This window comes from Henckelia pumila, unplaced genomic scaffold (assembly GCF_033568475.1).
Source record: "Henckelia pumila isolate YLH828 unplaced genomic scaffold, ASM3356847v2 CTG_498, whole genome shotgun sequence".
In the NCBI taxonomy this organism is placed as follows: domain Eukaryota; kingdom Viridiplantae; phylum Streptophyta; class Magnoliopsida; order Lamiales; family Gesneriaceae; genus Henckelia; species Henckelia pumila.
The window spans coordinates 88,942-150,330 of record NW_027331848.1 but is presented as its reverse complement, the minus strand read 5'-3'; the positions used below and the strand labels follow the sequence as shown (position 1 = coordinate 150,330).

The 61,389-nt window shown below is 35.7% G+C and overlaps 1 protein-coding gene, 1 long non-coding RNA gene and 2 pseudogenes across 4 annotated transcripts; all 4 read right to left on the bottom strand.

Moving 5' to 3' along the window:
* Positions 1 to 916: 916 nt before the first annotated feature.
* LOC140872928 (ATP-dependent DNA helicase Q-like 3) lies at positions 917 to 8,670 on the bottom strand (the record flags this gene model as incomplete). The annotated part of the gene is given in 30 exon segments (XM_073275856.1): positions 917 to 984; positions 986 to 1,022; positions 1,172 to 1,197; positions 1,199 to 1,279; positions 1,411 to 1,443; positions 1,445 to 1,519; positions 1,522 to 1,547; positions 1,655 to 1,671; positions 1,673 to 1,727; positions 2,315 to 2,340; positions 2,489 to 2,598; positions 2,600 to 2,623; positions 2,722 to 2,787; positions 2,863 to 2,954; positions 3,041 to 3,064; positions 3,067 to 3,129; positions 3,132 to 3,192; positions 3,286 to 3,289; positions 4,037 to 4,133; positions 4,221 to 4,373; positions 4,689 to 4,746; positions 4,748 to 4,778; positions 5,158 to 5,186; positions 5,188 to 5,242; positions 6,086 to 6,119; positions 6,265 to 6,406; positions 7,121 to 7,204; positions 7,305 to 7,312; positions 7,436 to 7,543; positions 8,319 to 8,670. Coding segments are annotated over 30 exon segments (1,838 nt in total), but the record flags the coding sequence as incomplete, so codon positions are not given.
* A 1,673-nt stretch (positions 8,671 to 10,343) lies between these two features.
* On the bottom strand, positions 10,344 to 14,647 carry LOC140872927 (uncharacterized; annotated as a pseudogene).
* Positions 14,648 to 20,803: 6,156 nt separating this feature from the next.
* LOC140872926 (uncharacterized) lies at positions 20,804 to 34,728 on the bottom strand (annotated as a pseudogene).
* Positions 34,729 to 59,001: 24,273 nt separating this feature from the next.
* On the bottom strand, positions 59,002 to 60,497 carry LOC140872932 (uncharacterized). Of its 3 annotated transcripts, XR_012147937.1 has the most exons (5): positions 60,430 to 60,497; positions 60,250 to 60,310; positions 60,023 to 60,148; positions 59,865 to 59,914; positions 59,002 to 59,180 (listed from the first exon to the last, which is right to left on the bottom strand). It is a non-coding gene; the product is annotated as an uncharacterized lncRNA (long non-coding RNA). The 3 variants fall into 3 exon arrangements; XR_012147936.1 differs by having other exon boundaries at positions 60,250 to 60,477; XR_012147938.1 differs by having other exon boundaries at positions 59,002 to 59,148; positions 60,250 to 60,477.
* Positions 60,498 to 61,389: the final 892 nt, after the last annotated feature.

The following is a 61,389-nucleotide window of genomic DNA, read 5'->3' as shown; positions in this document are numbered from 1 at the left end:
AAATTGGCTGAGCATTTGTCCAAGGAGAAGCCATCTCACTTTACTATAGCCATATCTTTGAGAAGGAAATGATAAGAGATGCCTGTATAGCTCCTATGAAAGGAAATAGATCTCAAAAGCTACAAGTGTTTTTATGAGCATTTCTTGTTAAGATATCAAAAAATAAGATTCCTAAATGTATTAAACAAGTAAATTCAATTAAACACTGAGATATCATATTGTCTATACCCTGTTACGGAAATTAGATTCCTGACCTATTAACAGGTGTGTGACTATTAGAAACCAGTTAACACCCAAATGATTTTGTGTTTTATATGTGACTTTTGTTTTGAAATGTGAAAGGTGGGAAACTATTTTGGGGGAATGAAATGGAAACTAAAGCATAGTGTTCTTACAGCCGTGGATTGGCTTCAGAGTTTTGAGCTTAACCAAAGAGAACATAAGCAGCAACAGTTTGGTCGTTTATAAAGAAAACATGACAATCTGTAAAAACCTACTGAAACCTACTCTTACCCATAGCTCTGCCAACCCCATCATCACTTGAGTGCCTTTTTAAACATCGAAATTATGTTTTCTGTTTCTTTTATTGCTTATAATAAACTCTGCGAAAGACGGAACCTGTTGTTAGGACAGTCACCTGGGAAAACGGAGCATCTGTCATCACTCCCCCCCACCCCCCCCCCAGCACTCCACCACCCAACCCCCCACCCGGCCCCCCCCCCCCCCCCCCCCCATTTTCCACCCATCCCCCCATCCCCATCATGGACCGCCCTTCGCCCGTCTACCACTGGATTCACTGATGAGGATGATGGGGATAAGCCCATCTGGTTTGGGGTCCAACAAACTTCGATGCAGTACCATCTTCCGCACCCATTCTGCTTTTCAGCTCAATCAGGACTTGTGGTTGACAAACCACCTTGCAATACTTGCCATCTGTGACAAATAATTGATTTCCCACTCTTCCCATACTTTGAGATAGCATTCATATCTCAAGTGTCTCGACGGATGTCCAGAAGTCAATCCTGGACATTTTGTAGTTTAAGGAAAGGTAGATATATTCCGGTCCAAATCAAAGGCATGAATTATGTACAACAGTTTGGGGTCAATGAATCAAAGAATTTGATTAAAAAGAGGGTCAATGGATCGAGAAATATGGTTAAGGGAAGGATACCTTAACTCGTTGAAACGGTGTTGGTTTTTGCTTCATTGCGTCTAGTAACCTTTGTTTCCGGAGTTCCGTAATGTTCCAGATATGGCATTTTTTGACAACTTTATTGGCCTGCCAATAAACAGCAGATGCTTAGCAGCAGCCCAGAGAGGTAAAAGGACATAAGTGACTAAATGCCCAAAGATTGCAGTCTGCTCAAATACGTTGAGCCCTTATAGGGAAAAAACGAATACGATGTCAACCTGCTTTTCCGAGTCATTTTCATGCCGGTAATAAATTCTCTTCTGCCTGTTGCCAATGTTCTCCAATCCTGTCATTTAATCTTCTTTTCAATGATTTACTTGAATGTGCCCACAACTCTTTGCAATTTCAATAGCCTCTGGAGATAGCAAGTCAAAAGCATGTCATGCTGAGGAAGGACGATAAACTGGCTAAGCATTCTAACATTAAAACACTGGTTTATAATATTTTAGCGCATGTTTATACCCTCAGAATCTGCTATTATCTTCCTCAGATTGACTAGCGTCATCTTCCCGATTCCAGAATTCCGAAAATTGTTCTCTTTTGAAAGTGAAGCGCTGTAGCACAAAAACAAATGGAATCAATCAAGGACATCAAAAAGACTGAAGTTCATTTAATGAAAACAGAAACAAAGCACAATATTCTAAAACCATTTCATTCACTAAGGAAATCAAACGAATGAAGTAAAACAAATAAATTTTATATAATGAAACAAAGAAACGAAGATAGTATATTCCCACCCCCCCGAAAACAATGTCATTCACAGAAAAAAATAGATGGCTTGCGAACCTGTTGTACTGGAAACTAATCAATGGTACCATAAACAAGAGTGAGGAAAAATGGGACACTTTTTTTAGTGTGGTGGGGTGGGGGTTTGGGGAGGCCGATATTCTTTACTAAAACGAAAGATCTTTAGAAGAAGAAGTATATCAGTCAATAATGTCTCACACAAGATAAATAGCCACTACAAGCCCTTTCACTAAAAACATTTTTAACAACCATTTCGCCACATATCTATTAATCAACTCAGAGGCAGATCAGCCACATGGATAATCTTTCTCCATGTGGCTCTATAAAATGGCACATCACAATTCAAACAATGATGATTCAAGCCTCTTTAATTACCAATACCATATGTTTTTGTTCTAACACTTCCTTTGGGTGTGTTTGGAAGTAATATGTAGATAGACTCATTTCCACAACCAGAGTATCTATTATCCACATAGCAAACACCATCACGAACATGGAAAAAATATGTATACATCAACAAAATAGTAATGAGAAAAAAGAAATGGAAACCTGCTAACGAATACTTGAGAGGACTCATTTCGGTATTTAAAAGAAGTACTGGTTGTAAGCTCCTTCAGGTGTTTTGAAACTAAATTAGGATGTCTGCATCCATCACAAATATTTTGCACATAACGATGCAGATACCTACTTGCAGAGAGACAATTACATGACATTATTTTCCATCAGAATCAGATTCGCACAAGATGTCTAACCTACATGTGAATGGGTATTGATCAGCGCACCTGCTCCCCAAAACTCTCAAGTATCTTTCTTCTACGGCAGCCAACATCCTCACAGTAGTTAATCATCTGTAAGGAGACAGGGCCAAAGTAGAATTAATATAACAGGATGTAAATGTTATCTCAGGGACGATGTATTCTTACCAGACAGAAGTTCGCTAGGGACTTCTTAGAGGAATCCACTTCCGAGCTTGAAGAATGTAACTTTTTGCTCTTAGCATTACCCAGATGAATTCCTGCAATTATGTTTATTATGTTTTTAGAATGATACAGTGCAAACCTGAAAAATCAAACATAGTAGTTCCATTGGAAAGATGATAGCTAACCATCTTTCTACGGTCATCCACCCATAATATAATAGACTTTGGGAGGGCAACTGATCACGACCAGCTCGGCCGGACTCTTGATAAAGGCCTCCATGGACTTTGGATATTAAAGTGGCAAACAAACTCTGACATCTTTCCTATCAATGCCCTAGCATTAGAGTGAACAAACCTTTAAGGGGAAACTCTTCCCATTAACAAAGCTGAATAGGGAGCTTCACAATTTATCAAAAATAGTTCATACCATCCTGCAGTAAAACCAGCAGCGCAAAACATGAGTGATTTGTATGAAGATCACATATATATCTTCAAATTAAATTAACTAGAAATACTTTTAGATTCTAAAGGATACGGTCGTTATAAGTTCAACCTCTGCAATTCATATAGTAAAACCAGGTTTCCCAATTCCCACTATCAGACCGTACATCAGCCAGCCTAATTTACGTTTTGACATGAAGGAAATCAAAACAACTTTCATCAGCTTCTACTCTCCTCTCGCAATCACCACACACGTTGCCCCCACCCCAACAGTCTCAAACATTTATTCCAGACGATCTGCCACTGCCCCCAAAGAGTAAACATTTGGTTGGAGGGGAAGAAGAAAACAGAAATAGAATGCTTACTCTATTTATTATGCGATGAAAGTATTATTATGACTCCATTCCACGTGATTAATAGATTCAAAACTGCAAAATTGGACTTCAGTTTGTTTCATCCAACAATGGGAGAAATTCTGACCACACTGTCTAAAGCATTTACAACCGACCCAATACTTAGAAACATAATAGATTTGTGCTTGCTGCTTATTTCTTGCCCCTTTAAAATATGGCGACAAATTTCCTACTAGCCATAGCAGCAAAAAGAATTTTTTACGACATGAGCTGCCAAATTATATGATGCAAATTTGCTAAGAAAAATGGAATTCACAAGACAGATAAATGAAATACCAAATAACTTCACTAGTTGAAAGAATAACAAAGAAACAAAAAATATACCCAAAAGCCACTGTAGCAACAATTACTTGTGTTTTGAAGGAAATCCAATCATCCAATGTAGAACTCCGCAATTTACTGTTCAGTCCTGCATGATATGCTAAAGTGCCGGAAAAGACCCAATTTAGAAATCTAAATCTAAAAGAAGAATACTTATAAAAACTGCCACAAAGCATCGTTCCATTACCAGCACAAGAAATTCCTTTCTTTGATAGGTGGACAGCCAAGTCATCGCAAGTTGTCCGCTCAAGGCAGTAGACTATAGCACAAATATTCCCAAATGATTTAAGATACTCACAAAGATCAGAGTATGGATCATCCAACAGGTCTTTGAAGCGAACTGCAGGATGAAGTGGTTTGAGAAACGTATATGACGTTACTAAATCCTCTCTTTAACACTCATAACAGAGTGATCATTCATTCAGATTCCTCATTAGTGGAATCACATTTAAGATTAGTTTCCCTGTACTGGGTTTATGAGTTGGAGGAGTTTATGAATTTGAAAACTTTTGATTTTATGTTAAAATATTCATAAAAGATGAATCAATGAGCATCATTAGTGTCATGAAAGCTTTATCGTGATACAAATGAGCATGGATACAGAGACTGGGGCAGAAGAAATTAGGTGACATTGATCAAGCTATAGGAACTCCACCTTCATAATAAATATTTGGGCGGTTGAATGATGACTTCAGTACGAGAGGGTTTTGTAACACACAAGGACTCTATCACGTCCTCCTGAACTCTGCAGTAGTACCAAATCTAAGATTAATAACTCCTGCCACATATTACAGAGAGAATGATGTTACTTTGGACAGCAGTGTGGAAAAAAAGGAAGCCTCATATGAATTTAATCCAACCACAAATAAACCACAATTTCAAATTCCCAACCAAATTCAGAGACCAAAACAAAAACTGGTATAGAAGATGACAATTAACAAACCACTCTACTGTTACTTTGCAGATGATATCTTTGACGAAGCAGACATACCAAATGCTTTCAACATCTAACTGAATTGGGTTGCACAGTCGCAAAACATGAGAAGACATGATATTAATAACAAGAAGTATTTCAAAATTTGGTGCATGAAACCGCAATTGCTAGTTAACATGGACACACTCACTTGGGAGCAGCTGTAGCGGTCAAGGCCATAAACTGGTATGTTGGGCAGTCGTTTCCTTAGAGAGGAAAGTTTTCGGTAGCTTGGCCTAAATTAAATAGACAATCAACAAAAAATAACAATTAACAACAGTAGAGCAGAGAAAGAAAATAAGAGAAGTCAACACCATGCACACACACACACACACACACACACACACACACACACACACAAGGGCAGGTGCACACACAAAGACAAAGAAAGGGAGAACAATTATCTCGTCTTAGTCCAGCGAGTTTGAGCACATAACAACAAATGGGAAACCATACGAAAAGTAGTAGTAGTCATACAAAAAAAGGTAAGAAAAATAGCATGTTAAGGGAGTGGACAGACTCTCCCTCCCATTGTACGGAAGAAGCTGGAGACCACATTAAAAAATATATATATTAATGTTCACGAACATGATAAGAAACCCAGGATTAAGTCAAAAGAGGAAGTTGAAATGTTAAACCAATAACGAATATGGATTAAATAATTCTCATCCTAGGCGATGCTTAGCTTAGTGGGTGATAAATATCATAACTAGACTCAAAAGCAGCTCTAGTTTATAATTGAAAAGCTACATATACGGTTCCTTACACAGTCAAAGACCTTGAGCCCGGACATAGTTGACCCACAAGCAAGAAAAAAATATACTTGTCAAGATTTTGCAATATGAAATGAAACATAAAAATTTAGGAAATGTATACTTTCTTTAATGCACAAGTAACACTAAATATATAATTTATTTCCGATATTACAGTGAGCAGTAGCATGAACAAAACCAACGAAAACATTGAAAAGCATAAAGCTGATGATACTTATCTGTTGTTATGACATGCAAAATAAGGTAAACCAAGTCCAATGAAATAGGTTCAAACAAGGAAATATACATCAAAGTTCAAGAATCCACCTGAAATCATGACCCCATGTGGAAACGCATGATGAGCCTAAAAAGTTAAAAAATTGGAAGTAAATTAGTTTCCTGACAGGTTAAAAAAAACAGATAAATCATGAGGCAACTTCAAAAGCTTCTTGTGACAACTAACAACTATTTATACATTGCCATTAAAAAGCACAAGCAGTTAAAGACCTCATCTATTGCAATAAGATTTAGCAATCCTCTGGAATGAATTTTTGCCAGCCTTGCCATAAAACCAGTTGTTGCAATCAGTTCGGGTGTCACATACAGTAACCTCAAAGATGGCTTCCCTGATTCAAGGTCTTCATAAACCTACACGTGCATATGTGAATCGGATGAACACCAATGAATAATGATATATCCATACACACTGAGAGATAATATTTAGGTGCACAATTTTTACACAGTGAAATAGTAGGCTATGATAGTGGAACTTATTGTATGTATAAAGAAGCTTCTTACTCAACGTCTAACCACAATAAAAACTGAAATTTATATATCTATATACATAATGAAATAGAGAAGGAACAGAAAGATAGAAAAATCAAACTATTTGAGAACTAAAAACTGGAAAACCTCTATTGCAAAAACTTTTAGTCACATAAAGCATAAAAAAATCACGAAGTGGTGAAAGAAAATATTCAGGATTGTATTATTATAGATGCCGAAAGTCAAAGAAAGAGATCGGAGTTTGATTGTTTCAGGTTTTACATGGATTCTCAAAGAACATCAAATATGTTTGCAAGCAAATGGGATAAGTTTTACCCCCACCATCTGAATGTCTCCGCAAATATTGTAGAGGATGTATGCCAGGTGCTACAGAGCTATAAGTAGTTATTAATATTAGGGTTGCCTTAACAACACACTCAAAACAATATTAAATAGCTCTCGTTAACGCAACTGATTTGTGTGATAAACTACTCCATACTTCTGCTCTGCTCACTGGATCCACCAGAAGGTGATTTGCCAATCTGTCTAATCAGTAAGCACTACTCCTAGTTGAAGCAAAATCTATATAATCTCAACCTTATTCTTGGCACTCGCGGTCTGGGTAGAGGAAAGATATTCAGCAGCAATCCCTTTCTCTTTTAACGCCATTACTTGATTTTCCTGAATAAAAATTAAGATGAATTTATAAAGTAGAAATGACATTCACTCCCGTAAATAAATTACAGAAACAACAGGCGGACGAAATGTGCCATGTACTCACCATAAGGGCTGAAATTAAATGAAATGAAGCAGAAGAGATCAAATCTTATCCTGAAAGATGAAAGAGCAAAAGAATCTGTGCAGGTCTAAGCTTAAAAAAACATATATCAACAAAGACTTTCTCTAATTCACCTATCAAAGGACTGACAACAAGAACTATTCCTGGTTTTGCTAGTGCTGGAATCTGATAACAGATTGACTTTCCCCCACCAGTTGGCATCAAACAAAAACAATCTCTACCTGCATTAGAATCAACAAATTGCATCAATTACCTTAATACATTCACAGCACACCAAAAAACGAAATTATAAGCATTAGGATAAAAGGGCCACACAAAACACACGTAGAAGCATATGTGCATAGATGTGTACGCCTATATAATGTAAGCATGTGTGCAAGACAATAGTTATTAAAAGCCTTAAGGCATGCACCCATGATGAGGGCGCATCTGCACCTCAACACATGCTAAAGTGAAATACCTCTATGAAGAGCACCCATGATGAGGGCACAGCTATGATCAACCCTTGCACCTCAACACAAGCTAAAGTGCAATACTGCAATCCTTTTGTGAAGGGAACCTTGTTGATGAATCCCCAACGTTGGTGGATTTAAATGATTCAAAGTGCTTTTTTAAGCATACCTTACGTTTCAGATGCAGCAATTCCAACATGAAATGAAAGATACTACTTATCAATAGTTTTGCTAGTATAATTGATGAGTGATGGTTTCATTGGTATTTATTAATTCTTAAATCGCATGTACATCATATGGGATGAAATTTTCAACTATTTGACCCTTGCACATTATCCCTTATGGTGTTTCACTTGTGCAAGGAACACGATTTTAACTCATGACGATCAGAATCGTTCCATTAACAATGCCTATCTTCTAGAAAAGAAAAATGGTGCAATTCTGAATGAACAAAAACGAGATCGCGGTTAGTTCCAGCTGCCAATGCGATTGCAATTTAGTTCCATCCCTCCCCACACATTATGCCCACACAGGAAAATCAAACCTGACAAAACGGATTCAATGGCTTCCAGCTGCTTCCCCCGAAAATCAGAGTGGCCAAAATGCCATCTCAAAAGCTTCACCAATGCTTCCTTCTTGATCACCTGCTTCGGAGCCCCGCAAAGAGAGTGCAGTGGCAGCGGTGGTTTATTCATTTTTAAAGCCCCAAAGTAAAATGCTTTGGATTATGTATGCATATCAGCAAACGAAAGTTACAAGCCTCAAAAAACCAAGACACAAACTTTCCTCTCTTCCACAATCGTCCCCCCTATGCATTTTCAATTTGGAAATTAGGGTTCCTCAATTTCTCAAAACTAAAGGAAAACCTGTAGCTTATGCTGTTAGAAATGTTTTCTTTTTTTTTTTTTTCTTTTTTTTTCAATCAGAAAAAATTATATATTTTGAATTTTTGTGAAAGAAAAAAATTATAATGCATATATGTACGCAACATCAACATTGCGTGGAGTGGTGAACAAAGCATAGATTTAACCCAAAGAATCGAACCGAATTAAATCAGAAATTTGATTCGATTTATTTGGTTAATTGGTTTTTCAAAATATTGATAAATTCGATTTATTCAGTTCAATTTTGATTTTGGATTTTAAAAAATGGGTTAAACCAATTTAACCAATATAATATATATCTATCTAAAAAAATTATTAATGAGCCTGATTTTGACTTTGATTCAGATTATATTGGTGTTTCTCTTCCTCGTCTGTTTTCTGCGCATTTTCGAACCGCGTCTAGCCTTAAGTCATTCAACTTCCTCATCTTCGAACCAATGGACTAGAAAGGTTTGAGGTAAACCTTTTTTTTTTATGTTCGAAAAGAGTAAATCTTCATCGTCTTTGAACCAATGGTATCTCCTACTGGTGACATCACTGTCGAGTGTTCTCTTAATTGTGGAAAGTTATACGATAATCGAATTTGTCAAGAAGCCAATGGATCTGAGGACTACTTTGATAGTATAATTAATTTTTTTTAAAAAAAAACATCGATAACCGAAAAGATCGATGTTTTGGTTTGGTTTAATCGGTTTCTATTTTAAAAATTTGGCGGTTCAGTTATTCGAAAAAAAAATTTGGTTTGTTCGATTTTACTAATTTCAGTTCGGTTCTAACCGATTGCACACCCCCTAATTGTGATTTGTGTTTGTAACATTATACATAAACATTAAGTTTGTATTTATATAATATAATATTTCTTTTTAGAGTATTTGAATTTAATTTTTTTTTCTTTTGCAATTTAATAATTTTGTGAGTTTTTTTTTTAAAAATAAAATTAAAGAGCATACCAAGATATCACTAAATTGTAGTTTTTCCTCCTCCACAAAACTTAGAATAAAATAGTTAAAAAGAAAATACGATAGCCATTAATTTTGTAATAACATGTAACCGAAAATTATGAATTTATTTATATTATATATAAAAATTAAACTCCTATATTAATTATTTTGATGTGTTGATGAAACAATATATATCCTTAAAACATTCCAATTTATTTTTTCAAAAAAAAAAAAAAAAATTCCAATTTATCACCCGTTCTCCCCTAATTTAAGTATATCTTTAATCTCTTCTCATATAAAAATTTATTAATAGTTGATATATTTATAATTCTATAATTTTCATTTTATTTCAAATTAAATTAATCATATACCATTAAAAAATTATATTAACATAAGATTATTTTATAAATACAACTAGTATACTCACGCAATACGTGTGCATTGACGACTAATATTAATTATCTCACTATCTTATTTGAGAGTTGATATTTACACTCCATTTTGTGTTATCCACACTCCACTTCATGTGTAAAATATGTGTCCAATATACTTACAAGTGGAGTGCAAATAACAAAAAATGGAATATAAATATCAACTACCATCTTATTTATCAAAGAAGAACATCACTAGGTACAATTATAATATAAGTTATAATATATCTAATAAAAGTAAAAGATTATTTAACAAACACTGAATAATTTTAATTTTATACAATGTTGGTACTTGGTACAATTAATTCACCAGCTATTGTGGAAAACACTGAAGGAGCTTAGACATGATCTTCTTCAATTCTACAACAACAGATTTCATGTTGGTTACCCTTTCACGAGGATTCTCCACGGAACATTGTAGAGCTATCTCCATTATCGACACCAAGCATTCCATTTTTTCATTGAAATGCTTTTCTTCACCTCTCAACAATTCCAAATCTGTTACTTGTACAATTGCGTTAGGCACAGAATCATTCACCCACCTCCTTAGGCTTGAATCTCCGGTAAATTTTGTATCGTCTGGCTTCGTTCTTGTAAAAACTTCCATCAACATTATACCGTAGCTGTAAACATCGCATTTTACAGAGACCAACCCTTCTGAACCGTATTCTGTGAGGCCAAGAAAATTAACAAAGAAGTTCATCAAATGTATGGCGAAAGAGAATAAAAAGAATGTGATTGATGGTGTATTGGAGTGAAGAATGATATGTTTACCTGGTGCGATGTAGCCTAATGTGGCGAGGGTCCTTGTGAGCGTAATGCTGACTCCATCACTTAATAGCTTAGCGACTCCAAAATCGCTCAAGTGGGCAACCATATCATCATCCAAGAGCACGTTACTTGGCTTTAAATCGCAGTGAACTATAGTTGTTGAGTAACCATGATGTAGATATTCTAATGCACATGCTACATCTATCATTATTTTCAGTCTTTGAACCATATTCAAGAAGTTGTTCTCCAAATATAGCCAATTTTCGAGGCTTCCATTGGGCATATATTCGAGAACCAATGCCTTGAAGTCTTCACTTGAGCAACTACTAATGACTTTGCAAAGATTTCTATGGCGAAGCCTGCGCAGGACTTCACATTCTGTATCAAAACTCTTGAATCCACCTTCTGACTGCAAATTGAACACTTTTATCGCCACATCCTCTCCGTTTTGAAGCGTCCCTTTATAAACAGAACCATAACTTCCTTTGCCAAGTAAATGGATCTCATTGAATCCTTCAGTTGCTTTTACAAGCTCCTGATATGAAACTCGTGATGGTGCGGTATTGAATGAACTCTCTGTTGGGGTCTCTGTCTTGTTTTTCTTCCGGTATCTTGCAAGTATATATGACAAGGAAATGGCAAGAACTAGCACTGAAATCCTAAGATAACATACACAACACGAAGAATCACTTTTTTCCTTTTGGACTTGGTGATTGTATTTTCGTGACAATGTGAAACTCCATATTTAGAATCACCACAAAGTCCTACGTTAGACATGAAAAACTGGCTTGAAAAGGATTTAAAGGGGCCACCGGTAGGGATTGGACCGCTCAGCTCGTTGAAAGAAACATCAAAGTACTTGAGATACTCAAGTGTTTCTAATGACGTCGGTATTATTCCAGAAAGATTGTTGTGCGAAAGATCTAGTGTCTCCAAACTCACTAACTTACCGACTGACTCAGTAATAGATCCTTCAAATCTGTTTCGTGCCAAAGAAAGAAAGACAACACTTTGTAGGCCTCCAATTGAGCTAGGAATGATGCTTGAGAGTTGATTGTTCGACAAATCAAGGTTGGCTGCAACCTTCAGATTTTCGATGTCTGAATGCAGGACACCAGTTAAAAGGTTTGAAGATAGATTCAACTCGAGAAGATCATTCAGTTTCCATAGGCTCGTGGGTATGACAGAGTTTAATCTGTTGTCCCCAAGTATAGTTGTCTTAGAGAAGTTAGATTTCCCATGCAATCAGGGATAGAACCAGTTATTTCATTTTGCTCAAGCCGCATTCCATTCAAACTCGGTATCATACAGAGACTATCAGGAATAGGTCCACTTATTTTGTTGCGGAAAAGAGCTAATCCTTGAAGTTCTTTCAAGTTTACCAATGTATTCGGAATAGCTCCTGTGAGTTTGTTACCATATAGGCTTAAGATAATCAAACTTTCAAGGTTCCCAAACGTGTCCGGAATGCTGCCTCGAAGACCACAGTTGTAAGCATAAAAATACTGAAGAGAAGTTGACAAATTCCCAACAGAAACTGGAAGAATTGCATTGAAAGGATTATCTCCAAAACCTAAATTTGTTAGGTGGCTGCAGTTTTTCATTGGACCGATGAAGCTTAGCTCTGATGTTTCACTAACAAAATAGTTCTCAAATAACATTAGTTTTTCTAAAAGATTCAACTTGCCAAAGGAGTTAGGAACTTGTCCACTGAGATTGTTGGAAGAAAAGTTGATGATGGTGAGTTTCGAAAAATTCGAGATAGATTCAGTGATTTCTCCAAAGAAAAAATTGTCATTAAGGTAGAGTTCTTGCAGATTAGGTAGCCCATGACTCAAAATCGATGGAAGGTAACCCGAAAGTTGGTTGTCTGAAGCACTTATCATGTTTAATGTTGAGATGTTGAAGATTTTTTCCGGGATATAACCTGTTAAGTGATTGACTCCCAAGTACAATACCTCCAAATTGTAAAGATTGCCCACTTCTCCTGGAATTGTGCCTGAAAAGCAAGAACATTTTAGTGTCAGTTTCTTGGATTCACAAGCTAAGCTCTACAATCTCATCAATTACTATACCTATCAGCTTGTTGTAGCCAATATACAACATTTGCAGCATTGTTAAGTTTCCGACCCCTTTTGGTATGCTGCCAGATATGTTGTTGTAAGACAATGATAGAATCTGAAGTTTCGAGCAATAGCCGATGCTTTCTGGAAGATGGCCTACTATTTCGTTCACATGGAAATAAACCCTTTCCAGTTGAGAAAGAGGAGAACACATACCAGATGGAAAGGGACCGGTTAGATTACAGTTTGCGATGTTAACATATTGCAAGGAAGAAATATTGAAGATAGATGAAGGTATAGAGCCCACAAGAAAGTTATCTCCCATTCCCAACTCCTGCAAATTATCAAGCATACCCAACTCTGCTGGGATTTCACCTGTCAAAAGAGTGAAACTTCATAAGGACTTAATATATATTTTAGTTTTTGAAATTGTCTTGATATTGTTCTGAAAAGGTTAAAAGACAGTTAATGGCATCAAAAAGCACCGAATAAGCCCATGTAAACTAGCTGGATTTCGAGACAAAGCTCAGGTTACAACCTCCAAACACAGTTAACAAATTTAGAGAAATGTCTCCTAAAAGCAGCAGCAAATGAAGCTGAGTTGGATGTTGCAAACACTACCTTAGAACACTTGTGGTTCCTAAGGTTCTAGCTATAGGAGAAACATGAACCTCAACAAGTTTCCTTCCAACAAATTTTAACGCCCCAAGAGGCACGATCTTATTCGAAAAGTTTTTGATAGCATCGGAGTAGTTAGAGTCTTAGAGAGACATGTTATATAAACAAGAATAGTACATTAATTAACACACATGCATTTGCATTCACACAAAACTTTAAAGTGAAGTTTTTGTTGGAAAACAGAATACATACCTGTAAGATGGTTGGAGCCAAGATACAGTATTTCAAGTGCCCTTAAGTTTCCAATTTCTCTTGGTATGGAGCCACTAAATTTATTGAATGACAAGGAAAGAAGACTAAGCTGTGAACATCCAGAAATATTTGGCGGTATGGCGCCTTCCAACTCATTGGTAGACAGATAAAGCTCTTTCAGATTCGACGTGCCGCGACACATCCCTTCAGGGAGATTACCAAACAACTTATTCCCTGTAAAAGCAAGACTTTCTATGGTGGATATGTTGAAAACGGACGCAGGTATAAAACCAGTAAGATTGTTATATTGTAATCGCAATTCCCTCAAGTTAAACAAACTTCCAATCCATTCTGGTACGTTTCCCTGCAAAGGATTATATGATATATCCAAAACTTGGAGCTTGGACATATTTGTGATGGAACCTGGGATAGGACCAGTAAAACTATTGTTCCTAAGATTCAAGAATTGAAGTTCAACCAAGACACCGAACCAAGAAGGGATGTCACCGGTGAAGCCATTGAACCGAAAATCCAAGAATCTGAGCCTATGCAACTGGGTCAACTCTCGGGGAAGTTGACCATGAAAACCGTTACCGCTCAAGTTGAGTGAAACTAAAAACGAGAGGTTTCCGAGTTGTGAGGGGAGATTTCCGACAAGTTCCATGCCGGAAACATCTAAAGCACTCACTCTTTGGTGGCGAGAACTGCACGTAACTCCGATCCATTTGCATGTTGGGAAAGAAACCGACCAGTTTCGGGACAAAACATGAGAAGGGTCTAACCCGAGCTCGGATTTGAATGCAAGAAGCGCAGACTGATCCGTGGTTATGTTGGTTAACGCCATAGCCAAACATGCCATTAGAATATTTAACAATGGAACTACCACAAGAAAAGGCTGGCTATTCATGCCCATTTCCTGAAATATAATTGGCACTTCAAATATTTGATAGAGATATATGACACAGTACGAATATTCTTGAAATGCATTTGAAGTATGTATAAATCAATGATTGTGTTGTTTAATGATATGAGTCAAACTACTCGTGTAATTGACTTCGCAGAATGAAGAACATGTCAACAGTATAAAAATATTAAGCAAGAAAATGGGATTTTGTAGAGATTTTTTAAAATAAGTGCTTTTAAAAGCTACAATTTTTGGCTTTTAAAAAAGCTTTAATTTTGACTTAAATAAGCACTTTTTTTGTCAACCAAACACCTTGTTAACTGAAAAACACTTTAAAAAGTGCTTTTTTGGCCTAACTTTTGAAACCAAACGGGGCCTATATATTTCAGAGTTGAAAGTGTCTATTTGTAGGATTACAGCTGGAACCTTAAAATGCCACAATTCCAATTACTAAAGAGTATAAAAATTGAGTAACGAAAGGTGTACAATTAGATTACATTAATTAGCATATATATCTAACAATGATAATGAGTTGAATCTAATCCATCTTCGTATAAACCCGTATCCATTTAATCCGGTCAAATGGGTAGCAAGGCGGGTCTAGAAGCGGGTCAGGGACAGATGCCAGATTTGGTCGGACCCACCACATATATATATATAATATTATTCTAACATGTGTATTTATATTTCAATATATATTGCTAAGGATTTATTGGCCTAACAATAAGAGTGAGAGTTCAAAACTAAGGTAATATTTGAGAGAGTTTCTAGAAAACACTTTTCATCTTTTCAAAATTTTGTTAAGAAAAAGTTGATAAATGCGTCCTAAAAATTATCCCAAACACTACTGAATTTGATCTTGAATTCAAATCCCAACGGTGTGGATATATTATATTAAAATATATATATATATATATATATATATTTGTATATGCATATTAATAAATGTTCAAATATTGTAATTATGGGCCATCATAAATCAATGTTATTACAAATGACAAGAATCATACACTATTATTGCATCAAAGACTCGGCCATATAACTTAAAAGGATTACAAGAACTTGGTAAACAAGGATTCTTGGATCAAAAACATATCACTGCTTTGGACTTCTGTGAAAACTGTGTTCTTGGGAAAACTCATAGACTTAAATTTAACACAACCTCTCATAATACTAAATTACCTCTGGATTATATACATGATGATATTTGGGGCTCTCCACAAGTACCTCTATCATTATCAAAATGTCAGTACTTTATTTTCTTTATTGATGATTACTATAGAAAAGTTTGGATTTATTTTCTAAAGTCAAAAGATCAAGCTTTTAGTAAGTTTGTGGATTGAAAAACCTTAGTTGAAAATCAATCTGGAAATAAAATCAAGATCTTGAGAACTGACAATGGTTTAGAATTTCGCAATCATGATTTTGATGAATATTGTGTTAAACATGGTATTGTTAAACATAGAACTTGTACCTATACATCACAACAAAACAGAGTAGCAGAGCGCATGAATAGAACAATTATGAACAAAGTAAGGTGCATGCTTAGTGAAAGCGGTTTACCACCAAAATTCTGGGCAGAGGCAGCTTCTACTGCCTGTTATTTGATAAATCTGTCACCTTCATCTGCCATTGAATTTATGGTGCCCGAACATAAATGGTCTAACTTGAAACCAAATTATAAGCATCTAATGACTTTTGGTTGTGTTGTGTATATTCATGCTAATCAAGGAAAGTTAAGTCCAAGAGCTAAGAAAGGTATCTTCTTAGGTTATCCCACTGGAGTAAAGGGTTACAGAATTTGGCTTTTAGATGAGCAAAAATGCATAATTAGCAGGGATGTGGTGTTTAATGAGTCTGTTTTTTATGCTAACAAATATGTCTCAACAGCAGCCAACTCTAAACAAGCTGAGAAAGTTTTACAGGATACAGACCAGGTTTACTCCCAAAGCAGTACACAAAATAAGGCTGAAGGTGGAGCTAATCACCAATTACCTGAGGACTCTTATGATATCAGTCACATGAAAAATCAGATATCAAATCAAGAATTTGATGTTTTAACAGAAAACAAAGATCCACATGTGATGATAATGATCAATAACACAATCTGGAAGGCTATAAACTGGCAAGGGACAGAATCAGAAGAGAAATCAGGTTTCCATCTAGATTTGCAACATCTGAATTCACTGTCTTTGCTCTTAATGTGGCTGAATTAACGAATCTGGAATAACCTACAACCTATGAATTCACTGTATTTGCTCTTAATGTGGCTGAATTAATGAATCTGGAAGAACCTACAACCTATGAAGAAGCAATGAGAAGTAAAGACAATGCTCTATGGCAGAGAGCTATGCAAGAAGAATATAAGTCCTTGATTAAGAACAACACATGGACTTTAGTCAACAAACCAAAAGATAAAAGGTTGATTGGCTGTAAATGGATATATAAAAAGAAACCTGGAATTCTAGGAGTAGAAGGTCCAAGGTATAAAACCAGATTAGTGGCTAAGGGATTCTCACAAATAGAAGGAATTGACTACCATGAAGTATTTTTCCCAGTGGTGAAACATTCTTCTATTCGAATCCTATTTGCAATCACAGCAATGCAGAACCTGGAACTTGAGCAATTGGATGTTAAAACAGCTTTTCTACATGGAAACCTTGAAGAAAAGATTTTGATGACTCAACCAAAGGGCTTTGAAATAGATCATCAGGCTGATAAGGTGTGTTTGCTGCAAAAATCCCTTTATGGTTTAAAGCAATCACCTAGGCAATGGTATAAGCGTTTTGATGACTTCATGATACAACAAAGATATATTAGATCAAAGTTTGATAGATGTGTTTACTACAGGAAGCTACAAAATCAGTCTTATATACACCTATTGATTTATGTGGATGACATGCTCATAGCTTGCAAAGATCTTAAAGAAATCCAGAAGATAAAGCAGTAACTCAATATGACATTTGAAATGAAAGATCTTGGGCTAGCAAAGAAAATCTTGGGGGTAGAAATTAGAAGGGATAAACAGAAAATAATTTTGTATTTGTCTCAAGAACCATATATAACCAAGGTTCTAGAGCTCTTCAAAATGGCAGATGCTAAGTCAGTAAACACTTCTATTGATGCTCATTTCAAATTAAAGGCTGTAAAGGAAGATCAAGAGGAATTATAAAATATACATATGAAGAATGTTCCATATTCTAATGCAGTGGGAAGTATCATGTATATGATGGTCTCAACTCGACCAGACATTGCATATAGTTTGGGTCTTGTGAGTAGGTTTATGAGTAAACCAAGTAGAGAGCATTGGAGGGCAGTGCAGTGGCTATTAAGATATATAAAAGGTACAAAAGGGTTAAGGCTAAAGTATTCTAAATCTGTTGAAAACACTTGTGGAGTCACAGGTTATTGTGACTCAGACTATGCAGCAGATTTAGATAGATGAAGGTCAATCTCAGGTTATGTATTCACTGTTGGAGGAAATGTAGTGAGCTGGAAATCACATTTGCAAAATGTAGTTGCGTTATCCACTACCGAAGCAGAGTACATAATTCTAACAGAAGCTGTAAAAAAAGGTTTGTGGATCAGTGGTTTTGTGACAGAAATTGGATATGATCAGAAGGATGTTACTATCTTTTGTGACTCACAAAGTGCCATAATCTATCTAAGAATTCTATTTTTCACGAGAGGACAAAACATATAGATGTAAGACTGCATTTTGTAAGGGACATCACGTCGAAAGGTCTAGTTCAAATTAAAAAGATTGATGCAAACACTAATCCGGCAGATATGTTGACAAAGGTAATACGAGTTAGCAAACTCAATCAAGCATTGAGTATGTTACAGATTGTTGTGTAAGTCAGCCTAAGTCTGGAATGGGAACTCATTGAATTCATTTGATAAGCAACCTAATCTGTCAAAGGTGGATATTTGTGGATTATTGACAAAGCATTGGTTGTTATCAAGGGCTCAGATCAGTCAAAGGAAGTCAAGGTCTAATCCAATGGCTATGATTGACTCGGTTAGTTAAATCAGTTAATTATCCAAGTTAGTTTAAGAAGGACTTGATCGGGGCATTAGTAAGATAACAAACCAAGAACTCTCAGTGATCCAATTTTCATCTATCGCTCAAATCCTCTAAGAACATCGAAGGGTATCTTTTGGATAGAAGATTAAAGATCGAATAACATCTGTATTGAGCTGAAACTTCGGAGATCTAGTCCCTAAGATTCTTGTTTGTATTAGCCATAGGTTTTTGATTTAGCTTATGGTTAATCGGTAAAAAGAGGATTGTATTGTATTGATTTACGTTGATTATTAGTGAATTCTTTGGGTTGAAGCCCAGATCCTTGGATGTAGGATTAATCTCAATCCGAACCAAGTAATTCCTTGAGTTCTTCTTACTTTTTCTGCTCGTGTTCTTATATTTCGATTGATTTGTGTTCATCGGAAAGTTGAGTTATCTGGAATCTGCTTGTGTTATAAACTCTTTCTTGTGCTCTGAGATTCAACAAAAACACTCGAGAATATTTAATGATAAGGAAAGAATCTCGATAAACTCGGGATAAGGTCAAATCTACTAAATCGGTTAAGAGTCTTAGACGATCTGGCAACCGAGCCCTACTCGCACCGGTCTCCTACCTTGGGTAGAATTCTACCCCAACATGGATTCTACCCCAGCAAGTAACCTATCCCTCCCGCTCCTAATCCTATAAATAAATACCTTATATTTGTTATCGTTTTATATTTTCACCTCAATTCACTTACTTTCGTTTTCGTGCACTCTTCGCATCTTTGTATTTATTTGCCCTTCCCATTCATAACCCAAACACTGACTTAAGCATCAGTTAGGTCAGGCCGGAAACATCTCCATTAAAAGATGATACATGTCAATTCTAAGTCATATTGGCGTAATATATTGAAATATATATATATATATATATATATATATATATATATTTAGCAACTTATCAAGTAATTGTATCATGAATTATTATGAATTGATGATAATGTTTTAAATTTTATGCTCGTCTTTTAGTTGATATAAACTACGCATTCATGATTATTTATTAATTGTATCCAATAACGTAGTCATATTTTTATTTATATTCAAACTAAAGTTTTCTAAGCTCTCTATTTTTTGTGTTGAGCTTGCATCTTTTTATTTTAAAAATTTTTCACGGGATATTGACAAAGTGGACTAAACTTAATGTATAAAAAAAAGAAAAAAATTAAGCCACACAAGCGACCACACGGGCGAAGCAACACATGGCTCCGTCCTTAAAATTTGTATCTAAAAAAGACAAAAATATCCCTACTTAAATAAATAAATAAATAAATTTTGTTTTATAATTCTATATTTAATTGAATAAAATAATCAAATTTTAGTTCAATAACTATGAAAATTATATATAATCATTTTATCTTAATATTTTTTATACGCGAAATATATTTTAATAGTAATTAATTGTATTATTACATTAAATTAAGCAATAATTTTAATTATTTTAAAATAAAATTAGATATTTAAATTAATTAATGTGATTGTATAAATAAACTTAATTGAAAATATAAGTTAATGCATTGATGTTTTAATTTAAATTTTTAATAAAGAGTGATAAAAAAAGTTCATAAAAGTCATTTAAGGACAGTTTAGTCATTTTTTTAATCGAAAAGAGTGTGTATGTTACAGATCTAGAATCAAAAGGGACTACTAGCTCAACAAAATTTTCATGATGGTTATCGACAAACCCAGGATTTCATTACTCCTATAATTTTTTGATGACATACCGAATTAAAAGCCATATTAATATTTAATTTTTTTTTCTTTTTTTATTGTACTAAATTAAAAATTCTTTTATAGTGCTTTTTCTTGGCACTATTTCATTGGATCGCCAAGTACATCTAATATGTACATGATATAACGTTACTCTTGCAAGTAAGTTGATCCTTTTTTTCTTCCCACCATGAATATATAGTTTGAGATTATAAAATATTAGTAATTAATTAAGGGGAGACCAAATCAATAATAAATACTATAATAAGCTTATTATTACATCAAATAGCAGCAAAAACGTAACTAATATATAAGAAGTAAACGATGGATAACACCCTAGATTTTTTATTTCACAGAACACAAGTAAAATCCAAATATTGCCTAGCTAGCTACTTGTGAAAATTTTGAATGAGATGAGCCATGATCTTCTTTAATGCTACAACTACATATATCATGCTTATTGTCCTTTCGTTCGGATTCTCCGTGGAACATTTTAAACCCATCTCCATTATCGACACTAGACATTCCAATTTTTCGCTGAAATATGTTTCATCTGCTCTCAACAGATCCGAGTCTATAATTTGCATAATCTCATTTGGCATAGATTCATTCACCCACCTCCTTAGGCTTAAATCCCCTGTAAATTTTATATCGTCTGGCTTCATTCTTGCGAAAACTTCCATCAACATTATGCCATAGCTGTAAACATCGCACCTTACAGACACCAATCCTCCGGAACCATATTCTATAGAACAACAAAAACAAGAAATTCATCAAAGATGTATAGTAACTAGTAAGTGAGTACAAAAAATGGGATTGATGGAAAATATTTGAATGAATCATGGAATGTTTACCTGGGGCTATGTAGCCTAATGTGGCGAGGGTCCTTGTGAGCGTAAAGCTAACGCCATCGCTTAATAGCTTTGCGACTCCAAAATTGCTCAAATGGGCAACCATGGCGTCATCCAAGAGCACATTGCTTGGCTTTAAATCACAATGAACTATAGGCATTGAGTAATCATGGTGTAGATATTCTAATGCACAGGCTACATCTATCATTATGCTTAGTCTCTGCATGATATTCAAGAAGTTGTTTTCCGAATATAGCCAATTTTCGAGGCTTACATTTGGCATATATTCAAGAACCAATGCCTTGAAGTCTTCACTCGAGCAACTGCCAATGACTTTGCAGAGATTTCTATGGCGAAGCCTGCGCAAAACTTCGCATTCAGTGTCAAAACTTTCAAATCCACCTTTTGACTGCAATCTGAACACTTTCACCGCAACCTCCGCTCCATTTTGAAGCATCCCTTTGTAGACAGAGCCATAACTTCCTGTGCCAAGTAAATGGCTCTGGTTGAACCCTTCGGTCGCCTTTACAAGTTCATGATACGAGACTCGTGATGGTGCTGTATTAAATGAACTGTCTGTCAAAGTTTCTGCCCTGATTTTCTTGTTGTGTCTTGCAAGTATATACGACAAGATTATGGCGAAATCTAGCACTGAAATCCCCAAGAAAATTTACACCGCACAAATAATCACTTTTTTCCTCTCTGTAATAATTTCATGACAGGGTGGAACTCCATATCTAGGATCACCACAAAGTCCTCCATTAGACCTGAAGAACTGACTCGAAAGGGATTTAAAGGGGCCGCCAGTAGGGATGGGACCGGTTAACTCGTTGAAAGATACATCGAAGTATTTGAGAAACTAAAGTTCTTCTAGCGACAATGGGATGCTTCCAGAAAGGTTGTTGTGTGAAAGATCTAGCATCTCCAAACTCAACAACTTACCCATTGACTCGGGAATAGATCCCTGAAATCCGTTTCTTGCCAAAGAAAAATTGACAATGCTTTCTAAGCCTTCAATGGAACTAGGAATGATGCCTGTTAGCTGATTTTCTGACAAATTAAGGGTGGCTGCAACCTTCAGATTTTTGATATCCGAAGGCAAAAAACCCGTTAGAAGATTCGAAGATATATCCAACATGACAAGTGTAAGGTTTGGACAGTATGAAATCACAGAAATACCAGAAAAATTTTTGAGTGTGTGTTATCTTTCAGTGTTGACAACACTTCACGATAACACTATGCAGCAGAATATTTAACTAACAGTAAAAGTAAATAGCACACAGATATTTATGCACAAGTACTAAGTACTTGTACTATACCTCATGACGAAATAATCACTAGAAAAACAAATTAGTTTACAAAAAACCAACTAGCCATTGTTTTATGAAAAACTACTTTTCTCAACAGATTGAGAAAATAAACGACTTCCTAAAAACTAGTAAGAACTAGAATAATAAATCAATAGGAAGTTCTAAACCGAAAAACGAAAAACCAAAGAAACACTTTCTGAACAACACTTCACTCGTGTGTTCTTCAGTGTTTCCAACACTACTCGGCAACACAACGTAGCAGTAGTATCTCTTCAGATATTCTTCAATGATCGATCTTCAATACTCTAGAATTTTTGCAGTACTTTCTCTATGTATTTTGCTCTCTACGCTTCACTCTCTTCTCTCTTGATTGTCTCTTCTGATCGGTCCAAGCACTTCTATAAATAGATCTTCAATATATTTTCATAAATAAGATACCACAAAGAATGAAAACCATATATCATTAGAAATAACATATTTCGAATCAAGATATAACAGATATTACCAAATTTAAAACATGTTCTAAGAAAGGCAAAACTATAAATATAGAAATTGAATGCAATAAGTAAATAATTTAAAAGACATGTGCACAACATGTTCTTTCAAACTCTTTCTTTTTGCCTTTCTGGACAAAACACACACACAAGTGCAAATAACTCCCCCTATCTTATGCAACTAAAGCTCCCCCTGAATTTAATCATCTCAGAACACAGTGTTGTGCGGTCGTGTTGGCAACACCAATTCTCAACACTTACTAGATTAGAGTAGCAAATAGTTTAATATTATATATCAGAGAGTAATAAGGAGCACAACCTAATCAACTCAGAAAAATATTACTAACTTAGAGCAAAATAAAAAATAAAAGATAAAAGATAAGAATAAGAAAAAAAATCCTAAAACCAATTACGATCAACCACAACTAATCATCTTCCTCATCTTCAGCTTGATCAGCACTTGATCCTACTCCCCCTTTTTGTCCAGAGGGCCCTGGTATTCCAAGTTTAGTCCTGTACTCAGCCATTAATGCTTCATAGTACTCGAGATCAGCTTTGGCTTGTGCAATTTTTAGTTCAGCATGAGCCATTTGAGCATGAATTGCAGTAGAATTCAACATAATCATAGCAGTGTTATGAATGGTCATGGGTGGAACAGACTCAGTGTTGGCAACACTGGGTACAGCACCATTCCATGGTAGATCAATCTTCCTATTTCCTTTCAGCAAACCAGGTGCGATCTTGATAAGCTCATCTCCTCCAATCAATTCTTCATCATCTTCTTTCGTGAACCCTTGAGATTCCAGCATGCCATAGATCAATGAAGGAAACAAAAACTTAGTTGCTTTCCAATCACCTTCTCTAAAAGTCATAATACTTTTAAACACCAAATTTCCAAAGTCCAAAGAAGCTTGAGTTCCAATGGCAAACAGCGCAAGTGCTTGTGGCTTAGTTACCACTGTTGTATTGGTAGATGACGTCCAATTCCTGATCGCAATTTTGTGAAGCACAGAAAAGAAAGAAGTAAGCTTTGCAGCTGACAACCTGTCTGGGTGCAGTGGAAATTTTAGAACCATTCCTCCAGTGATCACTTTAGTGACTTGATCAATATCCTCAGTAACTGCATCATCATCTACATCAGCAGTCTTGAAGTGTTCATTGATCAGAACAGGAGTAAAATCATACACCTTTCCCCGGATTTACACTCTTCCAAACTTAAATGATTCTTCATCTCCAGTCTTTATGTTCATATTGCAGTAAATTTCTAGCACAGCTCTTCTTGAAAATGGTCCGGCAGTGGTGACAGTAGAAAATAAATTCTGCTGTTTCAAGAAAGTCACCAAGTTCTGCTTTTCGAAGGACACTTCATCAATATTTCTTTCTTCCCAACAGTCTTTTCCAGACAGAGCTTCCCATTCATCAGCAGATTCCTTTGAATAAAACTGAATATTGTATGCCTTAGCAGGATCAATATCATAGTCAGGTTCAGCAGCAGTGTTGTCATCAGTGTTGGAAACACTGTTATCAACAGTTTGTTCCTCAGAACTTCCAGAACCATCAGAAGCAGCATCCTCATAATCTTCTTCCTTAGAACTCGAAGAAGATGAACTATCAGACTCCTGGGGCCGGTTATTCTCAAACTCTTGCATCATTTCAGCATCTGGTTCATCACCATCAGATGGAACTTGTGAAGGTGTAACTGGTTTAGCCTTGGTTTTCCGAATATTCTCCATGAAAGTGGCCAGTGAAATTTCCTCATCAGTAGACACTGGAGCCTCTGTGGTTGTCTTTGTGGTATTATCAGCAACAACAGCACTAGATGGCTCTTTTTCAGTAGAAGCCACATCAGTAGAAATTTCATCAGAAGAATCATCACCACTAGATGAATCTCATTTCTTTGATTTGGCCTTTTCAGCAACAACGGTTTTTGTCCTAGCAACCACCTCAAAATTCTGATCCGCAGAATCATCTCCAGATGAGAAATCTGAATCATCCAACATAGGACGTGAAGTCTCCCACTTACCACGAAATCTCTTATTGGTAGTAAAGTCGGGGTTGAAGCCCGCTTGGTGCTTTGACCTTCTCGCTATTGGCTGTGTTGGGAACACACGATTCAACATCAAAAAATCAGAAGGATTCTCAATGTTGATTTCATTCCCGGGTTCTCCTGGAGCAATTTTTGCCAACGGTGTAGGTTGAACGGCAGCAGGTACAATCGTGAGAATAAGATCAGAAGATACCTCCGAAGGTTTGTCTTCCTCTTGATAACCCATCTCCGATCGTATATCATGCGAATCGAAAGCTTTGTCTGCCATTATAAACAATTTAGAAATTAAGGGTTTCAAAGAATTTTTGCAGAGAGAGTTAGAAAAGGTTGAAGACGATAAGATCAATTTCTACAGTGCTTAAAAATATATAGGGATAAGGGGTTCAAACGGTAAAAAAAATCAAAAGCCCCTATCTCTCATATCAGACTAAGAATCTCCCCCTAACGGTAACAATTCTCCAACGGATAAAAAAAATCTCTCTAATTAAGGAAATTAAATTTGATTAATTAAGGATACCCTGAAACTCTCACTTAAGAATATATCAATATTCCCCAAAAATAAATAACTCCACATCGAGTTTTAACGCCACTGAAACATATTCAATCTCAACCAATTCAATTTTCAGCAAGTTGGGCAATTTTTCCAATTTTTGTTCGTCTTTGAACTTTTAACCCTGAGCACGATATGATCACAATAAATGCAAAATGCATGACCTAATTTATGTTTAAAACAGAATGTAATGAGATTAGATCAAAAATGCATGCAAAGTGTGTGCAGTACATGTTAAGAACCAGTATTGGCAACACTTCCCAACAACACTGTAGTCTTCAAAATAATTTTGAATTTGTCACACTTTCAAAGCCATGTGTTTCTTCTTTTTATTTTGATTCAGAAGTAGTAGCCTGCACACTAAAGGAACGGTCTTCATTGGACTCTCTTAGTTAGCTTTTTCCAATTTTCTTCCAATTTTAGTTTGATTTTCAAGACATTGGTCACTGAAATTTTATCAAACCATGCTTTTTAATTTTTAAAACCACTTTTCACATGAGACAAGATCATGGAATACACGAACATCCCTCAACTACTTCGTGGTTTAAACATATTTTCATGGCAAGTGTGTTCTGAAAATAACTTTGACAGAAGAACTACAAAGTGTCAGTCAGTATTATCAAACAGTGCAAAACATAGAACATTATGAATATGCAGTATGCCTAAAGTCCTAAAAATGCACATGCATGTTTGGTGTTGTCCTTCAGTGTTGGCAACACTTAAGGATAGCAACCGTGAGTGCTTATAAAGAACACATGTTGAGAGATTTCCTAAGATTGGAGAATCTCTCGAAGTTTAATGCTTTTGTAAAAATATCGGCCAGTTGGTTATTGGTTCCAACAAACTCCATTTGGATCATATCCTTCTCAACCAAATCTCAAATGAAGTGATGTCTTATGTCAATGTATTTAGTTCGAGAGTGTTGTACTGGGTTTTTTGATATATCTATAGCACTTGAGTTATCACAGTACACAATTGGTGTTTCACTTTTAAGACCATAGACTTGTAGCATTTGATTCATCCAAATTAATTGAGAACAACAACTTCCCGCTGCCACATATTCGGATTCAGCAGTGGAAAGAGACACACAGTTCTGCTTTCTACTATACCATGAAACCAAGTTGTTACCCAAATAAAAACAACCACCCGTGGTGCTTTTCCTCTCATCAACATCTTCTGCCCAATCAGCATCACTATAGCCTACCAAATTAGTATTGGTTTTTTTAGTGTACCATAACCCTAAGTCTAAAGTGCCTGCAACATACTTCAAAATTTGTTTTACAGCTTTCATATGTGTGACTTTAGGATCATATTGATATCGGGCACACAAACACACACTGAACATAATATCAGGTTGACTTGCACTCAAATATAGCAGACTTCCAATTATGCTTCTGTACAGAGTGTTGTCAACACTGTCAGCAACACTGTCTTTGCACAGTTTTTCATTAGTTCCCATTGGTGTTTTCATATGTCTAACATGATCAGTACAAAACATTTTCACCAAATTCTTAGCATATTTGCTTTGACACAAAAAGATTCCATCACTCAATTGTTTTACTTGTAATCCTAGAAAATAATTCAACTCACCTACCATGCTCATTTCAAAGGCAGCAGTCATGCTTTCAACAAAATCATTTACAAGTTTTTGATATGAAGCACAGAAAATTATGTCATCAACATAGATTATACAGATAAGAATGTTACCTTGTACTTTTTGAACAAAAAGTGTTTTATCTACCTCACCTCTTTTGAATCCAATGTCAAGCAAATACTCCGTGAGTCTTCCATACCAAGCACGAGGTGCTTGTTTCAATCCATATAAGGCTTTCTTCAACTTATAAACATGATCAAGATGATGTGAATCTTCGAATCCCTTAGAATGTCTTACATAAACTTCTTCACTCAAAATTTCATTCAAAAATGCGCTTTTTACATCCATTTGAAAAAGTTTCATTTTCATGTGACATGCAATAGTCAATAACAATCTCACAGATTCTATTCGGGCTACAGGTGCGAAGGTTTCATCAAAGTCCACCCCCTCAACTTGTGTATACCCTTGAGCTACCAACCTAGCCTTGTTCCTTACAATATTTCCTGATTCATCAGTTTTATTCTTAAAAATCCATTTTGTTCCAATGATATTACTATGATCAGGTGGAGGAACTAAGATCCATACATCATTCCTAACAAATTGTTCAAGTTCATCATGCATAGCATTGACCCAAAACTAATCTTTTAAAGTCTCACCAACATTTTTTGGTTCAATACTAGACACAAAGCAAGAATGTCTTACCTGAGAGTATGCGGAAGTCATGCACACTAACCCGCTCATCTTTTGATAATCAACTTTTTCCTTTCTTTGGGTTTGCATCCTTCCTTGTGCATCTCCTATGATTTGTGAAGTAGGATGGTTTTTCTGAATTTTGCTAGGTACATCATGTCCAGCATCTTGTATTTCATCTTCAAAATCATCCTGATCTTCTGTACTCTGTTCATTCATATTCAGTGTTGGACTCAGTGTTGTGCTGGGTGATTTTTCAGGTGGGACAACACTAGTAACAACACTGAAATTAGTCTGGCAAGAAACAGTATCTAGCAGATCATCAATATTGTCTTCAATTGTTTTCCCCTTCAGATCTGCATAATCATCAAATACCACATTAATAGATTCAATGATAGTTCTAGTTCTCAAGTTAAACACACGATAAGCTCGACTATTTAAAGCATATCCAAGAAATAAACACTTATCGCTTTTTGAATCAAACTTAGCCAACTGCATCCTTTCATTCAAAACATAACATATGCATCCAAAAATATGAAAATATTTAAGGTTAGGCCTCTTTCCCATGAGCATTTCTTAGGATGTCATAGTAGAACCTTTCCTTAAATATACCCTATTGGATATGTAACATGCAGTATTTAAAGCCTCAGCCCAAAATCTTTTTGCAATATTTTTGGAGCTTAACATGATCCTTGCCATCTCTTGGAGGGTTCTGTTTTTCCTTTCGGCAATGCCATTTTGGTGAGGTGTCTTAGGTGCTGAATATTCATGTGATATACCTTCTTTTTCACAGAATTGATCAAACAATGAGTTTTCAAATTCCTTACCATGGTCAGTTCGAATCCTGATAACCTTCAAAGCATACAGATTAGTAATCTGTTTTATTAACTTTTTGAAAGCTTCGACTGTCTCAGACTTTTCTCTTAGAAAACTTACCCATGAGTACCTTGAAAAGTCATCAACACACACAAATGAATATTTCTTACCTCCACAGCTTTCAACCTCCATAGGTCCCATTAAGTCCATGCGTAGGAGTTCAAGACATCGTGTTGTCCCACGGTGTTGTAACACTAGATGTGACACACGAGTTTGCTTACCTTTTTGACAGTCTCCACACACATATGGAACTCCAGAAGTTAGATTTGGCATTCCCCGTACAACATCATACTGGCTCAGTTTCTTCAGTGCTTTGAAGTTGGCATGTCCCAACTTTTGATGCCATAGATTCAAATCATCAACCTTGGTGAATTTGCAAGCAAGTTCCTCTCCAAGTTGATAACAGTTGTCCGATGATCTAGACTCTGTCAAAACACACGAATTACTCTTATCAAATACTTGACATAAATTCTTATCAAATTTAACATAAAAGATCATCATCACAAAGTTGACTAATGCTAATAATATTAGCATTTAATCCTTCAACATGTAGAACATTGTGAAGCTTCGGCAGTCCTTCTACATTCAAAGTTCATTTTCCAACAATCTTTCCATTGGCTCCTCCTCCATATGTCACTTTTCCTTTATCCTGTTCAACATAGTCAGAAAGATACTTCTTCAATCCTGTCATGTGGCGTGAACTGCCACTGTCGAAGTACCAATGACCTGCAACATTAGTTTTTAAAGAAGTATAAAAAACATTACAACTGGATTTAGCTTTTGGTACCCAAACCTTTTTCTCAGTATTTTTCTTCCTGACAGTGTTCTGGTTCAGTATTGGCAACATTGATGGCAACACTTGCCTGGAGTTCCAGAACATATAGTCATACCTGAGTTTAAAACAATAAGGCTTGATATGACCTTGCTTGTTACAGTAATGACAAACAAACATACGCTTCCTTTGCTTTTTTCCTTTGAACGGGAGCTTGTGTCTTCAATGGAATTGGTTTTTCCTCTGGAATTGCAATTGGAACACTAGCAGAGTTACTGTTCTCTTTGACAAAAACAGTTTGTGATGACTCCCCAACTTCAAACTTGCTATTATGAAATCCTAGACCAGCTCTATCATCTTTTCCCATCATCAGAATTTAATCCATCTTGGTCTTGCTTGAATTATAGTTTGCGAGATTTGCATTTGCTCTTCCAAGCTCTTCTTTGACCTTGCCTAGTTCTAAATCCTTCTTGCTCAGAACAACATCAAGTTTAGCCACTGAAGCTTTCAGTTCACTGTTCTCCTTTGTTAAAGCAGAATTTGTCTTGTTCCTTAATATCCAGTCATTATACAATTATTCATACATCTTCTGAGCATTATCACAAGAAAGTTCTACTTCACCAGCTTCCTGATTTGAGTCTCCAGAAACAGATGCATTCAGACACAGTACCTTTTGGTCAGTGTTGTGACCAAGTGTTGTGACACCAGTGACAACACTATGTTTCTTCTGTAGCACCAAAACTGAAAGGGCATTGTGAGTCTCTTCTTCTCCTTGTTCTGTTCCTTCCTCACCTTCATCATCACTTAGGGAAGCACACATCCCTTTGCGAAGTCTGGTTGGACACTCATTAGCAAAGTGACCAATCCTGTGCACTCATGACACTTCACAGACTCAAATTTCTTTGAGATAGTCATTGTTTTTCCTTCTTTCTGAAAGTGATTTTGACTCTTTGAAGGGATGGTATTCTGTTCTGGTCCACAAATCCTTAATGGTTTTCCAACAGCAGGAGCATTCAAAACTTTGGGTTTGTGACCAGGTTTCTTATAATCTCTCATTCTGTTCAAATAATTACCAAATTGTTTGGTAAGTAGGGCAATAGAATCATCTCCTAAGTCAGACTCGTTGACTCCATGTGTTAGATCAACAAAATCATTGTACGAGTCATTAGAAACTTGGAGTGCAATGGACTTACCTTTTTCCTTTTTTCCAAAATTCATCTCCAACTCATAAGTTCGAAGAGAACTCATTAATTCATCCAAACCCAGAATTGATGTGTCTTTAGATTCATCAATTGCACAAATATTCATTTGAAATCTTTCAGGCAGTGATCTCAAAACTTTTCTTACTAAACGTTCGTTTGAAATAGCATCACCAAGATCAATTGCCTCATTCTCGATCTTCCTCAAGCAGCGTTCATAATCATCGATTGTCTCACTCTCTTCCATTCTCAGATTTTCAAACTGAGTAATGAGAATCCTTTTTTTGGTTCGACACACACTATCGGATCCTTCACAGTGCATTTGAAGTTTTTCCCAAGTCTGTTTAGCACAAACACAGTTAGTTACAAGTGCAAATATATTAGAATCAAGAGAAGTAAATATAGCATTAAGAGCTTTGTTGTTCATATTCGAAGCAGCAGTTTCATCGGCATTCCATTCCGTTCCTGGTTTGAGGAGAAAATCTCTTTCTCCATCAGTTCTCCTTGGTGGATTACATCCTTGTAGCACACGCTGCCATGCCTTTTCATCAATTGATTTGATGTAGACACGCATCCTTACTTTCTAGATAGAATAGTTGGATCCATCCAAAATTGGAGGACGTTGAGCAGTTCCTGAATAAAGTATCTCCATTGTGATGTCCTGTCAAACACAAAAACAGAATCACACTTAGTATCGTCAAGTGAATGTCTCTGACGCCAATTGTAAGGTTTGGACAGTATGAAATCACAGAAATACCAGAAAAATTTTTGAGTGTGTGTTATCTTTCAGTGTTAACAACACTTCACGATAACACTATGCAACAGAATATTTAACTAACAGTAAAAGTAAATAGCACACAGATATTTATGCACAAGTACTAAGTACTTGTACTATGCCTCATAGCGAAATAATCACTAGAAAAATAAATCAGTTTATAAAAAACCAACTAACGATTGTTTTATGAAAAACTACTTTTCTCAACAGATTGAGAAAATAAACGACTTCCTAAAAACTAGTAAGAACTAGAATAATAAATCAATAGGAAGTTCTAAACCGAAAAACGAAAAACCAAAGAAACACTTTCTGAACAACACTTCACTTGTGTGTTCTTCAGTGTTTCCAACACTACTCGGCAACACAACGTAGCAGTAGTATCTCTTCAGAAATTCTTCAATGATCGATCTTCAATACTCTAAAATTTCTGCAGTACTTTCTCTATGTATTTTGCTCTCTACGTTTCACTCTCTTCTCTCTTGATTGTCTCTTCTGATCGGTCCAAGCACTCCTATAAATAGATCTTCAATATATTTCCATAAATAAGATCCTACAAAGAATGAAAATAATATCATCAGAAATCACATATTTCGAATCAAGATATAACAAATATTACCAAATTTAAAACATGTTCTAAGAAAGGCAAAACTATAAATATAAAAATTGAATGCAATAAGGAAATAATTTAAAAGACATGTGCATAACATGTTCTTTCAACAAGATCATTGAGTTTCCATAGATTTGCCGGTATGGCGGAACTTAATCTGTTGTTCCCCAAGTTTATTTCCCTTAAAGAAGTAAGATTTCCTATGCATTCAGGGATAGAACCACTTATTTGATTTTGCTGAAGCCACATTCTATTCAAATTTTGTAAAGAACAGAGACTATTAGGAATAGATCCGCCTAATTTGTTGCCGGCAAGGGCTAATCCTTGAAGTTTTTTCAAGTTTCCCAAAGTATTTGGAATAGCTCCCTCGAGTTCATTCATGTCTAGGTATAAAAAAACGAGTTTTCAAGATTTCCGAATGCCTCAGGAATGCTTCCTCGAAGACCACACATGTCAGCTCCAAAACTTTGAATGGAAATCGACAGATTCCCAACAGAAGCTGGAAGAATCCCATTGAAAGGATTAAATTCGAAACTTAATTTTCTTAGATAGGTGCAATTTTTCAATGGAGTAATGAAGCTTAGCTTTGATGCCTCACTAACAAAATTGTTATCATCTAAATGTAAATCTTCCAAAAGATTCAACTTCCCAAAGGAGTTGGGAACTAGTCCTTTGAGATTGTTGTAAGCAAAGGTGATGAAGGTGAGTCTAGAAAAATTCGAGATGGACTCCGGGATTTCTCCAAAGAAAGAATTGTCATTGAGGTAGAGTTTTTGAATATTTGGTAGCTCATAACTCAAAAGAGATGGAAGGTAGCCCGAAAATTGATTGAACGAAACACTAATCATGCTTAATGTTGAGATGTTGAAGATTGTTTCCGGGAATGAACCTGTTAAGTTATTGTATTCCAAGGAAAGGACCTTCAAATTGTAAAGATTACCCATCTGTTCTGGCATTATGCCTGAAAACAAAAGGCATTTTAGCATAAATTTCTTGGATTCACAAGCAAAAAATCATCAAATATTATTATACCTGTCAATTTGTTATAGCCAAGATATAGATTTTGCATCATTGTTAAGTTTCCAATCCCTTTTGGTATGCTTCCACTCATGTTGTTAAAAGACAAGGACAACATCTGAATTTTTGAGCATTCGCCGATGCTTTCTGGGAGATTCCCAACTATTTCATTCACATGGAAAAAAACACTTTCGAGTTGAGAAGAAGGGGAGCACGTACCAGACGGAAAGGGACCTGTTGGATTAGAGTATGTAATATCAATGTGCTGCAATGAGGAGATATCGAAGATAGACGAGACGAAGAGGGACCTGTTAGATTACAATCTGAAATGTCTGTGTACTTCAACGAGGAAATGCTGAAGATAGATGAAGGTATAGAACCCACAAGAAAGTTACTTCCGATTCCTAGCTCCATCAACTTGTCGAGGTTACCTAAATCTTCTGGGATTTCACCTGGCAAATAAGCTAAATTTTGTGAGGAATTGATATCATTAAAGATAGTTAAAAGATGTAGACAATAGACAATCGAAAAACAAACAAATTTACATTCATAAGCCTATGTTAACGAGCAAAGTTTCGAGCCAAAACTCTCTTAAATAAAACATATATACCTGTTAAATAGTTTGAAACAAGATACAATGTTTCAAGGGCCCTCAGGTCTCCAATTTCTCTTGGTATGGTGCCAGTAAACGTATTATGAGACAGAGCTAAAACACTAAGCTGTGAACATTCCGAAATATTAATCGGTATAGGGCCTTCCAACTCATTTGCAGCCAGAGAAAGCCATTTCAGATTCGACAGGCCGCGACACATCCCGTCAGGGAGACTACCAGAGAAACTATTCCCTGAAAAAGCAAGCGTCTCCATGGCGGATATGTTGAAAATCGACGCTGGTATAGCACCGGTGAGACCGTTAAATTGCAATAGCAATTTCTTCAAGTTCGACAAACCTCCTATTGCTTCTGGAATTTTTCCCTGTAAAGGATTAAATGACATGTCTATAGCTTCAAGCTTGGACATATTCGCGATGGAACTCGGGATCGAACCGGTAAAACTGTTGTTTCGAAGATTCAACAGCCGAAGCTCGACCAAGCTTTGAAACCAAGAAGGGATCATGTCCCCTGTGAAGCCGTTGAACCCGAAATCCAAGAATCTGAGTCTACGCAACAGGGCCAACTCTATGGGAAGTTGGCCACTGAAACTGTTATTTCTCAAGTTGTGAGAAACTAGGAACGAGAGGTTTCCCAGCTGTGACGGCAGATTTCCGACAAGTCCCATGTCTGAAACATCTAAAGAAGTCACTCTTTGGTGGCGAGAATTGCACGTAACTCCAATCCATTGGCATGTCGGGGAAGAATGGGACCAGTTTCGGGACAAAACATGAGAAGGGTCTAAACTGAGATCGGATTTGAATGCAAGAAGCGCAGATTCATCAGTGATTATGCTTCGTAACGCCACGGCCAAACAAGCCATTAGAGTAGTAAACAACGAAATTGCAAGAGGAAAAAACGTCCGAGGTCTCCGTATGTCCATTTCGAAAAAGATAGGAATTTTTTTGGATTACTGAATATGAATCTCGCGTTGTATTTGAAGTATAGTCTATAGATCAAACTGTGATGTGTGAATTCCCTTTTTCTTTAAAAAAAAAATTATAATTAGAGGGTGTGAATTCAGAGAATATTTCTTGAGATCATTTTCATTTGAAAGGTACGTGATCGACTGATCATACTATTTTTTTTAAACAAAAAATTGTAATTGTGACTCGCTTTGGCCCTGCTACTAATGTTTGGATCCCAAATTTAATGTACAACACCAATGTTGTTTCTTTTTACACAGAGGGTCTTTTTTTCCTAGTGTTTATGATAAATAAAGTAGTTGGATGGTTGTTTATATACAGTGTTCTAAAAGGCGCCGCCTAGGTCCGCCTAGGCGCTAGGCTGTTGCTCACCACCTCGCTTTTTTGTTAGGCTATGCCTCTAGACGCTATCCGCCTAATCTCCCGCAGCGTCACCCAAGCCACCTAGGCTGACAAAACGCCGCCTAGGCTGACAAAAATCCGCCTAGGCGGTTACTATTTTTTGCAAAAAAATAAAAAATAAAAAACTGAAAGAGAGAGTGGCGACGCGATAAACAAACACGGAAAGAAAGAAGAAGCGCAAAAAAAAAGTAAAACAAAAAATTAAATCTCATATTACATATGAAAACTTGATATCTATTAATATCTATGTAATTGTTGTTGTTATTATTATTATTATTAATAAAATTTTATAAGAGTTTCGTACAAAAACTGAAAAACATAAGACATAAAATTTATATTTTATAGTAAAACTAATGTATATTTCAAATTATTTATTATTTAGGTTTAAAAATAAAAAATCGCCTAGGCGAGGCGCTAGGCAGTGGGTCACCGCCCGCCTACCGCCTAGCGTTTTTTAGAACATTGTTTATATATGATAATCTATAAGTAAGAGGAGTTTCGATCCGACCCACACCTACAATAAAATGTAATCCTATTAACATAAGATATATATAATCATTTTTCATAAATCTGGTCAAATAAATGATTTATTTCACAAGATTGATCATGGGTTCGTTTACGAGTTTTTGTGATTTGGTTTTTTCATATATATATATTTTTAAGCAGTGATTTGGTTTTTTCATAGGGCAACTTGTAAATAACTCCCTAAATTAAACATAACTTTCAATTTACTCCCTATATTTGTCTTTCCGAAAATGCCCTTGTCGTTATTTTAATCATTATTATTTCTTGAATTATCAAATGTGGAATCGGATTCAAAATCTGATTCACTTGATTCATCAAGATAATAAATATTTTCATCGTCGGATGAAAATTCAATTGTTTCTACGGGATAGAATCCAATAGTATATATTTCTTCAAGAAGTTTAATTTTATTTTTGTTTTCGTTTCGTTTTGGACATTCATTCGCATAATGTCCTTCTTCGTTGCACAACCAACATGTGCAATTCTTTCCTTTACCCTTTGGGCAAAGTGGTTTTTTGTTATCAAACTTTTTATAAAATTTTATTTTATAAGGTTTTCTGAAGAAATTCTTTTTAAATTTCTTTTTCTTATAGGGAATAAATTTCTTATTAAAAGATTTATAAGGTTTATTAAATTTATTCTGTTTCTGTCGTTTTAAATATTTGTGTGACATGTTTGTTTTGCAACCGTATTCTTTTACTGTGAATTCTATTTTGTCACAACAAAGTTTATTGTTTTGTTTGTAGGATTTAGAGATTCTTTTATTTAATGTTACTTCATGACATTTCTTTGTTATTATGTCTTTGATGAATTTAATAGCTCCTCCTAAAGTTTTAGCATAAGGACTAGTTAAGAATTCATCTTTACTGTGTATAGGTATATTAGGTATCTTATTAAAGATACTTAGTTTATAATGTTCCTTTTTATCAGCATCTATTAATTGATAATAGTTTGTTTCATAATCACAAATAAATTCTTCTAAGTAACATAAATTGCATAATTTAATATTATCTAGTATAAAGATTGCTCTATTTTGTTCTATATTCTTAGCTACCAAATTAGCATCATTATTAGAAACTCCTAAAAATTCTTGGTACAAGGCATCAACAAATAGTTCGAAATATCGATGTCCTATCATTCCTTGTGGTAGATTAGTAATTACTAGGTTTTCAGCCCAAGTTCTTACTGCTCCTACCAGTGTCATTTTTATCATCCCATGAGTTAAAACTTGAATATTCTCACTTTTGTCTAATAATGGTGTTAATTGAATTTGTACTGATAGTTCATTTGCCCAATGATCTATATTTGATTTTCTTTCTTTGGCTGTTGAACAACCTAAATCTAAGATATTCTGTTTCACAAATCCTGATGTTTTTGATTCTCTAAGAATATCTCTAACATCTTTATAAGATCCAGAGTATTGGTCTCTGTTATATTTAAATTCTTCACCATCTCTTCCACCACTACCTTCTACATTCGTTTGTAGATTTAATCGTGGTCTAGAATCATCTTCAGATTCTGAAATATCCATATCTCTGTATTGTTCTGAGTCCTGATGTGAATGATATAATTCTTCTGTATTTACTCCTATTTGTTCAAAATCAGATGAGTCTGTTTCACTAAAAATCTCCATACTTATGTTTGCCATAACTAAGAGGATTTCTATACCATGATTCAATTTTGAATGGTGGTTCTTCCTCCATTTTTCTTTTTCCTTTATCTATTGGAAGAACTTCCTTAAGATAGTTTAATATTTCATTACTATGTCTTTCTTGTTCAATTATTAATCTAGTCGTTGCTAAATCAATATATTCTTTGAAATTCTTCTCTAATTCTTGTATTGATAGATTGATATTATTAATATTATTTTCTAAATCTCCTAGATCTTTTTCTAATTTTATTAAGGACGTCATTGCGATGAGGTTGACTCATTAACAATAGCTTGTTTAATTTTAAGAATATTTTGATTCATGGTTCCAATCTTATCAAGAATATCTTTCATCATTTCTAGCAAATGATAATGATCTTCTTGGTACAGACTGTTTTGTGATTTGGAGGTCATCTGAACTCCATCTTTTATAGGGATTTATTTCTTTAATAAATGCTTTTCGAGGGTGTTCAATTCTTGTAATATTTTCAAACATTCTTTCAACAGAAATAGTTGGTTTTGTTGAAATTATTCCTGTTTGAGAATTATTACTTATTGCTAAACCGACAACATAGTTTATATTGATCGGATGACTTCCTGTTAACATAAGATTATTTCTATAAAAGTAATAATCTAATGTTAAAACGTCATTTATGTTTTTATCAAAAAGAGATATATTGTATTGTGGATAAATATAAAATTTCATCTTTTTGTAACATAAATTTCCTTCAATTTTTTCAAGGATAGAATCCTCGAAATTACGTATTCTTTTGTCACGAACTGTTATTTCAATTGGTGTATCTATTCCTTCTCGGTAGTGAGCTGATATTATTATTTCAATTCCTCCGATATGAACATATTTCAGTTCAGATCGTTCTTTTTCACTGGCTTTTGCCATGATCGTATTAATATCTTGAGTTGTTAATAACTTCAGAGTATTAGACCTTGATTCATTATTTATTTTACAAGATCGTTCTTTTGTACGAATCGAATAATAAATTAAATTTTTTCTGGAATTAATAAAATTTGAAATCTTACTTAGTATTCCTGATTGGTCTATTAGATTTGTTTTTGAATTAGAAAACCCTGTTTTCTGTATTTCAGCAAACTTACTTTGATTGAATATAATATTCAAATTATACTCTTGGTTTTCTTCAGATTCTTCAGATTCATCAACCAGGTTGTTTTGATTTGAAATTTTTACTTCTGTCATTTTTAACAGATGATAGAACTTCTTAATTTTCTTAAGGCTATTAAAAGCCTTTTTGTTGAATCTATCTGTTCTAATAAATTCTGAAAATCTTCGAAACTATCAATTGAAGATTGACAATTTTTAAGATGTTTCAAATTGTTTTCACAATTTTCTATATCAAAATTTATATTTTGAGAATATAAATTAAAGATATTCATTTTTGTATTTTCATACATTTTCCATTTAGTAAAAATTGTTACTTTTATTATTTTGTTTTTGTTGATCGGATTTCGATAGAAAAGTTTGTTCTTATTCATAACATATTGTTATGTCTTCAATTTCATCGTTTTCAGAAATTTGAATTATCATTTTTCAGTTGCTTGAAAAATGTTCTTTTTTATGTTTTTGAAATAAAAGGTTTGGAGATCTTTTATTTTATTCCATAATTGATCTATTTGACGTAAATCTTTTAGTAAGATTATTTTATCAAATAAATTTTTAATCTCAATATCTAAAGTTAATCCAGGCATTAATAATCTGCTTGATTTAAGCTCTGATACCAGGTTGCGAAATTCTTCAAATTCTTATGAATTTTCTTATTCATGAATTTACAGATCTGATTCATGGATTTACAGATCTGATTTATTTATAACAGATAAATGTTTTCATATTAGTTTGGTTCCATTCATGGATTATTAATACAAATTTTAGTTGATAAATTGATTCAAATATGGTTAAATCAGAAGTATTTAAACGATATTCACGAAATGTATCATATTCATGATCATCTTCTATTTCGAACCAGTTTTTTATTATTAATCTTCCATTTCTTATAAAGGATGATGACATGATTAATGTATTTTGACTATTTCTTTGAATTAAGGGCTGCAGGAGGTTTAGGAAGGTTATCTTGTTTGAATGAATCTTGGTTTTGAGTAGAGGCCAAATCCTTGCTTTCCCTTAGCGATCACTTGATCAACTGGTACTTGCTCTATGGATCTCCAGGTTTACTCTTAACCATGAATATTCAATGATTGGTTTCCAACCTTATCCTCCTTACGTCCTGCTTGTTTAGTTATTAGCCATAAGACTTATTTTGTTTCTGATTTTATGTTTCTTAGTTTCCGATAGTTTTCATACGTCTTGTATGAACCAGATTGTAAGAAACTTTTAAGAGATACTCAAACTTCACTTCCCCTTTTACAGCACAAAACATCTCCTTTTATAGGCGTGGAGAAACGCATACATAATTAAAAATAAAAGAAAAGACGGGGACCACCCGATACTACATAATGGAAACAGCTCATTTTACATCTGAGTGGATGCCTTTAACATGTGGTGTGGTCCACGATTTCATTTGTTTTTACATTGTGTCACTCTCTGAATCACTGGTGCATTCGGACCATTTCTTTATTGGTTTGTCTTCTTTGACAGCTGGTTTGTCCTCTTTGACATTTGCTTCTTCTGTCTGAATGGGTTGGCAATGTCCACATTTGTGAGTGGAAATAATTATTTTTAGTCTTTGACATAACATTTGTTGGGTTTCTCGGGTCATGTCAACTCTTGCTTCATAGATTGGAGCTTCGAATTGAGCTAACATGGCTTGTTCTTTCTTTTGGATTGTCTCCTTGTGTCCAGTGGTTAATAAAATTTTACTGGTTGCAAAATTTATTTTAACCTTTGAGTTTCCATCAATCTTTCCTGTCTTTGAGATCATATCAATCAATGTCTTTATTCTTATCTCAGGAAGTGTTGAGATATCCATTACTGGTTTCTCTTCATTTGATCCTTCGAATAAAAACTTGTCCTTTTGTTTTCGACATTGAATATATACCATTGGTTTGATAGAATTTGTTATCATCCCAATTCTGGAAGGGTTGAGTGAATACTTAATGTTAATACTGGATCGTCCTTAAAGACTGCTTTCTTGAACTGGATGATACTATTTCTCAACTGATATGGAAATATTTCTATTTCTTGATTGTTAGGACTGACTTCCAATCCACTTAATAATCCATTTGAAAAAAATCTTGCGACTTCATGCGCTGGAGCACCTTGCAGTGTTCTTGCTCTTGATATGCTCTGTGTGTCACAAGTTTTGTAGCCAAGATTCTGCAGATGGTTTGGCTATTCTCAAATAGTTTAGTGTTTCAAAGAATTCAGTCTTGAGTTTTTCTGAAATTTTTTTTTTTTCAAAATTGGTTTTTGTGGTCGCAGATTGATCATCTTTCTTTCTTTCTTTTCAAGGGCAACTTTTAAAACCGTCCCTTTTCCTCCTTTTTTATTTTTTCTCGGTGCTTGGCTGTGTCCACCGCGTTTTCTTTTTTCTTTTCTTTTTCTTTGTCAGTGTTGGATTTGAACCACTGACTGTTTCTCTTTTTATCTCCAATATATTTGTCAAATGGAGTTTCCAATTGATTGGTGTATCTTGGTGAGGATGATGATGATTGAAGTTATCATAATTTTCTTCTGTTACTTTGAATTTTATCTACTCAAATTCCTTTATTTTAGTTTGAAGAATTTGAAATTTCTTCCTGCAATTCAATCAATTGTGTCCCTAAATTGACTTAGTTTTGCTCCAGTCTTGATTTATACTCTGGCACAAGAAAACATATTTATATATATAAATGGTTGAGTAAAAATAACTCTTTTCCTGAGTAATTCGGATAGTTTATATCCCGTATCATTGCATTTATAAATTCTTGTTTGCAAGAATTGAAATCAATCTTAAATTTGATTATTTTACCTCAAAGAGTAATTTATGTTTCTAGAATATAAATCCCTCATTTTATTAATTTATAATTCCCCATGCTTTCTGAGGCATGTTTTCTGGATGACTGAAAGTCATAAAATAATTCATGTTTTCTGAATATAAATCTCATCTCATCAATTTATATTCTCCATGCTTTCTTGAGGCATGTTCGGATGACTCACAGTCATTTTAGGATCTCCTTTGTTATTCCGTTACTACGGATAGTATAGTTTGGATGAAGTTCTCTGGTTAATGCGTCGGGTAATGAATTATCCTTTCCTTTGACATGTTGGATCTCGAACTGATAATGGTTCAATTCCAATTGCCATGAATTATCCTTTCCTTTGACATGTTGGATCTCGAACTGATAATGGTTCAATTCCAATTGCCATATAATTAGCCTTGCTGCATTTCTCCCTGCATTTCTTGATATTTTCCTTGTTTTGAATATGTTAAATTCAAATTATCTGTTCTTACTAAAAAACGGTTTAGAAATAAGATAAATTTTCATAAGTTCTAATTGTGAATATTAAAGCTAATAATTCTTTTTGATTCGAATGATAATTTAATTGTGCACCTTGAAAAGTTCCTGATGTAAAGTTGCATAATTCTTCATTATTTCTAGTAGCTGTTTTTTAATAAGTTCTTCTAAATTTCTTTCTCCAGTCTAAGCTTTTAAACATGCTCCCCAGTATTCATCTGAAGCGTCTGTTTCAATTATTATTATATCTTTATTTGAAGAAAAATATAATTCAGGAAGATTACTAATTATTTTTTTTTAATAGTGTCTATGTAATTAGTATCTTTTTTCGACCATTTCCACTTATAGCCCTGTTTAAGTTTTACCTGAAGAGGTTTTCTGATTTCTGCAAGTTTCTTAATGTAATTTCTAGAATAAGTTAATAATCCTAAAAATCTTCTTAATTGATCTTTATCCTTGATTTCACTAGGAAAATCATGAATTTTTCTTAAGTATATGCGGTTGTAAACAATGTTTTCCATCTTCTATTTGTAATCCTAAATAATTTATTTTTGTTTTGAATAATTGTGCTTTCTTTTCAGAAAGTATAATTCCATCTTTATGACAAATATCTAAAACTGTCATGAGATCTTTATAATGTTGATTTAGTGTTTTTGAATAATTAATATGTCATCTATATAAACACAACAAAAATCTATATATGATTTAAAAGATTCATCCATATATCTTTGAAAGATACCTGGTGCTTGTTTAAGTCCGAAAGGTAATACAGTCCATTGATACTGTCCTTTTGGACAACTGAATGCTGTAAGTAATTGTGCTTGTGGTTCTAGTTGAATTTGCCAGAATCCTGATTTACAATCTAAACTGGAAAAATATTTCATTTCTCCTATATAAGATAGTAAATCATTCTTATTTGGGATATAATATCCATCCATAATTGTTGCTTTATTCATCTTTCGATAATCAATTACCATTCTTTTCTTATCAGTATCTTTCTTACTGACATAAAAGGCTGGTGAAGAGTGTGGACTTTTACTAGGGATGATTATCTTAAGTTTTAATAATTCTTGAATTTTTTTTTCAAATATTTTACATCATCCATGTTACATCTTCTTGGTGCTTCACGGATTGTGATATTAGGGTTTTTTGAGTTTTATTGAAGCAATGAATTGTTTTCTTTTCTTAATTTTGTCATGAGGATTTTCAGAACATATATCATGAAATTTCTTCATGGTTTCTTTTTCAGGATTAATCGTTAAAATATTTTCTATTTTTAGTTCTATTGGATTTATATTTCGTTTATGAAAATTCTTTGTAAATCCTTCATTTTCTACGCGAAATGCTGTTCGTATTTTGGGAATGTAAATCATTGATGATCCTTTGTTTAAAGTTATATGATCTTCAAATTGTGTAAAGGGAAGATATTCTCTTAAAAAGTTATTTCCTATTATAATGTCCATTCCTGATTCTATTTGATATATAATGGGTATTACAAATTTTGTTTCTTCTATTTCTATTTTTAATTTTTCTGCTACTGTATTAAACATGATTATTGATCCATCTCCTATTCGAACTTTTAATCCTTTATCATATTTATTCCAATAATGATTTGGAAGTATAGGCTTGCTTCCTAAACACATACTTGTTCCTGTATCAACATAAGCTTGTATATGATATGGTTTATGTTCTTTGATTTTAATTTGAATTTTTATATATATACTATTTGGATTAGTTTTGTTTTTATTATCCATTCTCTCATATTTTTTTTGTTATAAGGGTAAAATTGGTATTTAGAAACAAAAATTTCTCTCTCCAGGGAGTTGAAAGTAAGTTTTATTTATGTAGGGATTTATAAATAAGTTATAAAGTGGCTTAGGGAGTGATTGTCAATTAACCTTTGTCATACCTAAATTACTCACGTTATTTTTATACTATATTTCTCCTCCTATTTTAAAGAAGTAAGATCGATAACTATTTTTAAAAGTCTTCAAAATAATCCATCATTTACATTTTATATTATTTCTTCAAAATATATATGTTTCTGAGTGATAAATTTTTCCAATATAGTTTAAATAATAAAAAATAAAAAAATTGAATTAAAATATATAATTAATATTATATCCACTATTTTCTGCACACATATGTGCAAAAATACTTGGTTCCGTTTGGACATGTATTTTTTAAAAACGTTTTTAGTGTTTTATAAGTGAAAAAAATTTAAAAAAATGTGTTTGGATAATATTTTTGTAAAAAAAAAATTTTGTCAAATATTTTTAAAAAGTGTTCTTGAAGTATAGTTTTTTTTTAAAAAAAAAAAACTTGAGATGTGTTTTAAGATATTTTTAGAATTGAACTATAGAAGCCAAAGATGAACAACATTACTTTTAAAATGTTAAAATATTGTTATATAATAGTTGTTCAGACAAATATTTATTCCTAAAACAAATTTTAAAACATTATATAAAAATATTTTTAAAAACAATTTTATAAAAAAAATTATAAGTAAATGTACAAACAAAATCCTAATATTTATTATTTGTTGACATTTTACCACATCACGGGAGGAGAAACACTCCCGGTGTAACATAGACTAACCTGGTTTCTCCAGGAGAACATTTCCCTTCCGGGCAATTTCATTTTTAAAAATTAGATAAAAAAGGGTGGGTTGCAATGCAGGCTTTAGCATTTTCGCTTCTTTATTTATTTATTTAAATAAAACTTTTTTCATATATACATTGCACCCATACAAACCCCATCTCATGCCGGCGGGTGACAAAAATTCCCGAAATTCCGACCCGGCCTGTCTCGGGACATCCCATTCCCGTCCCAAAAAAATCCCTTTTCGAAATTTTTCCGACCCGAATTTTCGGGATATTTTCCACCCGATTAATATCGGGAGAGGGATCGGGAAAAAAAAAACCTTATCCCGACGAGATTCCCGATCCGTCTCGAAATAATATAATAATATATTTTATTAATAATTTTATTAATATACGAAGCTAAATATTATTATGTTGCAACTCATATAACAATTAATTGTGGATTTAATTGACATAATTTTTATTGTTGGAACGATCGAATCGTGAAATCACGAAATGAAATTTTATTATTGTGTATTTTTTTAAAAATAAATTAATAATTTAATTAATTCATATTTATAATTATCTAATTAGAACAAATATGTATAACAAAATATCAATTTGACAATATATTTAACTAAATTTATTTACTAATTTTATTCGAATATTTTATTAATAATTACCCGATGCACTTTAATTTTTTTTTACCAAAATCTCAAAGCATTATTTGGAATATATCCAGAATATTTTAATATTATATTTTTTAAGTTTTATTTATTGTTTATTTAGAAATATAAGTTTCTAAATAGAATTTTTAATAAAATAATCACTTTTTTTGTTTTCATAACAAAATATTAAATTCAAAAATAAAATTCGGGATTTTTTCTCTCTATCCGAACATTCGGGATCCCGAATATTCGGGTCCCGACATGTTTCGGGTACGAGATCGGGAGATAAAAAAAATTTTCGATTCTTTTCGGGACGGGAGTTGGATAGAAGGATTACGGGACGGGTCCCGATCCTATCCACACCTAGTAATATTTGTCATATTTTTGTATTGTTATGTTCTATCGTGTTAAAAAAAATATGTTTTAGTATTAGATTAATTGTACTAGTTAATTGTCAAACTAATTACATATATTCAATGTTAAATGAAAGATATTAATTAAAAATTATAAATGAAATCAATTAAATTAAAGATAACTTAAAAAATTATAAATCATTTTACTTAAATGAAAACATAGAATGAAGATTAATAAAGTGATAGATGAGTAGATCAATCAATCAAATGTTTGGGTTGTTGTGGGTGTCCTCAATAGACAATGCAAAATTTTCTTGTGATATCTCCGTTTTCGATCATTTTAGGCCAAAAAAAAAAAAGTAACTGCACGTGGAAGAAGAAAAACTTCAATTTTTCCTACTTTAAGTTTTTAAAAATAAATCTTATCATTATAAGCTCATAATTACGTATATCTTGTGTACATATTATAAAGGAAAAATGCAACATTCATTTTGAATATTTTTGCCTTTGTACGTATTCTACAAAGATAACAAGTTTTGACTACTCAATGGATAAAAATAGCAATAATGAGATCGAGTATTTGACTGAAACTGCAGTTTGTGTGGAACACTTCAACTTCGTATACTTGGTCATAATATAAATTAATTTATTATTGTATGGAAAATTAATGATCATAAATTCCTTATTTTCTTTTGTTAGTTGAGACACTTGTTATATTCAAATTATAATAATGGCGAAAGTATGTATGATTGGTATGTAAGTTCCATGCATCAAATTATTTTTGGTTAGTTATGAATGCATTAAATACGAATTCATTATCATAAAAACTGAGAGTAAGTTGATCTCTTCTTACTTGTGAGACAATCTCACATATTGTAGTGACCTGTATTAAAAATTAATGATTAAATAATAATAATCGAGTAATCATATTTAGATTGAATAAAACATGATTAAAGAGTTTCCAACTGGATCCAGGAAGTTCAAAAATGAATCCAGAACACTCGAAAATAGCCGAGAAGGTTCCGAATCTTTTGTAGGATCGGAGGCTCCGAACTTAGGATCGGATGGTCCCAAGTGGTTGGGTTCGGATGGCCTGTTCTAGTTCAGAAAGGAGGAGTTCGAACGATCCGAAGAGGGATCAGACGGTCCGATCTCCCTTAGATAGGATAAGATAAGGAATGGTATTGATTGGCCGAGAATCGAACTTCGGACGCTCCGAATTCTTGGATCGAACGGTCCGAACAGTATTCCAGACAGGTGTCTGAGCAGGTAACATCACGGATGACATAATTCTGGAGATAGGACGATCCGAAGTACCCGATCTGACGGTTCGAAGTGCTGGCAGTGACACTTGTCAAACATGCAGAGTTCGGACGATCCGAAGGAGGGTTCATGTAAGGCCCTAAATTATTTAATTTTAATCCAAGAATATTTAATTTTAGAATATTTAGAGTTTAGAATTAAATTCTAATATTCTTAAATTATTTATGATTGAAATTGAATTAAATTGATTTTCCGGGGAATGAATTGCAAATATGCCAAAGTACAGGGAACAAAGTGCAAATAGTTGAAATTGAACACATGGACTTTTTATACATTTAAACATGTATACATTATATTTTATCAGATATTCTTGGCCAAAAACGTACACATCAGAATTCCCTTCAAGTTCTCAAGTTTCAAACTTTGATTTCTCAATAACCGTTCATCCGATTTTTAATCCGGCATAGTTTTGGAATCCTTGCAAGAAAGGCTACGCTTTGATGTAAGTATCTCAATGATTCAGCATATTTTGAGATTTTTATGTTGAAGGAATCAGATTTTAATTGTGACTATGTGTTCTTGAGAATATATGCATCGATATATCGCAATCGGATTGAAGAACAGACAAGTATTGAATGTGTTATGAAATTCCAGCCTTTATTCAAGATGTATAGCTTCTAATATGTTGGCATATGCTGTTGTGTATGCTGATATGTATGTGTTGTAATTTGGAAAAGATTGGAATATTGAATTCGATATCATTTCGTTTACCGATCTTGTATCGTTAAGCCGTTAAGTCAGGAATTGGCTAGTATTGGATTCTCCTTGATTGAGCTATGATTGAAGTGAGTTTCTTAATGATATTTTTAGTTAATCTACTGTGTTGAAGTATGCTTCTATCAGATTGAATGGGAATAGAGAAGAGATCAGATCGAATAGTACATATCAGATGAGCTCGGTGTTCAGATGAGTTCATGGTCCAGATCGAATAATGGGATCAGATCGAAATGATGGTCAGATGAGTCTTCGGATGAGTTCATGCAGATAGATTGCTCGAGTATGGTGACTTGGTTAGAAGTCAGATGGAGTTTCCGTATAGCTGGAAGCTTGTAGGCAGATCGATGCAGATCGAAGTACAAGAACATATCAGACTGATAAATGAAGGCTTATCGGGTTGGATCATGTTGACTTTATAATTGGGTCGTAAGTTACTATTGACCTAAAGTCCAAGATGAAAGTCGGTGTAATTCTCTATATAAGCAGATGGAAGATGGCCGCAAGGAACAGAATAGAAAATCAAATTCTTCAAATATATTGAGAGAGAAGAAGGAGAGATTTCGGAGGAGAAAACTAAGCGAATATTGTGACGGGAAGAATTCAAGGCTTATTGTATCTGTATCTAGCTTGAGAGTTTATTTTAGTCCAACTCTGTAATAAGCTCTCTTGATTGAGCTTGGATTGTTCTGTTCGTGATTAATAAAGTGTTGTGTTGCTCTCTCATGGATGTAGGCAAATTCCTTGCCGAACCACATAAATACTTGCGTTGTTTATTGCTTTCGCGTGAGTTGGGTTTGATCTATGTGCGTTGGTTTTATCTGTTATGGGATTGTGATATTGTTCTTATGTGTTCGTTTGCGTGGTAAATTCTCGAATATTAAACATCCGGATTGATTCCTAACAAGTAGCGCCGTCTGTGGGAAACGAGTAATGGTCTGATAAAAACAAATGTTGGGTGAAATCCTCGGAAACTCAAGGAGACGAAGTTTGAGGCCCCGATTAAAGATCCGTGAAAAAGCTCTCGAGGGACGCTCTCGAAAATTCATGTAAGACGTGTGCTGCAACGCATTAAAGGTGAGTAGGCTCGATTGGAGGGACGGATTGAGGGGAGACCTGGTGGAACTTCGTTTGAGGGGAGGATTGTTAAGAATAGTCAACCAAAGTCCCACATTGGAAGATTATTAAGAATGGTCAACTAAAGGCCCAAATTGGATGACCAAAAAAAAAAGTCACACATTGGAAGTTTAAGTAAAAGATCATAAATTAAAATATGAAATGATATCTCCATTGGTATGAGGCCTTTTGGGTGGGTTCCCAAAATCAAAACCATGAGGGCTTGTGCCCAAAATGGACAATATCATACCATTGTGGAGATATCCGGATTTCATTGACTTAACAAATGGCGTTGTCTGTGGGAAACCAAGCAAAGATGGTGGGATCAATGAAGTTTGATATTGAGAAGTTTACGGGCAACAACGATTTCTTGCTCTGGAGGATTAAGATGCGTGCAATCCTGATACAACAAGGATTGGTGGAGGCTCTTAAGAAGAAGAATGATATGTCCGATGAGATAAAGAACAAGGATGAATTGCTCGAGAAAGCATACAGTGCAATTATTCTCTGTCTGGGAGATAGACCTCTTCGGGAGGTGGCCAGAGAAGAATATGCAGCGACTGTATGGCTTAAACTTGAGAATCTATACATGACGAAATCCCTGGCTAACCATATGTACATGAAACAGAGGTTGTATTCCTTTGTGATCAAGGATGAGAAGAACCTGGAAGACCAGATCGAAGAATTCACAAAAATATTGGATGACTTGGAGAATATTGAAGTAAAGCTTGAGGATAAAGATCGGGCTTTGATACTTCTGAATGCTCTTCCAAAAGCATATGAAAAAATCAGAGATTCTTTGCAATATGGAAGAGAACAGACGATAACATTGGAAGAAGTTATGTCTGCTATTCAATCCAAGGAACTTCATAGAAAGTCAAACACAAACACTGAATCACATGGAAAAGTCTTACGACGAGAGGCAGAAGTGATAAGAGGACATCCAGTGGGAAATATAGGCCAAAGTCCAGATCGAAGAGTCAAGAAATATACCAGAACATAAACTTGGGTAATATGAAGTGCAATGCTTGTCAGAAGGTTTGGACATCTGCGAAGAGATTGTCCGAAAAGGAAAGGGAAGCAGCAGGAAAAACCCAAAAAAAGATGGTACTCTGGACGTAGCTACAGATGGATATGACTCAGCAGAAGTATTGGTGGTTTCTAAAGGTGATCAAAACCACGAATGAATATTGGATTCAGGATGCTCCTTTCACATGTGTCCTATAAGATCTTGGTTTGAAAAATTGGAGAAATCATATCAAGGCATGGTACTGTTGGGGAATAATCAATCATGCAGGATAAAAGGCTCTGGAAACATCAGAATAAGAATGCATGATGAGATCGACAGAGTACTCACCAAGGTGAGGTATGTGCCGAGTTGAAGAGAAACTTGATATCATTGGGAACACTTGTTGCTCAGGGATATTCATTCAAATCAGGAGCAGGAAGTATCTCAGTGTCAAAAGGATCTCTGGTTGTTATCAAGGCTGTCAAGAGGAATCTCCTGTATGTAATACAAGGTGACACGATTATTGGAAGTATACCAAGTATTCAGGAACAGCAGGACAGAACCTGTAGTGACCCTGCATGGTATCACCTACTAACTGGCAACTAATAGCATGCATTAAAATTAATACAGCAAAATAACTTAACAAAGTAAAACGTGCGGAAACATAACCATAAATTACATATCAGCTTAGTATAAAAGTGTCAAGCTTATTCATCAGTAGTGATACAACCATATCGAAATACTTAAAAGTAAACATTATACAGCTATATCGAATCCTGCTGTATAATTAACTCCTCAAGGCCTGCTCCCTAATCCTGCCTTGAACCACCAGCTCCGTCCATCCTGCGACCTGCCCCATGGAATAGGGTGTCCAAGATAACAACTAGGACGTGAGCGCTAACGCCCAGTACATGAACATGAGTACACGTATAAATATGATGCATGCAACATGATGACTGGTAAAGGGTCATCTGAAAAGTCATGCTCAGAACCGGTGCCACATGAGTGCTGCCACCGCACGGATCAACCTCTGGGTGCAACCACACTCGTCAAGTACATCAGAGTAGTCAGACATAAATGCCCCCGTCATTGCGGTACTCTCAGTGACAGACTATCGAATATAGAGCTGAGCGGCTCTATAGTCAGATATAACAAGGTATAGGCTCAACGTGTATATGCACATGACATATGAATAAAAAAAATGGTAAATCATATCTCATGCCATATAATAATGCCAAATAAATGCAACATATAAACATGTATACTCGCTGGCAATCTCAGTCAATGTGTACGTACCTTTAGGCTAGTTCAAGTATAGTAGGATCCTAGGTTCCAAGCCTATATGCAAAAGTTCACCGTATCACTACATAAATTCTATAAGCCTTAACTAAGCTAATAAGTACTCCCAAAACTTAAATAGATTCCCGGACCATACCTTCGTCCGTAGATATCCCTTTGGAGTTGCTAGTCCCGGATGACTATAACCACTCCTTGGTTATTCCAAAACCTCTATTATAACCGATAGGGCCCTCAAGTTTATAACTCACACTATATAATTAAAGAAGGAACCTCAGGAATTCGTATTTCAAAATAAAATCAAATGAGCCCTATTTATAGGAAAGGTTTCGGACGAGTTCGGGCCCTCCGAACCTGAGTTCGGATCGTCCGATCCAACTCACTGTCTGCATGCGAGACACGTCGAGTTCGGATCGTCCGATCTCTACTTCGGGCCGTCCGAAGTGCTCTAAGTCCGACACTTGTCAAAATTCATTGCTGAGTAATCCTGCCTACTTGGCACAAACAAGTTCGGGCCGTCCGAACTTGAGTTCGGATCGTCCGAACTAGCCTTAACTCCGAAGTCAAAAAGCTCACCTTCAGAGCCCCCGGTGGTCAAGTTCGGGCCGTCCGAAGTCCTCTTCGGATCGTCCGAACTGGCTCAGACAATGAAATTTCATTTCTTGCTTCTGAAGTCCAATTAAATCCCGGAATTGGTTAATTACTAACCCTTAATCATGTTTAACATATTATTATCTTAAAATGAGTTCTGGGTTACTACATTCTCCCCACCTTTAAATATTTCGTCTGCGAAATAACATCTAAAGACAAATCAAGATAACAATATGAAATATCAAACCACGTTTTATTACAACAACTGTAATTACAACTACATGGTAATAAAAAGTACAAAGCAAACAACTCAGGATATTCTACTTGCATACGACTCTCATTTTCCCAAGTTGCTTCTTCAACGCCTCGGCGCTGCCACTGTACCATCACAAGTGGTATAGTCTTGTTCCGAAGAACTTTCTCCTTTCTGTCTAAGATACGGATTGGTCGTTCAACAAAAGACAGATCTGGATCTAGCTGAATATCAGTAGACTGAATCACATGAGATTCATCAGCTATATACTGTCGAAGTAACGACACATGAAAAACATTATGTATACTGGAAAGATTTGGCGGTAAAGCCAAACGATATGCAACATCTCCGATCTTCTCCAGTATCTAAAAAGGTCCAATAAAACGAGGAGCCAACTTGACTTTCACGCGAGTCTCATCACCTTCCTGAAAAGTGATACTCGTAGAAACACATATTCACCAGGCTTAAACTGAAGTGGCCTGCGACGAATATTAGCATAACTATCTTGTCTATCTTGAGCAACTTTGATCCTATGCTTGATCAAATCTACCTTGTCTACAATCTGCTGCACCAATTCAGGACCCTCGACTTGTCGTTCCCCGACTTCATCCCAGAATAACGGAGTACGACACCATCAACCGTACAATGCCTCGAAAGGTGCCATATCAATACTACGATGATAACTGTTATTGTAGGCAAATTCGATCAAAGGTAACTGATCCTGCCAAGATAAGCCAAAGTCCATGACAGAAGAACGTAGCATATCCTCCAATGTACGAATCGTCCGCTCTTACTGTCCGTCAGTCTCCGGATGATATGCAGTGCTCAAACTCAGAGTGGTACCCAACGCCTCTTGAAAACTACCCCAAAAACGTGAGGTAAATTGCGGGTCTCTATCACTGACTATGCTCACTGGAATCCCATGCAATCGCACTATCTCCTGGATGTATAAACGTGCCATGCGATCATAAGAATACTCCCGGTTATAAGGAATAAAGTGTGCTGATTTCGTTCAAACGGTCAACAACGACCCAGATAGCATCACACTGACGTGAAGTCATAGGTAAGTGGGTAACAAAATCCATAGTTACGTGCTCCCACTTCCATTTGGGAATCTCTAGATTCTGCAATAATCCACCTGGTCGTCGGTGTTCAGCCTTAACCTGCTGACAAACCAAACATCTTGAAACAAATTGATACACACTCCGCTTCATCCCTTTCCACCAGAATCTAGTTCGCAAGGATGAACTGATAATCGACTCCTGTGAGCTTGAGATAGAATATCGTTCCTGAGCTCCGCAACATTAGGTACAACCACTCGATTAGATAAGCACAATAAACCATCTGCCTGAAAATGAAATCCAGATGTATTAACTCTATTGGCTAAACGTGCAAACGCTGAGTCTTAACATCAGATATCTGAGCATCTCTGATCCGAGAATACAATGCTGGCTCAGACAAAAATAGTATACAATCGAATCCCATTTCTCCCTTTCTTGTGCTTGAGCGTAAAACTCAATGAACAGCACTCTTGAATCATATGAGATACTTCACTAGTCTGAAGTGCAGAAAGTCTCACCTGCCGACTCAAGGCATCAGCAGTAAAATTAATAGAAACTGGATGATATTTGATTTCACAATCATAATCCTTCAGAAGATCCATCCAGCGTCTCTGTCGCATATTCAACTCCGCCTGAGTGAATAAATACTTCAAACTCTTTTGATCCATGAATATCTCAAATTTCTTGCCATAAAGATAATGCCTCCAGATCTTGAGTGCAAATACAATGGCGGCTAACTCGAGATCATGTACTGGATAATTACTCTCATACGTCTTCAACTGTCGAAAAGCATAGGCAATAACATATCCATGCTGTGTCAGAACACATCCTAACCCCTGACCAGAGGCATCAGTATAGACAACATAACCTCATGATCCAGAAGGTAGAGCTAGCACAGGTGCAGCAGTAGTAAGACGTCCACGCAGCTCGTGAAATGACTCCTCACAATCCGAGGACCATATGAAGGCAACATCTTTTCGTGTAAGATGTGTCAAAGGTCTGGCCAACTGTGCAAAATTCTCGATGAACCGACGGTAATATCCAGCTAGACCCAAGAAACTACGAATCTCAGCAACCGTCGTCGGATGAGACCAGTTCAGCACTGCCTCTATCTTACTAGGATCAACAGATATCCCTTCATTAGAAATCACATGACCGAGAAACACTACCCGATCAAGCCAGAATTCACACTTGCTCAATTTCGCATACAGCTGCTTATCTCGTAACGTCTGTAAAACAATCCTCAAATGCTGTGCATGCTCATCCTTGTCATGAGAATAGACAAGAATATCATCAATGAAGATGATGACAAATCTATCCAGATATTCTCGAAATACCTGATTCATCAGATTCATAAAGACTGCCGGTGTATTCGTCAAACCAAATGGCATAACCAGAAATTCATAATACCCATATCTGGTCCTAAAAGAAGTCGTAGAAATATCTGAGTCTCGTACCCGCATCTAGTGGTATCCAGATCTCAGATCTATCTTGGAGTAAACAGAAGTACCCTGTAGTTGATCGAATAGATCATCAATCCACGGCAAAGGATACTTATTCTTGATGGTGACACGATTCAACTGCCTGTAATCAATACACAATCGCATCGATCCATCTTTCTTCTTGACGAACAAAACAGGTGCTCCCCACGGAGAAACACTCGGATGAATATATCCCTTATCAAGCAGATCCTGTAACTGCTGTTTCAATTCCCTCATCTCTGATGGTGCTAGACGATAAGGCGCTCGGGATATAGGCGTAGTTCCTGGTACTAAATTAATACCAAATTCAACCTCTCGCACCGGAGAAAAACCAGGAATCTCATCAGGGAATACATCAGGAAACTCACTGACTACTGGTAACTGATCAATACTTGTACTACTCATGGACATATCAACTGCATAGATAAGGTAGCCCTACCCACCTGACTCCAAGACATGACATGCCTTCAGAGCCGAAAACAAGTGGCATCGGAGGTCGCGCACCCTCACCATAAAAATACCAGCTATCACCCTTAGCAGGATGAAACTTTACCAGACGCTGATAACAATCCACAGTAGCGTGATACAAAGTCAGTATATCTATTCTCAAAATACAATCAAAATCTACCATCGCTAATATCATCAAATTAGCTGACAATACATTACCCTCAAACTCTAGAAGGCAACCCATCACTAGACGCTTAGTTACTATCTCCTGATCCAGCGGAGTAGATACAACTAAATCCATATCTAATGATACATAAGGTAATCTATGTCTCTTAACAAAGCGACTAGAAATAAAGGAATGCGATGCTCCAGTATCAATTAAAACAAGTGCAGGAATACCACATAACAGAAAGGTACCTGCCAACATGCGATCACTTCCCTCAGTAGCCTGTTCTTGAGACAAAGCAAATACCTGCCCTTGAGTCTGGGGACAGTAACCAGAAGAACTCTGTGGTGGCGGCTGCTTTCGTGGAAAAATAGAAGCCTGACATCCAACCTGTGATCCCGATCCACTAGCAGAACCCATGCGCTGAGGACAATCTCTCCGCAGATGTCCCTACTGACCGCAAATATAACAAGCACCAGTAGCTCTCCGACATGAAGCTGCAGGATGCTTCCCTCCACAGTGACTACAAAACTCCTCCTTCTTCTTCTTCTTCCCAAAACGGAACATACCTCGTGAACCATGAGATCCAGATGAAGTAGTAGGAGTAGAAGAAGACGTAGGTCCAGTTTGCACAATAGATTGAGCTCTAGGCTCAAATGATCCACTAAGCTGTGCTGACATCATCAACTGTGCACGCCTGTTGCTGGTCTCCACAAGACGACAACGGTTCACCAAAGTCTCATAAGATACTGGGTCATCACAGACAACAACCTGTGAGTAGATATCTTGGTTCAGGCCTTGTAGAAAGAGATCATACTTCGATGCATCACTCTTATTAATATGAGGACTGAAAGGTAGCAGATCAAGAAATCATTGCTGATATTGATCAATAGTCATTGATCCTTGCCTCAGAGTAAGAAACTCCATCGATCGTGCTTGGCGATCAGCTGGAGGAAAATACAGTTTCTGGAACTGCTGACAGAAATCTCCCCAAGTCACCTGTCCTCTCTCAGTACGAGCCTGAGCAGCTTTGGCATCCCACCAAAAACGTGCTCGATCCTCTAGAACAAATTCTAGAACTTTCAATTTTCTGATCCTAAGTACAATCAAAAGCACGAAAAGTACTCTCGAGTTTAGACATCCAACTTCTTGCTTGTTCAGGATTCTCGCCTCCCACCAAAGGTTTCGGTCCTACTTGCATGAATTTATTGATAGAGTAGAGGCGTCTACCCTCATGATGACGATGTTGATCATCATGATGGCGGTGATGACGATGATGATGACCACCTTCCTGGCCAACACTACCGTGACTCTCGTCAGCCATATCCTGAAAAGAATTGCACATTAAAATCTCAAATGCGCAAGAATTACTCAAAACTAATTCTAAATCCCAAGTACTAATCCCAAAATCTAAGCATGCTCTGATACCAAAAATGTAGTGACCCTGCATGGTATCACCTACTAACTGGCAACTAATAGCATGCATTAAACTTAATACAGCAAAATAACTTAACAGAGTAAAACGTTCGGAAACATAACCATAAATTACATATCAGCTTAGTATAAAAGTGTCAAGCTTATTCATCAGTAGTGATACAACCATATCGAAATACTTAAAAGTAAACATTATACAGCTATATCGAATCATGCTGTATAATTAACTCCTCAAGGCCTGCTCCCTAATCTTGCCTTGAACCACCAACTCCGTCCATCCTGTGACCTGCCCCATGGAATAGGATGTCCAAGATAACAACTAGGACGTGAGCGCTAACGCCCAGTATATGAACATGAGTACACGTATAAATATGATGCATACAACATGATGAATGGTAAAGGGTCATCTGAAAAGTCATGCTCAGAACCGGTGCCACATGAGTGCTGCCACCGCATGGATCAACCTCTGGGTGCAACCACACTCGTCAAGTACACCAGAGTAGTCAGACATAAATGCCCCCGCCGTCGCGGTACTCTCAGTGACAGACTATCGAATATAGAGCTGAGCGGCTCTATAGTCAGATATAACAAGGTATAGGCTCAATGTGTATATGCACATGACATATGAATAAAGAAAACGGTAAATCGTATCTCATGCCATATAATAATGCCAAATAAATGCAACATATAAACATGTATACTCGCTGGAAATCTCAGTCAATGTGTACGTACCTCTAGGCTAGTTCAAGTATAGTAGGATCCTAGGTTCCAAGCCTATATTCAAAAGTTCACCGTATCACTACATAAATTATATAAGCCTTAACTAAGCTAATAAGTACTCCCAAAACTTAAATAGATTCCCGGACCATACCTTCGTCCGTAGATAGCCCTTTGGAGTCGCTAGTCCTGGATGACTATAACCACTCCTTGGTTATTCCAGAACCTTTATTATAACCGATAGGGCCCTCAAGTGTATAACTCACACTATATAACTGAAGAAGGAACCTCGGGAATTCGTATTTCAAAATGAAATCGAATGAGCCCTATTTATAGGAAAAGTTTTGGACGAGTTCGGGCCCTCCGAACCTGAGTTCGGATCGTCCGATCCAACTCACTGTCTGCATGCGAGACACGTCGAGTTCGGATCGTCCGATCTCTACTTCGGGTCGTCCAAAGTGCTCTAAGTCCGACACTTGTCAAAATTCATTGCTGAGTAATCCTGCCTACTTGGCACAAACAAGTTCGGGCCGTTCGAACTTGAGTTCGGATCGTCCGAACCAGCCTTAACTCCGAAGTCAACAAGCTCACCTTCGGAGCCCCCGGTGGTCAAGTTCGGGCCGTCCGAAGTCCTCTTCGGATCGTCCGAACTGGCTCAGACAATGAAATTTCATTTCTTGCTTCTGAAGTCCAATTAAATCCCAGAATTGGTTAATTACTAACCCTTAATCATGTTTAACATATTATTATCTTAAAATGAGTTCTGGGTTACTACAGAACCAAGCTATGTCATCTGAGGCTTGGACATATAAGTGAGAAGGGATTACATGAACTGTCTAAACAGGGTCTGTTAGGTGGAGATAAAATCGAATCACTGAAATTGTGTGATAGCTGTGCTACTGGGAAATCAAAAAGAGTATCGTTTGGACAAGTAAGTCACACAACTGAGCAACCATTGGCCTACATTCATTCAGATCTATGGGGTCCTTCTCGGACAGAAACTCATGGTGGAGGCAGATACTTCATGTCTTTGATAGATGATTACTCAAGGAGAGTATGGATATTCAAGTTTTCTACATAAATTTGTTCGGCCCAATCACGCCGTCTTGGGTGAATAAAAACTACTCAATAATTGAAAACAATAATTCAAAAATAAAAATAAGAAGAAGAAAAGAAAAGAGAAATCTTCTCTCCCAAGCCTTGTAGCTGCCTCCTTTGTGTTGTCTGCGTTCTGGAACTTCGGAACCCTAAAAAATATTATATATCTTCTATTTATATGATCCGGAACCCATACCAATTAATTTCCTTCCAATACAAGGACTTTTTGAAACAGTCTGACGCCAGAACTTGCGTGCGAGCGAGTGGAATTCTCGCTCGCACGCGCAATGAAAATCATCTTTCTGGAATTGTGACTCGCGCGCGGGCGAGTTCAAATCTCGCTCGCGCGCCATGCAATTTCTACTGCGTGCGACAATTTTGAAAAATTCATATCTCAAGTTCTAGCTGTCGGATTGAGCTGAAATTTGGACAGCAGTTTCAAAACATCTTGAACTTCATTCTGAACGGTGGAGATTGGATTTTGATATCTCTAAAATTAAATTGATTTTTTGAACAAAGCTGCTTCGTAATTCACTCTTCAACAATTCATTTTCCTACAAAATTAACCCGGAGAGTGAAATACACTGTGAGGCCCGGTTACTCTAATTACATTTAATTATCATACAAACAAGTAATTAGAAGTCAAAGCAGTGGAAAAACGATTTAAAATAAATTTTGGGCCTATAAAAATTTCGGCATGGCCTCCACGTAAGTAGGACATCCCAAAATACACAGACAGCAGTTTATTTAAAATAACTAAAACTAGGACCTCAACAAATTTAAACATCACACAACCATGTGCCGGCCAGGCACGAAAACAAATTAAAACAGTTAACACATACCTGAGCCGACAAGGCTTGATAATAATTTAAAACATAGCAGGAACTCTCAAATACAACACAAATACATCGGGGCATATCCCCGGAGAATATTAAAATGACTCTAACATAATACATAATATAACTCAGATAATACATAATATAACTGGGAGACAAGACATGATCCAACCTCCTCAACGAGCTCCGCCAGCGGACCCTTCGCCTGGTGCTGAAAAGTCACTTGGGTAGCCTACCATGGTGCCAAACAGCAGCCACAGTAGCCTCCCAGAATTAACTGAGGTTAGGATTCTGGTATGAAACAGTTAGGCAACAACAACAAAACATATAAACTATGCATAAACACATTATAAAATGTAGTATGCAATGCATGAACTGGGCTCAAAGTAAACGAGATAACAGGAGCCAACAAACGGTACGATAACAACTGGAACAATGCTCGAGCTAGAACACAGGGGAGCTACATCGTCATGTAACTAAACCGCCCTGCCAAGTATGCGAGGTATGTCGTGCTGGGTGAAATTAAACACCCACGACTCGGCTCCATACAGCTGATAACGATACAACAGATAGGCACAATAACGAACAACATACGATGTCAAGATTCCAAGTGCATATCACACAGAAAATGCATCAAGGAATAGACAATCATAATTTCGGTCTCAGGGATACTAGGCATAAAAAGCCACCAGCTGATTCCCGAAATAACAATACGTGTGCCCAGAGTACAATACAACATGATAACGGGTAACAAGAATGATAGGGCTCAACGTGTGATGTAGTGAATATCATGCCCTATTCTAAATGCCACAAAATATATCAAATAATTTAACATATAAACAACGAGGCATTTAAATTCACATAATCCATATAGTTCACGTAATCAACATAATATCGGTAAAACAATATTTATATTTTTACCGTTGTATGTTACCAACCGTAACATACCTATACCAATTCAAACGAAGGTCCTCAACTCTAATTCCCAAAGTTTCGGCCTACAACACAATTAATATTTCAATATATATCAAAACGATGCGATATAACCAACGAAATCAAATTAAATCCAAGCGGGTAAAATCCCAATATCGGGCAGCCCACTATACCTCAACTAAACCAGTTGGAAACTCACGCTCAAGGCTGGAAGCAGGGATTAAAACATCACAACTCGAAGCTAAACTAGCTGGACCGTAGCAACCTTCGAACTCGTCGAAAAGCTCGCCGGAAAATGGCTGGAAAAGGGGCAAACGAACAGGGGAAGGTTCAGCTATCCTTAAGCTTCAAAATACAGCATAAATATTGTCTAAAATACTCCAAGATCGAAGCTAGTTACCTTGAAGAAACACAGCAGAAATAGCAGCACAACCAGCTTCTGAAAGTGGGTCGATTCGTGCCTAAACGTGGACCAAAATCAGCGATTATTAGCTTCAATCGAAGCCACGGATGTAAGGAAGAAAACCCAACAAACGAATTGAATTTTGGACTCCGAACGAAGAAGTTATGGGCAATTTACCGGAGCTGCGCAGAGGGGTGACGGGAGTGACGGGATTTGGAATTAGGGAAGAACTTTTCTTATCTTTTCTCTTTCTTTTCTTTATGCGTGTGATGTATATATGTAAGGGTGTGTGTTTGCCTCTATTTAATTATTATTTGGGCAACTTGACACAGTCCAGATATTTTAACGCTCGTGTATTATTTTAGCTCTAATATGTATTTTATATCGCTTAAATCTCGATATTCAAAAATACATATATTTTTTAATACACTTTCTAATTTATTTGGCATAAATAATTATTTTTATTGAACATCTCAATAATTATTCTAATTATGCCAAATTACCAGATAATTAACTTCTGGGTCTTACATACACAAACATGGACTAAAACACATAAAAACACATAAAAACAATATGAATGCACACAAAATAGACATAAAAATATCACAAACTAATGCATACAAAATGTACTTATGATCAGCTATCTATTATAAGATTGATTTACGATTCGGATATCATCAGCTATGGGTACGAGATGAAGATATCCCTAAAAATGCTTTCAGAACAAGGTATAGACATTATGAATTTATTCTCATGTCTTTTGGTTCAACCAATGCTCCTGCAGTATTTATGGGATTGATGAATAGAGTATTTCAGAAATATTTGGATGATTTTGTCATTATTTTTATTGATGATATATTGATATATTCCAAAAATGTGCATGATCACGTTGAACATCTCAGAATCATCTTACAGACTTTGAGAACTGAGAAATTATATGCCAAGTTATCGAAATGTGAGTTTTGGTTGCAGAAATTTGTATTTCTTGGGCATATCATTTTAGGTGATGGCATTTCAGTGGATCCAAGCAAGGTAGAGGATATACTTAATTGGCCTAGACCTACATCAGTGCCAGAAATACAGAGTTTTATGGGCTTAGCAGGATACTATCACAGATTTATCAAGATTTTTCCAGCA